Source organism: Acinonyx jubatus, chromosome X (assembly GCF_027475565.1).
Source record: "Acinonyx jubatus isolate Ajub_Pintada_27869175 chromosome X, VMU_Ajub_asm_v1.0, whole genome shotgun sequence".
NCBI lineage: Eukaryota > Metazoa > Chordata > Mammalia > Carnivora > Felidae > Acinonyx > Acinonyx jubatus.
Genome location: NC_069389.1, coordinates 122,399,603 through 122,470,779, shown reverse-complemented (window position 1 = coordinate 122,470,779; position 71,177 = coordinate 122,399,603). Strand labels below are relative to the sequence as shown.

General features: G+C 46.0%; 2 protein-coding genes and 1 long non-coding RNA gene across 8 annotated transcripts; 1 reads left to right on the top strand and 2 right to left on the bottom strand.

Moving 5' to 3' along the window:
- Positions 1–26,244: 26,244 nt before the first annotated feature.
- On the bottom strand, positions 26,245–30,945 carry LOC113597386 (uncharacterized). Its single transcript, XR_003418160.2, has 2 exons — positions 28,320–30,945; positions 26,245–27,970 (listed from the first exon to the last, which is right to left on the bottom strand). It is a non-coding gene; the product is annotated as an uncharacterized LOC113597386 (long non-coding RNA).
- Positions 30,946–31,480: 535 nt separating this feature from the next.
- Positions 31,481–47,246, bottom strand: ZNF275 (zinc finger protein 275). Of its 6 annotated transcripts, none has more exons than XM_027053354.2 (6): positions 38,058–38,137; positions 37,897–37,976; positions 37,485–37,593; positions 36,951–37,021; positions 36,641–36,732; positions 31,481–36,328 (listed from the first exon to the last, which is right to left on the bottom strand). In XM_027053354.2, the coding sequence occupies exon 6, from the start codon at positions 36,268–36,270 to the stop codon at positions 35,143–35,145; it is 1,128 nt and encodes a 375-aa protein (XP_026909155.1). In that variant the 5' UTR covers positions 36,271–36,328; positions 36,641–36,732; positions 36,951–37,021; positions 37,485–37,593; positions 37,897–37,976; positions 38,058–38,137; the 3' UTR covers positions 31,481–35,142. The 6 variants fall into 6 exon arrangements, with proteins under 6 accessions (XP_026909155.1, XP_026909152.1, XP_026909154.1 ...); XM_027053351.2 differs by having other exon boundaries at positions 36,641–36,729; XM_027053353.2 differs by lacking the exons at positions 37,897–37,976; positions 38,058–38,137 and adding an exon at positions 47,134–47,246 and having other exon boundaries at positions 36,641–36,729.
- Positions 47,247–65,376: 18,130 nt separating this feature from the next.
- On the top strand, positions 65,377–67,699 carry LOC106971245 (paraneoplastic antigen Ma6E; the record flags this gene model as incomplete). Its single annotated transcript, XM_027053300.2, has 1 exon — positions 65,377–67,699. A coding segment is annotated over one exon (1,365 nt), but the record flags the coding sequence as incomplete, so codon positions are not given.
- Positions 67,700–71,177: the final 3,478 nt, after the last annotated feature.

Genomic DNA, 71,177 nt, shown 5'->3' with positions numbered 1-71,177 from the left:
CCAGTACAGAGCCCCCTGGTGACCAGTCAGGGGTGCTCTGCGCTCATGCCTAAGTTTCAGCTGCCTGCAAAAGATACCCACTTAAGAAAGGAAATTCCTTCAAGGCCTTGGGCTCTTTGCCTCTCTAGTCGTACAGAAGAACGATGGGCTGGCTTCGCTTCAAAGACAGCTTCAAAGAGAAAAATGGCATTGGGAACCGCAGCAACTCCAAACCACAAATTAGGACGCTGTCCAGGCAAACACTGCTATGTCTGGACGGGGTAGGGAGCCAGCTGGGTCAGCGATGCCTCCTCAGGAAGGGAGCAAGAATCACACTGCTCGCAAGTCAGGGATCACAGTCTGCAAAGTCATATAAAAATAGAAAACGAATCTCTGGTTCGAGTGATGAAACTGAGGGACAGGCCGCAGGAGTGTGGAGCGTCACTGCGGAGACCCAGTCAGGTAATGTGGAAGCTAGAGACGGTGTGGACGTGTTGGCAAAATCAAGTGTGTTCACAACCCATCGTGGGTCCTATACATGAACTGGCAACAGCAACAGTTACACACATAGTAAGAGGAGGAAAGGAGCAGAAGCAAACAGCAGATGAAAGGCACATCACAAGGGGAAATTGCACAAAACATACAGGAAGACTCGAGACAAAACAAAACACAAAAAACCTCCACAGGTGCAAAGCAATTCCAGAAAAGATGATTTCTCAAAAGAAAAGAGAATTTATTTTTTCAATTTACTTATTTTGAGAGAGAGAGAGAGAGAGAGAGAGAAAGAGAGAGAGCGGGAGAGAGAGAATCCCAAGTAGGCTCCGTGCTGTCAGCACAGAGCTCCCTGATGTGGGGCTAGATCCCAAGACCCTGGGATCATGACCTGAGCCGAAATCAAGAGAGGAACGCTTAGCTAGCTGAGCCACTCAGCCGCCCCAGAAAAGAGAATTTAAAGAAATGATGAGAAAATAGAAGGAAATGAGAGGAAGGTAGCAGTACTCAGAAAAGAATTGGAAGAGGGAAATACAAATATTACTGAGATAAAAGCCACACTAAGAGCAATTCACACTTGGAGTAAATACAACCAAGGAGACCACATACACAATGGCCACCTGGAGACATATTTGTCGAGCAGAGGCTTGGAGAGAAGCTAGGCAAGGAAATATACGTGTGTGTGTGTGTGTGTGTGTGTGTGTGTGTGTGTGTGTGTGTTGTGCGTATACATACACACAGACAAAAAATTGGTGTTTCTATAAAAGAGAACAATAAAGAGACACGATGCAAATCTTAGAATTCTTGACAATATAAAAGTCATCATGTAGCACAAACCGGAGGTAGAAAACTGAGGGGTGGGAGGAAGAGCCTGGGATGATTTCTTTATCTGTTAGAGCAGAGTCACTGGATACTGTGCTGGAACATGAAATCAAGCATAATGTTTCCAGTATTTCAAAAAGCTTAGTGTTTTCCATAGTTTCATTCCGTAACTTTTGTGAGATCTTTTAGGAGCTAAGACTTCTGGTAAAGAAACATTTATTATACTTTCAGCAATTCTTTTCAGTTTCTGTTTTTTCCTTTGTTCACAAACGCTTGTGTATTTGTGTGTAACATATTAATTAATTTATTTATTTTTAAATGTATTTGTATTTAATTTAAAAAAATTTTAATGTTTATTTATCCTTGAGAGGGAGAAAGAGAGACAGAGGGTGGAGGGGCAGAGAGAGGGACACACACACACATACACACACACACACACACACACACACACAGAATCTGAAGCAGGCTCCAGGCTCTGAGCTGTCAGCACAGAACCTGATTTGGGGCTTGAACTCATAAACCATGAGATCATGACCTGAGCCAAATTCGGATGCTTCACCAAGTCGGCCACCCAGGTACCCCTATGTATTTATATTTTACAGAGAGGAGAGAGAGAGAGAGAGAGAGAGAGAGAGAGAGAGCTTGAGGGGGAGAGAAGGAGAGGGGGAGGGAGAGGGAGACGGAGAGGGAGAGAGGAAGAGAGGGGGGAGAGGGAGAGGGAGAGAAAGACAGAGAATCTTAAGCAGGCTCCAGGCTAAGTAAGTGTGGAGCCTGACACGGAGCTCCATCCCATGACCCTGGGATGGTGACCTGAGCCGAATTCAAGAGTCGGATGCTCAACCGACTGAGCCATCCAGGTGCCCCTTGTGTGTAATACTTCATATTAAACAGTGCATGTGTCATGACTCCATTTTTACCGAGATATAATACACTTACCCTTTGAGTGTACAATTCAGTGTATTTAGTGCTGTATATTCACAAAGCTGTATGGACATTATCTCCCTTGACTCCCAGGACACTTCCATTGTTCTAAGAGGAGACTCTGTGACCATTATCCGGCGCTCCCCATTCCCTGCTGTCCCAGCCCCTGGAACTTACTGATCTATTTTTGTCACTGTGGATTTGCCTGTTCTGGATATTTCCTATCAATGGCATCATACACCATGTGGCTTTTGAGCCTGGCTTCTCTCACAGAATATACTGGGTGATCCTATTTTGGGGAAATAGTTTTGTCTCCCCTACCTCTTCATGCATCTGTGCATCTTTCTATCATTGCACATCTGGGGCAGTGTTAATGATGGGAATTTCTGGGTGCCGGGATTTGGGCTGGATTCGATTTCCTCTCTGGGCTTTTCTGGAACGCTTGACTTGTTCCGCCATGAACGTAACCTCTTGTTTCCTCTCCTTGCTAGTTGCCTCATGGTGATCTCTGTCTCTTGCTTATTTCTCTGGGAAGTATTTCCCGTATCCCTTCTATATGCACTTGTCACCTGAATGAGGACAGGGCCTGGGACACAGTAAGAAGCAGGGAGAATGGAAAGGGGTAGGTGGCTGGACTGGGAGTCCGCCAAGGTGCTGAAATAACAGCACTTCCTGATAGATTGGTGAGGGACGTGAGCTTGTGGTTGGGGGAGAGAGAGGAGTGGATGTGCTCCTAACCTGGGCTTTTCTCAAGTTGTGAGAAGGAAGGGCCCTGGGCTAGGGGCACCAGGAAGCCATTGGGCCAGAAGTCAAACAATGCCTTACTCAGCGTGCCCTGCTGGAAATGGCCTCTGCCACCACACCGGCATGTATGGCCACAGGCTCATTGGGTCTGTCTTTGTAGGCTCTTTTCTAGATCAAGGTGGCTTTTGTGGCTGGCCTGGGAAACCAGCCCTGAAGGAGCACATGATTTCTGTGAGGAAAGAAAGAGATTGGAGTCTCAACAAGCTACTCTTGGGTCAATCTGCACTTGGGGTGTGTGTGTGTGTGTGTGTGTGTGTGTGTGTGTGTGTGTTAGAGAGACGGAGAAAGACAGACAGAGAGAGAGAGAGAGAGAAGAGGGAGAGAGAAGAGGGAGAGAGAAGAGGGAGAGAGGAGAGTGTGTGGGAGCTTCCCATAGATGGATCCAGGCACTCTCTATGGCAAACCAGCACTTTCCAGAGCCCGGTGGGGCCCTCCCACAGTGTCACGCCTCATCAGCTCTGGAACTGCATTGGGTGACAGAACATGCAGGAGGCCAGAGTTGTTATTGCTCCATTCCCCAGCAGCCTCCCAGTAAGAGACGGGAGAGGGCTCTGCAAGCCCCCTCTGCTTCCAAACAACAGCTGCACAAGCTTGGCTTGGCTTGAAACTTCCCAACGTGTGCAGAGGGAAGCTAGCGCTCTTCCCTTTTTTGTCTGTCTGTCTGTCTGTCAGTCTCTCTCTCTGCCACACACACACACACACACACACACACACACACACACACACAAACACAAAGCCTAGAGACCCTGGAGGAAAGCTGAGACCCCACTGGGTACAAGGTAACCTTGTGTGGCTTTTAGTCAAAGCCAAGAATGATCTAGCCCTTCCTGTTCTGTTTCCTAGACAACGCGTTTTGTGTAATCATGGTCAAGGCAACGTACATTTCTGCTCAGAATCAAGGTCGCAGTACAACAGTAATTCACCGCGGCAACAGCAGACTGCTCCTGTGACATGGGTGATGGGATTTGCAAGGGAAAAACCACATGCAGAGAGCTGCTTCCCAGCCAAGTGATGTCGCCTTTAGGTACAGTGAGTCTGCACCACGCAATAGGCTTTACTCTGGTGGAATCTGGAATCCACTGCCTTAAAAGGCACAGAATCCTTTATAAGTTCAACGGAAGTAATTTGCCCGAGAGAGCCAGCCAGGCAGACCGTGCCACTGGTAACCGACATGTCACAACAGGAGCCATCCTACCTGACCTGGCTTTAGGCGTTTAGTTCCATCTGAAGGTTCATACAAGTCACCTTGGCCTTTGTAAACAAGCCTGCGCTGCTCCCGGTCAAGTTAAGCATTTGATCAACTCTAACACCAGTTCACTGTGGGACTAAAGGCACCCGCCCTTTGTGGGTCTCAGACGAATGAGTTCTGACAGACAGTGGTTCTAGAACAAAACGTTGTAGCTTAAGATTTGATCTTGCTCCTAATTTCTGGGCCCAAGGCCCATTGTCAGTCACCACCTAGCTCGCACTTCTCTTCTCTGGCAGTGTGTTCTTTGTTTTGGTAAGTGTGGGTCTGGGGCCACTATGCAGTCTGTGGGCCACCTGCTTGGATGAGGGAGACAAGGACGAGCCGGGGAGTCCCACAGGCCTGTGGAGTCACAAATATCACCTAGAATGGTCTCCTGTGGATATGCCTCAAACCCACCCCCACCCCAATGAGGAGATCTCCCTCCCCTCCCCTAGGAGTAAAGGCTGAAAAGAGAACATGGGCAGGAAGGAGGGCCACCTGGGCATGAGGCTGGCCACGCTAGGTGAGGACTTGGGGACTATGGTTGATGTGCATGTGTGTGTTGCGTGTTGGGGAATCCGGTGGAGGAAGTGAGCGGCTTTATGTACTCTTGATGTCACTGATATTAGAACTAAGGACAGCAATTCTCTGTCACTTCGCCTGTCTGTCCCAAGGCACTCCAGACTTTTGAACTACAATGGGGCCCTATGGCAGTGGCATTTTCTTTCTTTCTCTCTTTCTTTCTCTCTTTCTTTCTTTCTCTCTTTCTCTTTCTTTCTTTCTCTCTTTCTCTTTCTTTCTTTCTCTCTTCCTCTTTCTTTCTTCCTTTCTTTCTATCTTTCTTTCTGTCTTTCTTTCAAAATGGTTTATTTATTTTTGAGAGAGACAGCGTGAGTGGGGAAAGGGCAGAGAGAAGAGAGCAACAGAGGATCCAAAGCTCTGTGCTGACAGCAGTGAGCCCGATGCAGGACTCAAACTCATGAACCACGAGATCATTACCTGAGCCAAAGTTGGATGCTCAACCGACTGAGCTACCCAGGCGCTCCAGCAGTGCATTTTCTTAAAGACCCCCACCCCCCACCCCCATCTATTGTGGCCAATGAAAAGGCTCAGGTAGCCATGTTGAATTAGCGAGCCCTCAAAAATACATGCGCATGACAATCCACAGATATCAGGGTGGGTGTTCCTTGGCCCTGATTCAAGTTAGGATCTGAGGGATGGAGGAAAGCCATTTCTTTGGTGCCTAAGGCATGACACGTTTCTTAAAACTGTACTACCTGAAGATGAAGTGAAATGTAGAGGGTAGCAGGGCTCCCACGCTGCAGCGTCCAAGAAAGGGGGATTGTGAGGGCTATCTTCTCAGGGCTCCGGGGGCCCTGGGTCTTGCCTGGGGCCTTGAAGGCCAGTTTTAAGTACCCCCTCCAGGCAAGGGCAGGTGACGGGGTATCTGAGGGACCTTTGGAGGCAGAGAAGTGGTAAGAGGCGTGGCTGCCTTCTCTTTGCATCTCCAAGTGCCCCAACTGGAAAGAAGCTGGCCCAGAGGAGGTAGCTGGCATATTTTGTCAGCATAATCACACAGCCCAGCAGGCTGGCAGCCCCACTGGCCACCGGTGCCCTTGCCTCCTCAGGCTGGGTCATTTTCCCACATTTGGGACCCCTTCTGCCACAGACACCCTCTCCAAGTGTCTCCCGCCTTGCCTCTGTTACTGCCTGCAACATCGTGGGCCACCTGTGTCTCACTCGCTGTCCTTAACCTCCTTGGGAGCTCCTCAGAGCCCAGGTAATCTCTCTTCCACCTGGAGGCACCATTTTCAGAAGCCTTGCCTTGGTGGTTTCTATTTCAGGACCCCGAGGCTTCAAGGTTGAGAACTGGCTCTCAGTCAGTGAGCACAGTTCCAAAGGTAGCGGGTGGGAGAGTGGCCGCTGGTGACAAGATCTTTGATCAGCAGCTTGGCTGATGGAAACATATGTTCTAACCTAGAAAGTCCCGTGACTCAGGCCAGGGTGGCCCAGGAAGGGCCAGAGGCAGCTTCTGTGGCCACATGGTCAAGTGATTAAAGCCACCCTGCTGAGAAACCCTCTCAACTCCATTGCTTTGGTTACCAACTTTCCAAAAGTTACATTCCGTTCAGATCTCACGGTTCAAGGAAATACCGAAAGCACTTTGTAGCACTTTTCCACATTTCACTTTTACAAGCCCTCCCGTTACTGATTCTGCCTGTGGGTGGGGCTTAGAGAAGGCCTCTGAGCAGTGGACCTTGAATCTGAAGCCTGAAGGATGAATAGCAGGGGCAGGAGAGGATCCCGTAGAATTGGGATGCGCATGCCAAAGCCTCATGGGTTACATACGCAGGGCTGAAATGAGGAATATGTTAGGAAACTGAGGCTCACGTCGGTGAATGCTGTGCCCGAGACGGCACCATCAGGGAGTGGCTCTGCTGTGTTGGATTTTGCGACAGAGCCCTGCTCTGCTCAGGGCTTCTGTCGCCAGCATCATTACTTCATGACCCCACTGTCTTCCTGGAGAGATGCCCCTTTTACTTTTGCGACTCTAAGCTCGGTGAAGGCAGGGAACGCATGGCTCCCTAAGGCACCCCCAGCTCCTAGCCGTTTGCGTCCTCAGGCTGGCTCGCATAGTAAGTATCGTTCAAAGGCACTGACATTGGTGGGGCATCCGCTTTGGCCAGCCTGGGCTAGGGATTTGGGGCATAGACGTGGTGTTCGGAGTTTGGTGGGAGAGAAGGACTCTCTCAGCGACTACAGAGGTCCATTGGGAAATCTTGCCTGCAGTTGACTGTATCAGGCTCACCCCCTGACTCCCATCGGTTGGCACTGAGATGCTGGGCATCCATCCTTTCCCCACTCCCTCTCTGCACTGGACCTGCATCGCCTCCTTTGCTCTTGTCCTCCCCGGGCCTTCTGCTGTGCCGATTCCCCTTGGCCTTCGTACTTCCTTCTCCTCCACCTCCTACCTCAACTGAGGGGCCACCACCTTACGCTCCATCTCTTGCCCCACGTACCAATGGGGCAAAAGAAAGGGCTGGTACCCTCTTTGCCCTACAGTGTTACTTCCTGTACCTGCATTCCTCCACCCACGTGTGAAATCTGGCCCTTCTAGGCTCACCTCATCTAGTTAAATCCATCTCGAGTGTCCCTGTTGTTTGTGTCTAGCCTCTCCTCCTACAGCTGCCTTGCTTCCCTGCTGTAAAGGGCACAGCCCTGGGCCTACCGCCCTTCCCCCACCCCCCAACCTCTTCTGCCTAGGTGCCTTCTCTGGGCCCATACCTCCTCCTTCCACCCTCCCACCCACCCTTGCTCCTCTACAATCCCTTGAGCTTGATGCAAGACAGTGCCGGTCCCTGCCTCCACCCACCTTTGCCCAGCCCTTTCCAGGCTCCCTTTCTTCACTGCCTGGGATTCCAGGGTTGCTTCTCTGACGACCTCCTCAGCATCTCTGCCTCCCATGTGCCTGGTCACTCATCCCAGTTATTGAGCACCAACTGTGTGCCAGGTGTTCTGCTCGCTGTTGGGATACAGCGGGGACCCGGGATCGATCAGCTCCCTGCCCTCGTGGATGTCATAATCTAGACATTGAAAAGTAAGCCCACAGTTACGTGTATGGTTAAAAAGGGTGATAGCTGCTATGTAGGAAAATGCCAGGCACCTGAGATTAGAAAAGAGTCCAAATGTAGTCTAGGAGAAGAGGGAGGCGAAAAAGGGATGCCGAGGAAGTGACCTTTGTGCTACAACCTGCAGAAAGGGGAGGAGAAGCGCCCCCATCTTTTGAGTATTAGCCTGCTGGAGCCATGTGCTCAGCTGTCTCTAGCCAGGGGCCAAATCATGATTTGTATTTTGTATTCTTATAGCCTTTTGGTACGTACCTAATGGTGCAATTGCTGGATCATAGAGTAGTCCTATGTTTAGTTTTTTTGAGAAACCTCCATACCATTCTGTAGAGTGGCTGCACTGGTTTGCATTCCCACCAACAGGGCAAACGGGTTCTCCTTTCTCAACATCCTTGCCAACATCTGTTGTTTCCTGTGTCGTTAATTTTAGCCATTCTGTCAGGGCCATTTGGAATGTCACTGACACAGGAAACTACTCGTGAGGGTCTCATTCGGTGTGCCAGTGGGTGGTTTAGGCATGGGCATGGGTGGATGCATGGTCTGTGGGGTCTAAAGCTTATGCAGTTTGGAGGGCCTTCTGTAAGAAAAAGAATGTAAAATTATAGCGATGAAATTGTTAGGGCCCATCTCATCACCTGGAGCTTAGACAGTCAGCAGTGGAGGTAGTAGGAGTTCAGCCTTACTAGGCCAAGATCCAGGTGTTGGCGTGGCCATGTTCCCTCTGGAGCCTCTAGGAGAGAATCTATTTTCCGGTCTTTTCCAGCTTCTGGAGCCACATTCCTTGGCTCGTGGCTCCTTCTTCCATTATCAAAGCCAGCAGCAGAGCATATTCAAATCTCTCTCTTCCATCACGCTTCCATCACGTTGCCTTCTTACTTCTGTCTTTCAAATCACCGTCTTCTAAGGTGATCCACATGGTTGCAGTTCGGGCCCACCTAGATGATCCAGGATCACCTCCCCATCTCAAGTCCTTAATTCAATCACATCTTTAGTGCTTTTTTGTTTGTTTTTGTTTGTTTGTTTGTTTGTTTGTTTTTGTTGCCATCTAAGGTCACATTCACAGGTTCCAGGGATTAGAACGTGAGGATTTCTGGCTGGGCGGAGGGGAGGAGCTACCACATGTTTACTGGCCTTGGCCACATGGGCCCTGAGCGTACAGGAGGGACGGAAGCTTGGGCGCATGGCCAGGGCAGAGCCTGCCCCCTCTGGAAAATTCTGCTCTCTGCCAGGATTTACAGCACAATTCAAAAGGAATGTAAGAATTGGGGAACAGGCTGAGAAGATTTAATCCCTGTAACAGCTGAGCCCCATGTACCTAGAAGTTAATTATGCATATTTGGGAATAGGGAAGGATTGGGAAGGCCCTGGCCCAGCTGGAATCCAATGACCTCAGAATCACATTCCATGGAAGGAAAGGCCACTGCAGTCACCTAACAGGGATGAAGTTGGTGAACGGATCAGTCCACTGGGGATGGCTTAGGGGCTCAGACAGGCTTGGGGGAGGCCTCTCGTAACCGGCTTATTACCTGTTTAAGTGGCTTTTCCTGCTTCCTTGGGTTAGTAAGCATTAAGCAATGTCTACTTGGGTACCAAAACGGAGGCCCCTTTTTGATCTCAAAAGGGATCTGTGCACCCTCTACAGTTTGTCCCCCCTGTCAGCTTCAGGTTCTCTCTGTCACCCTGGTTCAAGGCTTGAGGGTCTTTTCTCCTACCTCCTTTCCTCTTGCTGTTTGGCTGATTCGACTTTCCCGTGTGTCACCCTCTCCGTCTCACTTTGCTCACATGTCCCCCCTCTGTCCCCCGGACCACTGTGACGGTCTCCTCTGGCTTGCCTAGCCTCCAAGGTCAGTCTCCCTCAAAGCCCTCACCGCCGAGAAACAAAGAGGTCCTTGACAAGTGTGAGCCGCATCTTGCCCTCACACTTAAAGCTGCCCGGTAGCCCCTTGCTGCTGCCAGCAGAGAGGCCAAGGCTGGCAGTAGGACTGGCCCCCAGCTCTGGAGGCCAGAAGTCTGACATTGACATGTGGGCAGGGTTGGCTCCTTCTGAGAACTTTGAGGGAGAGTCTGCTTCTCCCTGTGTGGGTGGTAGCGGCAATCCTAGGCATTCTTTGGTTTGTGGCCATTTAACTCAACTCTCTTGCCCCCGCTTTCGCATGGTCTTCTCCTGCGTTTCTGTGTGTGTCTTTCTCCTCTTCTACATCTTATGTGGACACTGGTCATTGGGTTTACGGTCCACCCTAATCCAGAGTGACCACATATTGATATCCTTTACTTAATCACATCTGTAAAGACCGTATGCTCAAGTGAGCTCACATACACAGCTTCCACGTGGACACGTCTTTGGGGGAACCACCCTTCAACTCTGTAACAGGTGTGTGAGTTTTCTGATCTGCATAACCAATGACCAAAAACTTAGTGGCTTAAAACAGCACACATTCATTATTTCCCAGTCTCCCCGGCGTATAAGTGTGGGTGTACCTGGTCCTCTGCTCAGGATGCCATCAGGCTGTGATCCACCTGCTGGCTGGCCGTGTTCTCATCTGAATGTGCAGGTTCAGTGCTCCTGGAAGCAGCCCCTAAGTAAGGATGGATGGAAGGAAGTCTGAATTTTTAAAAAATCACCATTAAAGAACCTAAAGCAGTATTCAAATGTTTCCCAGAAAAAAATAGGCTCCAGGTATTAAAAAAAAAAATCCCCGAGATTTCAAGGATTTCCTAACTTGTACAAACTGTTCAAGCTACAAGAAAATGAGGGAAATCTACCAATTCTTTATGTTTTATTTCATATTTGAGAGACAGAGAGAGAGAGAGAGAGAGCACAGGACAGGCAGAGAGACAGAAACAGAATCTGAAGCAAGCTCCAGCAAGCAGGCTTGGAGCTGTCAGCACAGAGCCTGACGCGGGGCTCCAACCCATGAGCCGTGAGATCATGACCTGAGCCGGAGTCGGATGCTTAATGGACTGAGCCACCCAGGTGCCTCCCAAAATGTATTTTGATGAATATAGTATAACATAAAAAGTATAGGAAGTGTAGGCATTTATAGGTAAAAAATGCTAAAGAAATTATTAGCAACTTGAATTCAGCAACCCAAACCACCGGTTTGTACATTTTAGAAGGATGACTTGTTTGGTGTATGAATTATATCTCAATAAAGTTGCTATGAAAACATTGAATCCAGAAGTATATTAAGCACACACACGTGCATGTGCGCACACACACACACACCCACACACACATTGCACACACACACGCACACACACACACACACACACACACACATTACAACTGAATAAGATATATCCCACGAACACAAGGATGGTTCAGCGTCAGAAAAAAATATATCATTGTCATTCAATGAATATCAAATTAGAAAAATCATATTACCATCTCAATAGATCCAGAAAAGGGATTCGATATGAAACAATACTTATACCTGATGAAAAGTCTTATCAAACTAAGAATGGAGACACCTTCCTTAACCTAATAAAGATTAGCTACCAAAAAGCCGACCGCAGCATCGTACCTGTTAGAGAATAAATTCCCTCTGTCTGCTACCACCACTGCTGTTTGCCTTTGCACTGGAAGTACCAATGCAATGAGAAAAAGAAATGAGCAGGATGGAGATTTTACAAAAGGAGACTAAATTACCAGCATTTGAAAACTATTGAATTATGGAGTCTATATTACAAACAAGACAGAAGAGAATCAATCAACAACTTGTTAAAATTAATAACAACTGCACCAAGGTAGCCAGATAGAAGATCAGCATATATACATCATTAGTATTCTTTTTTTTTTTTTAATTTCAATTTTACTTAGTTAACATACAGCAATATTGGTTTCAGGGGTAGAATTCAGTGATTCATCACTTACATACAACACCCGGGGTTCATCACAACACATGTGCTCCTTAATGCCCGTCACCCATCTAGCCTGAGATCTCCCACCCACCTCCCTCCATCAACCCTCAGATTGTTCTCTGTCATTAAAAGTCTCTTGTTGTGGCCAGGACCAAAGAGGTTTTTGCCTGCTTCCTCCTCGGGGATTTTGATGGCTTCTTGTCTTACATTTAGGTCTTTCATCCATTTTGAGTTTATTTTTTGTGTCTGGTGTAAGAAAGTGGTCCAGGTTCATTTTTTTTCTGCATGTCGCTGTCCAGTTTTCCCAGCACCGCTTGCTGAAGAGACTGTCTTTATTCCATTGGATATTCTTTCCTGCTTTGTCAAAGATGAGCTGGCCACATGTTTGTGGGTCCCTTTCTGCGTTCTCTATTCTGTTCCACCGATCTGAGTGTCTGTTTTTGTGCCAGTACCATACTGTCTTGATGATTACAGCTTTGTAATACAGCTGGAAGTCTGGGATTCTGTTGGCTCCTGCTTTGGTTTTCTTTTTCAAGATATCTTTGGCTATTCGGGGTCTTTTGTGGTTCCATACAAATTTTAGGATTGTTTGTTCTAGCTCTGTGAAGAATGCTGGTGTTATTTTGATAGGGATTGCTCTGAGTACGTAGATTGCTTTGGGTAGTATTGACATTTTAACAATATTTGTTCTTCCTATCCAGGAGCATGGAATCTTTTTCCATTTTTTGGTGTCTTCTTCAATTTCTTTCATACGCTTTCTATAGTTTTCAGTGGATAGATTTTGGTTAGATTTCTTTGGCTAGATTTATTCCTAGGTATTTTGTGTTTTTTGGTGCAATTGTAAATGGGATCAATTCCTTGATTTCTCTTTCTGTTGCTTCATTGTGGGTGTATAGGAATGCAACCGATTTCTGCGCATCAATTTCATATCCTAGAACTGCTGAATTCATGAATCAGTTCTAGCAGTTTTTTGGCGGAATCCTTTGGGTTTTCCATATAGAGTATCATGTCATCTGCGAAGAGTGAAAGTTTGACCTCCTCCCGGCCAATTTGGATGCCTTTTATTTCTTTGTGTTGTCTTATTGCAGAGGCTAAGACTTCCAATACTATGTTGAATAACTGTGGTGAGAGTGGGCACCCCTGTCTTGTTCCTGACCTTAGGGGGAAAGCTGTCAGTTTTTCCCCACTGAGGGTGATATTAGCATTGGGTCTTTCATATATGGCTTTTATGATCGAGGTATGATCCTCCTATCCCTACTTGCTTTGTTTCCCTTTCTTTTCTTCCCCTCCCCTTCCCACGTGTTCATCTGCTTTGCCTCTTAAATTCCACATATGAGTGAAATCATATGGTAGAGGTCTTTCTCTGACTGAGTTATTTCATTGAGCATAAGATAAATCATTCATCTTCTTAAATACTACCAATCACCTAGTAGAAAATGAGACAGAGACAAAGGAGATACAATTCACAAGAGCGATACCAATGACAAGGTATCTGGGAGTCAACCTAACAGAAAATGTGCAACACCTTCATGGAGGTAATTATCAAAATTAAGTGAAGGATGTAAAAGTCCGCCTAAGTAAATATTTGAAGAGACATACTATACTCATGAAAGAGGAAGCTTGGCATTGCAAACATGACAATTTTTATCCAAATTGATCTCTGAATTAAATACAAATTCAATAGATTTGTGGGAAGCTAACAAACAGATCCTAAAATTTATATGGATGAGTAAAGTGGTAAAGATCGTACAGAATGTTTTTCAAAAGAATGAAGAAGAGTCTTTGCCTTACCAGATAGTAAGAAATTTCTCAGCTCGAGTAATTAAAGCAGCCTGGTATTGGCTCAGAAAAAGGAAGAGACATTTCCATACCTTGCATATGACAGAGGAGGCATCAAGAGTAAGTAGGGAAGGAGAGTGTCCTCAATAAACGATGATGGAACAATTCAGTGCTCCACACGGACAAAAAATAAAACACATTCTTATCTTACTCTATTGTCAAAAATCACTTCCAGAGGAGTTAAATATATAAAGGTGAAAACCAAAATTCCAATACCATTGAAATAAAATACAAGACAGATGGCCTTGTAGTAGGAAATTTTCTGAAACGTTCTTAAATGAGACATAAGAAGCACAGAGGCAAAGAGATACATTTCACTATGTCAAAATTAAAAATTGTATTGATGAAAGTCACCATTAACATGGCTTATAACCAAATGACAGACTGGAAGAAGACATTACTAAAGTATACACCAGACAAAGAATTCATTTCAAGCCTGAATGAAGAACTCCTACAGATCAGGAGGAAAGTGACAAGCCATACAATGGAAAAAATAGGCTAAGATATAAGCAGAAAAGTCACTGAAGAAGAAATGAAAATAGCCAATACATCTGTGAAAAGATATTAGATATGATTAGATATCATAGGAATATAAGTTAAAATATGAACAAGTTACCATTTGTATTCCCTAAGTTGACCACATAAGTTTCTTTTTTTCAAATTTTAAGTTTATTTACATATATTGAGAGAGAGCAAGCACAAGTGGGAGAAGGCCAGACAGATTGTGACAGAGAGAGAGAGAGAGAGAGAGAGAGAGAGAGAGAAGAGAGAGAGAGAATCAGAAGGAGGCTCCTTGCGCTATCAGCCCAAGCCCTATGCAGGGCTTGATTTCACAGACTGCGAGATCAGGACCTGAGTTGAAATCAAGAGTCTTAAATATGGAGAACAAACAGAGGGTTACTGGAGGGGTTGTGGGAGGGGGGATGGGCTAAATGGGTAATGGGCGTTAAGGAATCTACTCCTGAAATCATCGTTGCACTGTATGCTAACTAACTTGGATGTAAATTAAAAAAAAAAAAAAAGAGTCTGCCACTTAACCAACTGAGCCACCCAGGTACCCCGCCGAAAGAAATGTCAAATGCTGGCCGAGTGCATGGAAGATGGTATTTTCTTACATTTCTGAGGGAGGATGTAAATTGATAGAACCATTCTGGAGAACAATTTGACAATAAAAAGTAAGATAAGAGCAAATGCTATGATACACACTTGAGAAACTCTTGTCCATTTACACATGGAGACATATGCATGGCTTTGCACTGAGGCATTTTTAAAATAATAGGGCGAAATTGGAAACAATCTAAACATCCGTCTGGAAGAGAATAGATGAATAAGACATGTTTTAATTATATGATGAAATGCTGCACAGAGATCCATTCGTTCAAGTGTATTCCAGTCAGTGAATAAAATAAAGTGTGTGTCCTCATGGAGCAGATACTCTGAAGGAAGGAGGCAGACAATGAACATGTATGTATAGATTATCAGAGGGTGGTAAGTTTATCCTTCAAAGCAGCAATCCCACTTCTAAGGATGTACTCTTAAGATAGGCATTTAGCGATATGAAAAGACATATACACAATGTTACTTATTGCAGCTTTGTTTGTACTTGAAAAATATTGGAAAGTTGGAAACTACCCCCATGTCTAAATATGGAAGAGTGATTGAACAGGCTATGGTATATACATGCAATAGAAGACTGAGCAGCTATAAACAAGAATGAGGAAGTTCTCTGTGAATTGATATGGAGTGGCTTTATAAGGGTCATCGTTGAGTGGAAAGGGCAAAGTGGAAAGATCATCTATAGTGTGGTGTCCTTTGTGTAATAAAGACGGGGAAGTAAGGAAAAACACACACATCTGCTAGGCATTACAAAAAGAAACACGGAAAGGATAACCCAGAAAACAAAGAAGTTGGTTACCTACAAGGGATGGGGAAAATGGAGCAGGAGTACAAGAGGGAGTTGTATTTCTCCGAGTATGCCTTTTTGATTAGTTTCGACTTTTGTGAGCATGTGAATGTTCTTCATATTCAGGCAGAAAAATCAATGGGAATGGGAAGGGGAAAAAGCTTAAAACTGCAAGCAAATGAACCTAATTGTCTATCGAGTGCAAACTATAATCACATTGAAAGGGAAGAAAACACCAAGCAACTCGTAAAAGCTATTTTTGAAAACTCTTTTCTTAATGTTTATTTATTTTTGAGAGGGGAGAGGGGCAGAGAGAGAGAGAGAGAGAGAGAGTGAGACAGAGGATCCGTAGCAGGCTCTGTGCTGACAGTGAAAAGCCCGATGCAGGGCTCAAACTCACGAACCGTGAGATCATGACCTGAGCCAAAACCAAGAGTCGGACGCTTAAATGACTGAGCCTCCCAGGCACCCCAAACTCTTTTTAAAGCTTATTTGATGACCTACTCTCAGTCTTGGGTAAGGTTGCAGAGGCAAGGGGGACTGCCCAGAGATTCCAAGCTCTTAGTGGGTTTGTTTTTGGCACTGGGGAGTTTGAAGCAATTTTGAAACTATCTCTGATGTATTGTAGGATTGGGCAAGTGAGTAAATGTTGGGAGCCAGGGTTCTCACGGGGGAAGAATGGAGATACAAATATGAAATGGAGGAAGACAAGAAAGAAGCCTGTGGACATATATGTTAACTAACTAGAATTGAAAGAAAAACTTGAAAACAAGAAAAAGCCTGTGGGGAGGGCTTTGGAATGAAGGGATAGACATGTATGTGTGGATATATGCATATGTATATGTAAATGTAAATAATGTATGTGTGTATACTTTGAGGTACATGCATACATTTCTCAGCTCCTGCCGCCGAAAAGGCCCACCCAAGCAATCACATCTTGGTCCCTATTACTACTCCTCACTGAAAGAAACCAGGGATCCTCAGAAAAATGGCTAATCTCAGAACTGGGGCAGAAAGTACGGAAGGGCTCAAAAAATGATAGTGGTGTGTAAAAGGGACACTGGAAGTAGCTTCAATGAGCTTACACTGGCTAAATCTGGGACAGTTTGAGCATCAGATAATAAAGGACAGTAATGAATTACAAACCATTGAAAAATGGAAACTTCTGAGTGCAAACCAATAATCAAGAGATAAACGAATAAATGAATGCTTATTTTTGCTTTTGTTTCCCTTGCCTGAGGAGACACCTAGAAAGAAGTTGCTGTGGCCGCTGTCAGAGAAATTACTGCCTGCGCTGCTCTCTTCTAGGAGCTTTATGGTTTCAGGTCTCACATTTAGGTCTTTAATCCATTCTGAGTTTATTTTTGTGGCTGGTGATAGAAAGTGGTCCAGTTTCATTCTTTTGCTGTAGATGACCAGTTTTTCCAACACCATTTGTTGAAAAGACTGTCTTTTGTCCATTGGATATTCTTTCCTGCGTTGTCAAAGATGAATTGACCATATAATCGTGGGCTTATATCTGAGTTCTTTATTCTGAAAAACGCTATTGGTATTTGAATAGAAATTGCGTTAAATCTGTAGGTTGCTTTGAGTAATACAGCCATTTTAACAGTATTTGTTCTTCCAATCCATGGACTAGAATATCCTTCCATCTCTTTGTGTCATCTCCAATTTCTTTCATCAGTGTTTTGCAGTTTTCAGAGTATAGGTCTTTCACCTCCTTGCTTAAGTTTATTCCTAGGTATTTTATTATGTTTGGCACAATTGTAAATGGATTGTTTCCTTAATTTCTTTTTCTGCTTCTTCTTTATTAGCGTATAGAAATATACAGAAATCTGTGTATTGGTTTTATATCCTGCACGTGGTCACATTTTTTCCCTTTCTCCTTTGTTTGTGTGCATGAGGAACCAATTGGGGTCCATCTGTGGAACGAGATGATTTTAAGTGTCTTTTAATCTGCAGGTTCTCCTTCTGGCTTTACTTTTTTCTTGCAACTTATTTGTTGAGAAAGTCGTTTTGTTTGGACTATAGAGTTTCCACAGTCTGAATGTTGCTGAATGCATCTCTGTGCATGCAGAGTTCCTCTGAACTTCATATTTCTTGTAAATTAGTAGTTGGAATCAGAGGGCTGATCATATTTGGGTTCTATATATATATATATTTTTTTTGTAGCAATACCAATTCATATGTGGAGTTGGGAGACCTTAACGTACCTCTCTGAGTAATTGGCAGATGAAGCACACAAAATGTCGGTAAGGATGTGAGTTTGAACCATTGGTAGCTTAATCTAATGAGCAAGTACAGAACATTGCACCCAACTGCAGACTGCACATTCTTTTGGGCACACATGGAAACTTTACACAAAACTGACCATGTGCTGGGACCTAAAGCAAGTCCCCAGATGTTTCAAAGGATCAAGATTACTCAGAGCATGACCTCTGACCACAGTGTAATTGAGCTGGAAACCCATGAGCAAGGGGGGAAAAAGAACAAAACAGCAGCGTCTGACATTTGCACACTGGCCGAGCGCTCACAGCCAGGCGATGTTGTTCTCATACTGGACATAAACAATCTCACAGAATACCGAACCTCAGACAAGGTTGCTCTGAGATCATGATGAAAAGAGATGAAGCAAGGCTACTTCGCACCTTTTTCTCAGCACAGATAAAGCCAAGGTCAATGTGCACCCCACAAATACCAAACACCTCCCTCCTGCTTGGCTAATATGGCTGCCTGCTGCTGGTGTCCCAATCACAGCTTTAGCCTTGCTATAGTCTGCCCTCCCAGTAAAGGAGATTTATTGAGAGCTTCGATCACAGAATTGCCTTTGCTTTATGACAGCATCTAGAGCAAACCCTTGCCTCCTTGGACTCTCCCCAAGATCACACAAAGCCCAGATGTTACAGTAGGTTCTGTCTAATACACTCTTTCTGAGATACCCCTCGGTTCTGCATGGTGTGCTCTCCCTCAGTGCAGAGTAATTGGCCCAACTTGTTCACCTACGGACGGGTTCCCCAGGGGTCTTTGGCAGCAGAGAATTGACACTTATAGCAAAAAGATAACGAGAAAAACCCTCACATGTTTAGAAAGGAAGAAATAAATGTTTAAATAACCTATGGTTCAAAGACAACAACATGATGGAAATTAGGAAATAGTTTATTGAATGATTAAAACATTACTACACACATGAATCAGTAAGCGGTCTGACAGGAAGCACACGGCACACGCAAGCTAAGTAATTTGAGGAGAGTCACATAAAGGGGTTGGGATGGCTTTGTAATGTGTCAACTGAACTACGCTTCCCAGAATTCCCTTTCGTCTAGGTTTCGGTTCAGGTGGGCCATAGGAGAGATTCTGATGGAAGGTTTGGAGAAGAGAAGGGAAATGCATGTAACTGAGAACGTTCTAATAAAGAGAAGATTGAAGGAACAAAATAACAAGACCAATACAAATAGCATGATATAACAAATGGATCAAAGGCTTGGACAGACATTTTTTTGTTTGTTTGTTTTTACAGTAGAAGAAGCCCAAATGGTGTCCAAATATAAGCGCTCAACTTCATTTATCATTACAGAGCTTAATGCCACCGGGAGATAGTACACACCCACCAGATTGGTGGAAACTAAAAAGTCTGATGATTCTAAGAGTTGGCAAGGCCATGGAACAGGCAAGCTTTCACATACTGCTGATGGGAGTGTGTGTTGGAAAACTGGCTGGCATTTTGTAGAAAAAATGAAGGCGTGCTTCTTCGAGGAGCCAGCATTTCAATACCAAGTGTACAAATTCTGGAGAAACTTGTGTACCCTGGCACCAAGAAGCAAGTGTAAATGGTTGCGATGGGTTCAACAGTGGCCTCCCAAAAGATATGTGCGCATTCTAACCCCCAGACCCTGTTAATGTGATCTTATTTGGAAAAAGGGTCTTTGCAGTTGCGATTAATTTAAGGATCTTGAGATGAGATTATCTTAGGATGTGTAGGTAAGCCCTAAATCCAGTGACAAGTGGATACGTCACAAGAGAAAGGCAAAGGGAAATTAGAGATAGACAGAAGAGGAGAAGGCTATGTGATCGGACAGGCAGAGATGGAAGTGATGTGACTTCACCACCCAGGACTGACTCCCACAGCCACCAGAAACTGGAAGAGGCAAGGAGGGATTTTCCCCTAGATCTTTCAGGGGGAGCACAGCCCTCCTGACACTTTGATCTTGGACTTCTGGCCTCCAGAACCGAGACAATGAATTTCTGTTCTTGTAAACCACCATGTTTGTGGTGCTTTGTTATGGCAGCCACAGGAAACTAATACAATGGCTTGCCACAGAATTTGTGTGCCGAAAACAGCCCAGATATCCAGCAGGGATAGAATAGATAAATAACACTATGGTAAAGTTATGCCATGGAATACTCTATTAGAACACAAAGGAATAAACTCCCTATACACTACAGCATGTTTAAATTTTAAGGACATACCACTGAGTGAAAGGAACAAGACATAGAAGGATACATGTATTAGAATTGCATTTATGTAAAGTTTAAAAACAGGCAAAAAGTAAACCATGTTATTTATGGATGGATGGATGTTTACGTGGCAAAACTCTGATGAAAAGAAGGAAAGGGTTACCATAGAAGTTAGGGAGTTGATTGTGGGGAGACGCGCTGGGGCTGGAGAGTGGGGCTCTAGTTCTTGATCTGGGGATGGTTACAAGAATATGTTCTTTTATGTAAAGTACAGGAAATGCATGCAAACCATATAGGATTTACACCTGTCTCTGCGTCTGTGCTGTACCTCACAATCTGACAGGTTAAAACATGAAAAAGCAGAATTAAAATGATGGCTATTTGCAGATGATATGTCTTCTATATCTGGAAAATCCGATGAGAATCTGCTCTTTAAAAATGTTACAAGGACTTGTAAGAGGAATACAGTAAGTGGGCCAGGACAAAATCATTGAGACAAATGACAAGTTAGAAGACATAATAAAAGAAAAGTCCCTGCTTAACAAAAAGGAAATAAAGTATGTAGAAACAAATTTAAGAACTATGGAGGATCTACGTACAGAAACATTAAAATGTTCCTCAGAGACATAAAAAGGCCTAAATTAATGCAAAAGTCTACTCTGTTCTTAGAAAATTGTAGCTTTATAAAGGTGGAAAATCTCCCAACATCAATCTATAAATGAAATATGATCTAAAACATTTTATGACAACAGAGTTGTTTGGAACTTTTCAAGATGCTTCTAACATTAATATAGAAAACTAAAGGCGTGAAGATAGCCAGAGGTGTTCTTAAAGGAAGACTATGAGAGAAGCACTGGTCCCATCAGATATTAAAACATAATAAAGGGACAGTAATTAGAAAACAGTGTGGTACTGGTGTAGGAATCAAATGACAGAAAAATAGAAAAAAATAGATACTCTAAAATACGCATAAATACAGACAGGAATTTAGTATATGGTAAAATGTTATTTCAGTTCCCTGGGGGGAAAATGGATTCTCAGTAAATGGCGTTGGGACAGGTGGGTGGTCACCTGGCGAAGTATACAGTTGGATCCCTATTCGCGATATACAGCACACTAAATTTCAGATAAATCAGACTTAAAGATTAAAAAAGTGAAACTATAAAAATACTAGGAGAAACCATGTTAGATTTAAGATATGATGTTGGAGGAGGAAAGACTTTTTAAAGTACAATTTAGGGGCACCTGGGTGGCTCAGTCGGTTAAGCGCCGACTTGGGCTCAGGTCATGATCTCATGGTTCGTGGGTTCGAGCCCTGCGTCGGGCTCTGTGCTGACAGCTCAGAGCCTGGAGCCTGCTTCGGATTCTGTGTCTCCCTGTCTCTGCCCCTCCCCCCTGCCCCCTCCCCAAAATAAATAAACATTAAAAAAAAACAAAGTACAATTTAGACCTCAGAAGACCAAAAGAGCAAAGCTTGGTTCATTCAATACACAAAAACAAAAAAGTTTCTTTAATACAAAGATCGCTGTTACAAAGGCCAAAGAAAACGATAAATCAGGAAAGTTATTTGCAACTCATATCAGAGACAAGGGGGCTAAGTTCTCTATGATATAAATAGCTCCTACAAAATAGTAAGAAAAATGCCAACAACTCAAGAGAAAAATGGGCAAAAGCTGTGAATGCAGCTCACAGGAAAGAAATACAAATGACTTCTAAATAAGAGAAATCAAAATTAAGACCACAATGAGATATCCTTTTTTCATTTATCAGGTTGGCAAAAGTAGAGCCGTTTGCACGTATACATGATTGACAAAGGTGTGGGCAAAGAGAGCAGGCATTCTCTTGCACTGCTAATTGGGGTTGGAGCTGTGGCGCAACTTCTATGCAGGTACTTTGGCGACATCCATCAAAATGACAAATACATACACCTTTGGCCCCAGCAACTCCACATCTGGGAATTTATTCCACAGATATAATTGGATACATGTGAAATGATAAAGAAATATTGATAGACACTAAAGAGAATGAAGAAACTATGTACTGATATGGAACCATCTCCATCATACATGTTAATTTTAAAAAGGAAGGCAATGGTGGGGCACCTGGGTGGCTCAGTCAGTCAAATGCCTGACTTCAGCTCAGGTCATAATCTCACAGTTCGTGGGTTCGAGCCCTGCGTCGGGCTCTGTGCTGACAGCTCGGAGACTGGAGCCTGCTTCGGATTCTGTGTCTACCTCTCTCTCTGCCCCTCCCCCTGCTCACAAAGAAAAAAAAAAACATAAAAAAGAAGGCAATGGAGAATGTGAATAATGTGCTGGCATTTGTATAAAACAAGAGTGTGTGTGTGTGTGTGTGTGTGTGTGTGTGTGTATGCATAGAATATTGATGGATAGTTGTTGAAGCAGGGTGATGCATAGAATATTGATGGATAGTGGTTGAAGCTGGGTGATGGGTACATGGAGGTACCAAATTATACTATTTGCTGTTTATGTGTATGTCTGAAAATTTTCATAATGTAAAGTAAAAAGTACACTTAGAATAACAAAAATAAAAAGAATATCTCTAGAAGGGTACACAAGAAACTAATAACACTGGTTACCTCCACAGGCATTAAAACACAGGAACAGTGATGATGGAATAACAGACATGCAACAGTGGTTGTTTAAACACAGAGTTTATTTTTCTCATGTATTGAGATGTTTGAAAGTAGACTGGCTTTGGTTAGTTCCTCAAGAGCATCAAAAGAAGTCTTTATGATTCTTTTAGTATTTTCCGTACTGTAACAAGAGAGTTGCTGAAGCTCCAGCCATCGAATATGTATATGCAGGTTGGGGAAAGAAAAAAGGGCAAAAGAGGACCAAAAGGGGGAAGTTCCCACTAATTCAGATCACTGTAAGAAACTTTCTAGAACCCTTACCCAATGACTTCCACTCTCATTTCATTGGTCGTCCCTATCTAGAAGGGAGGCTGGGAAATGTAGTTTGGAAACTCGGCACATTGTTACCCCCAACAAACTGAGAGTCTTGTTAAAAAAGAAATCATGAGAAGGGTCAAAATAAATAGATTAAAAAATGCTAGAAAAATACTGACAGAAAAAAGCAGGTAGAGCAATACTATCCTGTAGAATAGAATCCAAAGCAAAATTCTTCCAAATAGACAAATATAAATATTCTTGTAAAGAAAAGACATAAGGCCAATGAAGTTATGACAGGGACAAACGTTTGTGCCCAACATGGCTCCATAATATATGAAGCAAAAAACTGAAAGAAATTCAAAAAGAACTGGACGTAATCAGAGCAGAAAAGACTTACTGTACTCCTATCAGGAATTAACAGACCAAGGAGACGAAATACAAGTAAGAATATGGAAGATTTGAGTAACAGAAGTCATGAGCTCCATGTAAGAGATATACGGTGTATATATAACCGCCCTTAGAATCAGAGAATACAGATGCTTCTCAGAGGTATATGGAACATTATCCAAGAGTGATTATGTATTTAGTCACAAAGAAAATCCCAACAAGTTCAGAAGCAGAAATCATATTAATTGAATCCAAAACATTAAAGTTAGAAGTTCTTGACCAAAGGAAAGCCACTGACCCTGAAAATAATGACTAATGAAACAAATACACTGCAAAAAGCTAGAGAATAGTTAAGTAAGCAAAATTTAAAAACGCACAAACTTATGGTAATTTTGGTCAAGAGAAAAGAATGTGAAGAAATGAATAAGTATCGTAAGAAACAGGGTGGGCTATAACTTTAGAGAAAGATACAAGTTTTCTAAACAATTGGAAAAGAACACATATGCATACAGCTTTATATAAATGAACTGGAAAATGTAGATAAGATGGGTACCTTGAGGGAAAATAGAAATGATAATAATAATAGGTCAAGAGTTGTAAGATCAGAATAAACCAATATCCATAGAAGAAATTTAAAGATAGTCAAAGATCTATCCTTCAAAACGTCATCAGGCCCAGGTGGTTTTGTTAAATTCTAGTAAAACCTAAAAGAACAGGTAATCATGTTGCCCAAACCCTTGTCTGCACTGGAAAATATGGAAAGCATCCAAACACATTCTTTGAGGCTATCATAACTCTGACTACCATATTGGACGGAGCTAGCAGAGTAAAAGTTCTGTGTAGACCAATCTTTCTTATGAAAAGACACTAACTCATATCCCTTATCATGCCCAAGTAGGGTTTTCCCCAGGAATTCAATGCTAAATTAATACTGACAGAGTTGTTAACGTAATTCACCTTATTACTGGTTAAAGAGGAAACATAAATGTATTATCTCAATTGATGTAGGAAAAAGTTTTGATAAAACTCAACACCAATTCATAGTATCCTTGCTACTCTTCTGTAAAGGAGTTGTCCTGATTACTGTGAAACAAGAAAGAAATACAGGATGAATGTATTGGTGGAGAAAAACCTAATTATTTAGAGATGTTATGCTCATTTGTCTAGAGAATCTTAAAGAAGGACCTGGGAATCATATGAGAGCTTTTCACAAGCTCTACCTTCCCAGCAATTAGCAACTGACAAATATGTTATACAAAAACAAAAACAAAAACAAAAACACAAAAATAAAAAACAAAAAAAAAACAAAAACAAAAACAAAACAAAACAAAACAAAACAAAAAACCTCCTGATCCCATGAGCAACACAAACTATTGAATGCTTTGGACGAAAATGTATTAAAATGTCTAAGACAGATGTGAAGAACAATACAAAAACTCACTATAGGACATAAAAGCAAGCCTCAATAAAAGAAGAGATATATCATGTTCTTGGAAAGAAAGACTCAACTTTGAGAGATGTCAGTTCCTCTGAAATTAAGCTATAACTTCAATGCACCCCAATAAAAATCCCAAGAAGATTTTAATGGAAACTGATAAGCTGGTTTGTAAATCCACTCTGAAGAGAAATGCACAAGATAGGCCCTAAAATTTGAAAGAAAGGTATCAAAATATATTATAATGTTAGAGTAATTGAAATAGCATTGATGCAAGAATCAGCATACTAACTGATGGAATGACAGAAATTCTAGAAATACACTGAAGAAAATTTGGCACTTTAGTGTCCATCCATCCATCCATCCATCCCTTAATTCATTTGACAAACAGTGATTGTCTATGATGTGGCGGATACTGTTTTAGGGGTAGATAAAACAAAGCCTTTGTTCTCATAAAAGTGTGGCGCTTATATTCTACATAATTAATTTGGCATTTTAGTTAACAGGGGAAAGGATGGTGTTGGGCAAAACAGTAGATTCTAAACAGATCCCATAGATGAAAAGAGATTCCTAAGTGATTAAAAAATCTAAACATGAGAAGAACTGTGACAATAAAACTATAAAAAGTTATTTAAAAAAAAACTAGAGAAATATATCTTTCTAGTCTTCGGATAAAGAAGATGCTGAAGCGAGCAGACACCATAGAAGAAAAACGCGATACATTTGACAGCATGAAGAGGAAAACTACAACGTTTGCATCGCAATAAAAGCACTATAAATTAAGTTAAAAATAAGTGACAGTGTGGAGGAAAGCATATGCAACATGTATAACAAATGAAGGATTCAGGTCAAGCATATAAAAATCCCTACAAGTCAATATGAAAAATGACAAAGAATAAGAACAAGCAGTTTGCGGAAGTGTATGAATGAACGATAAATATTTGAAAAGATGGCCACCCCGACTACACTAGTAATCATGAAAAATGCCAATGATGACAAGGAGATAGAATTTCTGGCAATCAGTGTTGGCTACTGTGTGTGTGTGGGGGGGGGGATGGGAACTCTTGTACATGCTTGGTACACACCCTTTTGGAGAGAAGTTTGACAGTATGTATTTTTCAAATGCCTGTACCATTTGAACCCACTTCTGGGTATCTATGGGGGAGACTGTTCATTGTCTCTGTGCAAGGCTGTTCTTCCCGGGTGCTGGGTGGCTCAGCTAGACTGTTTCCCAGGCTCCCTTGGGGGCAGGTATGGTGGCCATGGGAGTAAGAATTCACCAACGGAATGCAAGAGTGAGGGGTGATGTGTCCAACTTCTCCCTCACCTGCTCAGTGGACAAGTGCTCACCCTGGATGCGCACCGTTGTCCTCCCTGCACTTCACAGGATCCAGAGCACAGATACACCTGTGCAGGAGCTGACCCAGCAGTCAAGGCAATGCCCTCGAGCTGAGCTCCTGGGCGTGGTTCCTGGACCACTGCTCAGCCACAAGGTGCCCTTAGGGTCCAGGATGAGGCGAGTCCATCAGGAGGAAGTGTTGTGAAGCTTTTATAGCAACTCAACATCACCATGATATCTTTATTGCATTTTACAAAAGCCTTGGGCAAAATGGATTGGGGGTGGGTGGGTGGACATAAACTGGTCTTTCACCACAAATGGTTTGAGAAGCACTGGGCTTCCTGAGTGACGGCGTGGAACAGAGATGTCCCTTCAACCTGGAGTGCTCGGCTGACCCTTATGAGAGCGAGTAACAATGTTCAGTCTTCTCTAAGCCACTAGCTGCATCATTGGTGGTCTCTTGGTTGGAGCCATCTAGCGCTGCCCTCCCTGACTCAGTCTTACAGCAGTGTTCGTGTGTGTGTGTGTGTGTGTGTGTGTGTGTGTGTGATGGGGCAAGAGTGTCCATGCGGCATTGTGCCCATCAGCGAAACCCCGCAGGACCCCTAAATGTGCACCGAGGAGGGGAAGCTGGGAACAAAGTCTGCTATATCCATGCTGTGGAGTACAGAGCTATAATTAAAAACTCTCTCCCAGGCACGCTTCCTTATGGATCTTCTGGGAAAGGGGGAATTGGGAGAGAGAGCAACTTGCAGAATAAGCATAGAGTATGAGAAACTCTCCAGTGTGTCCCTACATATATGCATGTAAACATGCAGGAAATGTCGGGAAGGATCTTCCGGGAAAGGGGGAATTGAGAGGGGCCTAGAGAATGGCTAAAAGGAGCTTTTATTTTATTCCTATTTGTTTAATATTTTAAAATGAGAATTATATTCATGTCTTGCTTGTGTATTTAACAATAAATTTAAAAGCATATAAAATAGAGAGTGTTTATGTGTTGTTAATAATAATATGACACAGAATAATTCCTCACTCGCTGGTTTGGTAGACTCGCATAGTGGTTTGGGTTTCCTGCTTTTTAACGTGCCCTCGGTTTCTGGCCCCCTCGCTCCTGCCCTCAGTTTCACTCAGCTGCTCCGGGACCCTCCACTTCCCTGAGGACCCCATCGTAGCACTGAGTAGAACGACTTTCAGAATGGGATGCATCATTCAGTTGTTTGATTCCACGTAGGCCGTGAGTGTTTTTGGAAAAAGTCCTATGGAGAATTCTCATTTTTGCCAGGATGAAATAAAGCAGAACTTCCAGGAGGCACTATCTCCCAACTTGTATACAACTGTTTCTTTGATAAATCATCTCTGATCTTGAAATAATAAAGAATGTAACACATGAAGAAAGGAACCAAGTTTCAGGGAAAAACAAGGCTCTTAAAACACATTTGATCTCCACTAAACACACTTCACACCAGACTTTATAACGTGCTTTAGGGAAATAGTTGCTGTCACAAGGACTGCTATAGTAACTAAACACAAAGATTTTCTGAGATTTGACCAAACTGTTTATCCTAGGTACAAAGTTCCTTCTGGAAAACATGCTACTGAAACTTTTCTTCCGAAGTCCAGTGGGCTGCTTGAAAAGCGTTAGGCATCATGCAGCTGCCGGCGTAAAGCCTGAGAGCACATGGCGCGGGAACCCGAGAAACAGGTGCCGGCAGCTGAGACCATGGCCCCTGTCGCGGAAGGCCGACCCTGACAGTCGGAGGGTGAAAGTGGACGACAAAATTATAATAACAGTAGCATTCGGAGACAGAGTTCCAAATTCTTCTTGAATTTTAGAAGTTCACTCCCTGATAGTGACAGTTGGCCAAATGCATCTCCCACACCTTCCTGAAGTTCATCCTCCAGGCACCTGCCAAGTCCGACCATCTCCAAGCAGGATAGCCTGCTACCACCACCAAAGTGGCTGTCCTGGAACACACAGAGGCCTGGAAAGACTTGGATCTGGCCAGGTCTCCTGCTCCCTCTAACACACCAGGGGCTCCGGCACCCTCCCTCCTGCCCTTGGCGCCTCCCCCCCCCCCCCCCGCTCCCCTGGGCCCTCCTCCTTCCCCAGGGTGTAGGGTCCTGCGCTTCCCCGGCCTCCGTGTCTCCCCATCCGTAAAGGGGACCATCGGCGCCCAGCTGGGGTGGCGGTGGTGGGGCGTGAGCCAAGGAGGTGCTGCAGGGGGTGGGGAGCGGGGGTCTCCCGTTCCCCAGCCCCCCGAGACCCGTCCTGGCGGCCAGCGTCCGCCTCCTGGCCCCCGGACACGTCCCCAACCTGGACATGCTGCAGGATCCTCTGGGCGCACCAGTCCCCCAGCTCCGTGTAGTTGCCCGCCAGCTCCTCGTCAGCCTCCCCCAGCTGGTCCATGAGGTTGAGCAGCATCATGGGCACAGCCATGGACTTGGAGGCCGGGGCCCCAGGGAGCCGGGCCGGCCCAGCCCCGATGGGTCCTTTTTATTATATATTTTAAAATATATGAGCAATATTTAAAATATGTGAGCAATATTATGGGCTCAGTGGGAAGTAATTGAAACAGCTCACCAATGTATAAATCAAACTAATAAGTGCATGAAACTATGAGAAGCCCAAGTACCCTCTCCTCTGAATGTCTGTGTCCCCCAAAATTCATACATTAAGATCCTATCCCCCAATGTCACCCCATCAGTTGGTGGGGCCTCTAGGAGGTGATTGGGTCATGAGGGAAGAGTCCCCATGAATGGGTTTAGCACTCTTATAAAAGAGGCCTTAGGCACCTTGCTCACCCTTCCGCCATGTGAAGACACAGCCAGATGACAGCCATCTATGAAGCAGGAAGCAGGTCTTCGCCTGATGCTGGCTCTGCCAGCATCTTGGTCTTGGATTTCCCAGCATCCAGAACTGTGAGCAATAAATGAGTGTTGTTTTATAAGCCACCTTGATGGCGTTTTGGTGATAGCAGCCTAAACAGACTACAACAAGGCTAGCGGCCCCTCCCAGGTGGGATGTGAGCAGGATAGAAGTGGGTTGGGGCAGATGGTTGTGGGCAGGAGCCTGGCCCGGGAGGTGAGCGTCTGGGGACTGTCAACTCTCAGGTAAGCAAAAGAGTTATTGGGGGTCTCAGAGGAGGGTGTTGTTGGAGAGGCTACAGGGCTCCAGAAGTCAGGGGGCCCTAGGAGAGGGTCAGAAAGGAAGATTCTCAACCCCCTACAAGAAGCCCCAGGATATCCCCTACCCTCTGGGCCCAGTGTTAGTTGTCCAAACAGATCTGTGGCCTTGGCTTTTGCATAACTGAAGTTTGCCTGAACAGAGCTTGCTCATGTTTGAGGGAAACATAGGTGGACTTCTCAGTGGCAAGTACATCATGAAACCAGCAAAGCAGATGAATGGTTCTCTCCAAACAACTGGCTTGTGAGCAGAGATGGCTGGGATGGCAGTGGGGTGTGGTCGTATCACCACCACCTGCCAAGAAGCTGCATTTGGGGTGGAAAATTAATTGATAGAGTGATGAGGATGGGACCCTGGGGGAAAGATGACATGGGTCTTTCCTGGGCACCTCCAGGGAGATTGGGATGGTGGGGGAAGGCATGTTCCTTTCCAACAGTTTCTCCTTGCTGTTACAGCACACCATGGCCCTTGAGATCCCAACCCAAGTGCTCGTGGGGCTCCTGGGTGCTTGCCCTTCTGGGACTGGGCAGCTGACTCCACAGGTGAGCCTTGTTTGTATTTGGCAGGTGAGGGGGGTCAGGAATCCAGGGGCCTGTCCTCACTACCTGCCTTTCTGGAGGCAATGATCATTGGAGAGAGGGCCAGCCACTGGTCAAGAGGACTGACCTCCTCACTCCCACCCTCACCTAGACCAGAGAGGCTGGCCGATCCTCAAGTCCTAGTAGCCACTTCCGTCACTCTATTTCTGGTCCCTAAGGGAGGAGCTCAGGGTCCAGCCTGGTGTTCTGCTCCCACCCGGAATTCAGACTCTGAGGAGAGCCCGAGCCAGGGTGGGAGAAGGGACCTGGCTGAATGACAGGCCTCTTCTGCCAAGGGACAGCTCAAATGTCCAGGGAAACCAGCCCTTCCTCATCGGGGCACCTCCTGTCCCCTCCAGGCATCCAGTAAGTGGGGGTGGGGGGTGGGGCAAGAACTTTAGAGGGCAGAGAAAGGAGCAAGGGAAGAGCTGTTAACCGAAACTCTGACAAAATAAGTCAAGGAAGACCAATGCCATTTAACATATATTTATTGAAATCTACTTGATGCAAGGCACTGTGCTAGATCTGGTAGGGGAATCAGACATGAAGGGTCACCCCTGTCTTATAAGAGCTCACAATCTAACAGGTGGGAGAGGGTGGGGAGGGCGAAGCTCTAGTGCAAGGCTGATTATAGTAAGTGCCATAAAACAGACAAGTTAAGGAGATCAGGGAGGGATGAGAAAAAGCGCCAACAAATGAACCGTGGACTGGGGTGGACACAGCTACTCTTCTTAGATATGCAAATAACATTAAAGGCCAAGTTAAAAGAGCCCATTTCTAGTTTCCAAAGTAAACAGCTAAACTGATACCATGAGGAGAAGTACAGAATGTAAGTATACTAGTAATAGAGAAATTCTCAATTCCCCAATCTCACAGATTTTCTGGAAGTAGCGAGACACTTCCAAAATAAAGAACAGGGTGGGTGTTGACTTAACTCATTTCATGGGGCACACATGGGATCCGTACAGGAACACTCGGACAGAGGCATTGGTCAAACTCATTGAGACTAAAAGGCATAGGTTTTCCCCATCTGAGTGAACAGAGTACCACATTTAAACAGGTGTCTACAACAGTCAGGTGGGACTTGGGCCACGAACTTGAGTCGGGTAGAACATGAGGGAAACCAGCCATGTGATTCTTCTCAGGAAGCAGCCAACTGGTAAAAGGCAATTGACTCTTGACAGGTCAAGGGAGTCTCTGGTGGGGACACAAATGAACTGGTGAGGGCAGTTGCCAGAAATCCAAGAACATGATGGGGCGTGGACTGCCTCAGGGAGATAGCTCTGGAGTGCTTAGCAGGATCTTCAAGCTGGTGTCACCTATCGGGTCAACTCCCCTAAATGCTGTGTGGCTCCCTCTTCTTTCCAATACCAACGAGAAGATTCTCTCTCATTTTTCTTGTTTGCACTTCACAGAGAACCCGAAAGGCCCAGCCTGTCGTTGCCAGCCAGCTCTGATGACCAGGTGCTGCCCTTGAGTCAAGTGTTCAGTTCTGGTTTGATTAGTGTGGCCTGGAAGGGGAGTGAGGGTCACAGGGCACACAACAGGGCTGAAGCCCAGAGCACGTGGAATGCCAACACTGTGAGACAAAGGTACCCTCTGTGATTGGGTGGGGCTCATTCTGGAAATGCAGAAGTGGGTAAGACACAACTAATCAACACAGTTAATCTTAATAAGCAGCAAAAATGGTAAACAGGAACTTTCATTTAAAAATTTCAGCAAGTATTCAAAACTTTAATAAAAGCAATGGAAGGTTTCTTTCAGAATATAAGAAAAGGATATATTTCTAATGCGAGTCGGCATTCTATGTAACCCAACTGCTCTTCATTTCCCTTGCAAAAGAAATACGGGTGATTAGAAAGAAAAAATGAAATGAGGTAGATACACAAATGCATAGACGAGCCCACACAATAGGAAGCTTGATCACATTTTGCATCTGATGTAGCAGTATACCTACAGAAGCCAAGGAAATCCACCCCCAAGTTACCAGAGGCAAAAACTGAACTTGGCACAACTACAGGACACACGTTAAAGCCACAGACTGCTTGCGCTGGAGAGAGCACAGACTTCACCCGCAAACACAGTGACAGAGAAGATGCGGTCTTTAGTGTTAACTCTAGAAGAGGGTTTGGGAGAAAATTATAGAACGGGGAATGGAAAAAAGTCAAGGAGGGCAGGACAGGCGGCCAGGATGCCAAGATGCCGTGTCCTGGCTTGGGAGAGAGGGAGCAGTGATGACAACGCTAGGTTCTGAGTTAATACTGTATCTGGATCCTTCATAAAACCTGACATATGGCTAGCGAACAAGCAAGAAATGGCAGAGCGCTCCCAGTGAAAGCTGCCAGACTTGCCCCTCGTGAATGTCAAATTCTTTCCCGAATGACAGTGGTGTCAAACACGTCCTGACAGCTTGAAAAGAGAAAACTGATGCCGAAGGAAGCGGTGATGGCAGACACAGTTTCACAACTACTGCGAGAACTGAAGCCCACAGAGCAAAAGGAGTTGCTATGTAACAGGTGCTGTTGGCTTCTCTCCAGCCTGAGGGTCAGGCTGGGGACGTCACAGAGAGCCACCGTTGTGGCCCGGGGGGCCATTCCAGAGGACCTTCTGGCTAAGGTCACAGGGGTCACCATGGGACCCTGCTTCCCAGGATGGGGGTCTGAGGAGCTCTTCCAGATGTGCCTGCCAGGAAGCTCGGCCTCAGCCTTGGCGGGCCCCTCAGAAGCGTATGCTTCCTCTGTGGGCCCTCGAGAGGCCCCCCAAGCGCGGCTGCTGGGAAGTCACACCACAGCCCCAGCATGGCTGGCTTCTACCTGCGGGTTCTGCAGGCCACCGGGGGCCAGGTTTCTGGCCAGCCCTTGCTGCTGTTCCCCCTGGGGGAGACTGTCGAAGTCACAGCCTGGCCTCGGGATGACCAGCTTCTATTTCTATGCCACACAGGCCGTCAGAAGGGCATCGGTGCCCTCCAAACCCTTCTTTTGTCACCCCTCCCAGGCATGGCTGCTGCAAGTCACAGCCCAGGCCTGTGGTGGCCAGCTTCTATCACCAGGCCACACCGGGCATCGGAGGGGCGCCGTTCCTCTCCGAGCCTTTGCTCTGCTGCTCCTTGGGTGTGGCTGCGGGAGGTAACATCAGAACACGTGGGTGAATTTCCCCCTAGTTGCCCAAAGCAAAAGCCACCAAACTGACCTCTTTCTAGTTCCAGAGTCACTCGCTAGGAGGAGGATGCAATCCACATGACAGCATCGGTCAAGTGAGTCTTCTTGTGTTCGAGGAGATGTGTCTCTGGTGGGTCTGCTGCTCAGGCACTGAATCCGTGCTGGGCATGGCCAAAGCTCCCAGGAGCTTGGAGGACAGCCAGCTGTGGCCAAGACCACGTTTGGACCGCCCCATTGATCTAGTTGAGGCCCAGCCCTGCTGCTGCCAGGTAGGGCTATACTGAGGAACAGTCAGAATGTTCTGGCCATCCGAGATGGAAGTTTCTCTCGCGTGTCTGAGTGGCCAGGTTGGATAGTCAAGTACTGCCCACAGACATGCAGAGTCCGCATCGTGGATGAGGAGAGAGCCTGCTTCTAGGGCCCGTTCCCATCCAGCCTGCCCACCTGGTGCATCCACCTTCTGGTGGGGCAGGGCTTTCAACTTTTCACTTGTAATTAAAATTCTAGAAAAAAACATCATCATATCTAACTACTGAAGCAATGAAAGTTACGGCTTCACGGACAACAGTGAATGCCCAGGTATGTAAAAATTAAGAGCTCGCACAACAAAAATGTAATAAAACTGCTCCAAAGAGCAAAGCAATAAAACTGGAAAAGAGACCATCACAATCGATGTAGAAAGGACTGCTGTATAAAGTCATTATGTCCAAAGGTAACTTGATAACTGGTCAAAGGAGATGAACGTACGGTTTGCATGCAAGGAAACAGGAACAGTATTTAAGTCATTGCACAAGAGAAAGAAGATGAGACTAGGAGTCAGGAGGCCTGGGTCCATCCCCAGTTCTGGTACTAATGAGTCACAGGATGACGGCAATAATTATGGTGATGACAGGAGATGACCTTCACTGAGTGTGTGCCTTCGGGCCAGGCGTGGCATCACAGTTCCCATGCTAACCTTAGGGGTAGTCCTGGGATCGCCCCTGTTTTACAGAGCTCGAAACAGAGGGCTGGCTCTGTATGAGAGGCTACCATTCCCGAACAAGAGGCATCACCTTATACTTGAGTCCTGGAGACGTCCCTGTTACGGGGGTGCCCTCAGCTATTTAATTCTGAAGAAAACAGTGCTGCTTGAGGACAAGACCTATTAGCCTGGAACAGACCCCAACCGATGCTAGTTTTGGACACACATGGAAGTCACTGGAATGAACTGGTTCAAGAAAAATGGATGCAAAAGAAACGTAACCCAGATTCAGTACTTATTCCTAAGAGCATGACCTCACAATGACAAGTTATAGATGCTTCAAAAAAGTCTTTTAAAGGTCATTTGAAAAGGCAAACACGTCAAGTGGTTATGTTGTAGGGCTACAGGACAAATTGAAGAAACCAACAATCGTCCTAATGTTATGTGACCAGGTACTTATGGCTTGGGAGGAAACTTCTAGCGAGAGCTTTGTGCAGGGATTGTCACAGTGCTACATGGCACACAGCTTGGATGAGTTGAAGCCATTGGATGTGCTTTGAAACTGTTGGATGACTCAAGAGGGGGCTGCGAGGTTGGGGAAGATGGTGAGGTTAGAGTTGCGTGTGAGGCTTTAGGATAAAATGATCTTGTGGAACGGAGTGAGGGAAAACAGGCGGCTTTTCTAAATTAATATATTATTCTATGTAGTATGTGATTTACAATATGCATGTATAACTGAATTAATAAATTAAATATTATAAGACATTTGAGTATTCTATTTACATCCCTAAAAATTTATAAATTCAAGTAGGCCAAACGACTCTGGGGCTTTGTTCTCTCCAGGAGAGCTGGGGTCCCGTCACACGGAGGCCGTCATTGAGTCGCTCCTGAGGGAGCGGCCTGGAGAAGAGGTCCTGCGAGCCCCTTCACCCCCGCAGGCAGGTGTCTCTTCTCTCCTTCTCCTGCTTCAAGGCTGTGGATGTCAAATACCTTGAGGGTACTTCCTGCCAGTTAAACGAGTCAAAATAAATTAGAATGTCGTAGAAGCAACTCTCAACAGGCAAAATGGGAAACGTGTGCACTTATAAATTGCTGGTGACGGTATAAATTGGGTTCAACCTTCCGGACGAGAACAGACATAAGTGCTACAAAACTGGTCATCTCCTTTGACTCTGCCCTCCCCTCTAGGGACTCGCCCCCCGCGGGAAGGCGCCGCCGGCCTTGGGGCCGTGGGGCCGTGGGCCTCGGGGCCTCGTCTAGTCATGGTGGGTTGGCTGATGCTTCTGCAGTGCCGCCCGCCTCTTGAACACGCGGCCACACTCGCTGCACTCGCAGCGTCTTGCTCCGCTGTGGGTCCTCCGGTGGCGACTCAGGCCGGAGCTCCGCCGGAAGGCCTTCCCGCATTTGTCACACTCGTAGGGTTTCAGTCCGCTGTGGATCCGCCGGTGCTTGATCAGGTCGGAGGGCCCCCGGAAGGCCTTGCCGCAGTCGCCACAGCCATAGGGCCGCTCCCCGGTGTGGATGCGCTGGTGCTCCAGGAGGCTGGAGCTCTGCCGGAAGGCCTTGCCGCACTGGCCACACTCGTAGGGCTTCTCGCCCGTGTGGATCCGGCGGTGCTTGGTGAGCTCCGAGCTCCTCCGGAAGAGCTTGCCGCAGTGGGGACACCCGTAGGGCTTGGCCCCGCTGTGGATGCGCTGGTGTTCGGCCAGGCCGTTGACACCCCGAAAGGACTTGCCGCAGTCGTCACAGTCGAAGGGCAGGTGGCCGGTGTGCACGCGCTGGTGCTTGAGGAGCTCCTGGCGATCCAGGAACTCCCTGCCGCATGCCTTGCAGGCGAACGGCTTTTCGGAAGTGTGGAGCTTCTGATGGCGAAAGAGGTGGGTGCTCACCTTGAAGGACCGCCCACACTCCTCGCAGTCAAACGGCTTCTCTCTGCTGTGGACGCGCAGGTGCTGACTGAGGCCCGCGTTCTTCTTGAATCTCTTCCCACATTCCTCACACTCGAAGGGCTTCGCCTCCCTCTCCATTTGCTCCCTTTCCTCCATAGCATCTTCCGGCGCTCGGCTGGGACCCGGCTGGGGCTCTGCAGCCACGTGGCTCTTCCGGTGCTCGTTGAACTCAGAGACGCCCCTGAAGACCCTCCCGCAATCGCCACACTCCCAGCCCTTCTCCTCGCTGTGAATTCTCTGGTGCTGCACAAGGAGGACCTTGAGCCGAAAAGCATCCCCACACTCCTTACATGCAAAGTGATGTTCTATGGGCAGGTTCTGGGGGCTCCCCCCACTCCCCTCCAAGTCTCTGTTCTGTTTGACCTCAGGGCTGGGTGCACCGGCCACCGGGGAGCTGGTGGATGCCATCTCCTGGGGCTGAGCGTCTTCACCCATTCTCTGCTGTTGTGTCACCAAGATGCTTTTGGAGACGGGCACCGCAAGACACTGTACTCTGCAGAGGAGGAGGGAAGGAGGTTACTTTCCTTGGTCAACAATCACCTTCCTCCTGAGACAGCTGCTGAGCACAGGGCCCAGAGACCACGCAGCAAGGTGGCCAGTGCCCATCCAACCAGAAGCAAGGACTACAGAGGAAAGGGGCAGAAAGGTGTCACTGCTGGATGCCCCCTACCAAAGGGGTGCTGAGGAGGTCTCCCCTCCTGTGACTGAGAAGCAGCCACACCCCCTCCCCAAAGGCTCGGCGGGGGCCTCCTCCACAGTTTCTTCGCGCTTTCCAGGGTTCTTTTGCACTCGGCGGAATGCTTACCTCAGTCTGTGTTCAGGGATGGCTCAGATGCCAGCACCACGTGGCCTTGTACCAGGTGAGGAGCCAGGCGGCAATCAAAACAGGAACTCCTGCTGGCGGAAAAGGAAAAGGGTTTTGGTGGCAGCCAAAGATGCCATCAGAACACAGCCGGGTGGGGGGGGGAGCGGGGCACATGGCCTTCAAAGTCAAAACTCTTTTAATCCACCAAGCATACGTAGCTTGGCTGTGCCCTCAGGCAACTCATTCATCCCTGCCCTTTCCCAAGGGCTGGTTCCCGCCAGAGACTGGATGAGGCAGAGTCTGGGCCCACCTGGGTAGAGTGCCAGGGACTTGTTGTGAAGAGCTGGTCCTCCCTTTCTGCCTGTTCACACTCCTCAGTGCCTGCAAACGGAAAGTCCTACTGTTCCACGACTCCCAAACTGACTCAGCAGTCTCGCCCCTCCCACCATGTGCAGCCCTCAACAGGGCATAGGGCCTTGCCGTGCCAATCTCTCTCAACAACAAACTGTAATAAAATGGCCATTCAGTTTTTGTGCAATTTAGGATTAAAAAAAAAAGTTTTCCAAATGATAGTGGCCACCTTGTTCTAATTTCTTTCCCAGTAAAAACCTGAGGAGGCTTCTTTCCATGCCCTTAGGAGTTGGGAGGGGGCCCTGCCAATTTGAAATGGTGAGGGTTGGCAGACCCTTTGCGTTTTCTTACAGCTGATCCCTAGGGTAGGGGGGCATAAGCCCCCAGAAGGCAAGGTTGTGCGGGGGTAATCCAGGTGCTCCTCAACCCTCACTCGGCTGCACAGGACCACGAAGCTGTGGGGAAGCTGGTGGAGGGCCGGGGGCATCCTTACCCACGGAGTTCACATTCCTGTAGTATGCCAGTGTCCTCTGCTCAGCGTCCAGTCTCAGGCACTCCTTTTTTGTGAGGTACTGGGCCACGTCATCAAATGTCACTGAATCCTGTAAGAATTCCCAGGGATAAGCAGTCCTTCTGTGCATTCTAGAATGAGGCAGGGGCAGCTCTAGTAACAGCAGGGATAAGAGGTGAGGGTCCGGAGTAGATGTGCATCACTAGCGTGGAGATCTAAGCACAAGCGTCAAGAAATCCTGGAAAGAGAATCTAACCAAGCACCAGAAGACCTGGGCCATGGCCTTCGCTTTGGCCTCCCACTGTCTTCCCAAGAGACCCCAGTTCAATCACTTTCCTGGATTGAAATGCAGCTCCCGCACCAGCATAATGGGAATTACAAGCCCAGCAGGTACCCGTTTCTTGGTAGACTCTGAGGAGGACAGTAGAGGGATGGAAGGCAGCAGCAGAGGTTCAAGTCCTGTAGTGTGTCATGCTGGGAAAAGAGGTAGAGGCTAAGGCAGACTCAGGGAGCAGTGACAGTTTCCCAAGCCAGGCAGGGGGAAGCACAGCTCACCTGGGCCTCAAGGATCTCAAGAGGGCCTGCCAGGACCTGGTTTCCTGGGGGTCCATCCTGGGAAAGGGCAAGACCCTGGGGGGGCAGGCCGAGCTAAGGAAAGTGAAAAGAGCCATGAGTGACAATAGCCCTGTCTCTGGGTCACCTAGGACAAGACTAGTGATTTCCTTTTCCCTGGTTTTAAATCTTATTCAGTCTTCTCTTGCACAGCAGCTGAGTGACAAGCCGGAGCTACAGGTATGCCTAAGAAAACAGACCCCAAACAGTGGAGAAAACAGGCTAGCAGAGAATACAGGCAGACCAAAGAGAACCCAAACAAAACGAATGAATGTTGGCCCAGGAACAGCCCAGAGAATATAGACACAGATGCAGAATGAATGGTAGCGAAACTGACTCTCAGAGACAGGCCAGCCGCAGGTTTCCTTAGCAGCCAGCCTCAAAGAGGTCAGTGCTCACACTGCCCAGGAACGAAGCTTCCCCAAAAGAATATCAGAAGAACTAACTAAGTGAGAAGTGAGAGACCTTTCCAACTTTGTAGGGGCAACAGAAAAACCAGATTGGGCCACTGGAGGCAAGAGAAGCTATGTCTTCTTGACCAGAAGCAAGGCCCTTTAGAGGCCATACCCCATTCAACTGAAACAATGAACCAGGTGACAGCGAGAGAGATGCAGACCAGACCATTTCTGTGGTTATGTCTGACAAAATGAAAAGTTGAACAAAATTGCTGGAAAAAAAGAAGCTGCAAAGAAAAGATCTTCAAATACCAAGCTGCTAAATAAAAGATCTGAACGATATGTACAATTTACCTTTTTCTCCCAGATTGCAAAATATGTGAAATATTGTAATTAAGATACCACAAACGTGTATGCATCATAGGCCTCCCATTTCAGTGAGTTCAAAGAAACAGGATTATGGTTTCTGTTCTGATATCAAGTCAATTCAATTCAATCCAGACCTGACTGAGAAGGAGGCATTTTTCCAGTAGCTCACGGAGTAGAAAACCCAGATACTCCAGAAAGACTTTTGCATAAAATTAGATATTATATTAAAAGGGATAGACAGAGACTTCCACTTCTGGTCATGATAGAGTAACAAGGAACAAATGATGTCCTGCCATAAACAAGTAGACAACTGGACAAAATAGCTGTGAAACAAGTTTTCAGACATCGGAGCAGGAAGTGCTGGATCATGATCCCAACAGAAGAAACACAATGGAGATGAGCCTTATCATTGCCCCGGCTCTGCCTAGAGGCAACTGCCAGACTGAGAGTGTAGGGAAGGGGGGGACTCAAACAGAGCTTGGTGGCTCCATCAAGACACAGACTAGCATTTGGGGCAGCTGATGCAGCTAGAGGCTGCAGAACACAGTTCCAGAAAGGAGGGAGCTATGCAGGAAAAATGAGCTCCAAAAAATCAGCAGAAGGCTCCCCTTGAACTTTTCCTAACATGCGTGCATAATAAAACTCCCAAAGACTAGGAAAAGAATGACCAGGAAGCTTTAAGCTGAACAATTTCCAGGACATACAAAGGTAGGGAGATGTTCAGTATCCAACCAGCCAGGGTAGAGAGTCCTCCGTGATCACCGAGGGCATTCAGTACAGAATCAGAGGGCCTTGTAGTACGACTGACTGACCCCTGGAGTCACAGCTACCCTGAACCTGCTCTAGAAAAGCTTAGAAATAAGCTTCAACGTGATGAAGCTGTTCCATAAATAACTACCTCCCAAAAAGGAAGTCCAACACTTCTCAAAGTGAAACAACAAAATCTAGACACTCAACAATATAATCTCTATGATGTCCAACATCCAAGAAAAAAATTACTGAAATGCCAAGAAGCAGGAAAATGTGACCCATGGCAAGGAAAATCATGTCAATAGGAAACACTCAAAAATGAAACTTACAGACAAGGATAACAGCTAGTTTAACTATGGATAAGTATTGAAAGAAAAACAGAAACATAATGAAAAAAATGGGCAATATAAACAAGATCCAAATGGGACTTCTGGAGGTGAAAACTATGATAGTTAAAATAAAAATTTCACTGGATGTGATTAACAGCAGATTAGACAATGAATCCCCTCCCCTCCAATATTAGAAAACTTGAGGACATAGCAATACGAACTATCCCAAGTGAAGATCAGAAAGAAAAAAAAGATATTTAAAAAACAGTCTCAGTGACCTGGGATAACAGAAAAGCACCTAACACATATGTGATTGGAATCTGAGATGAGGAAAAGAGGGAAAAGGATAAAAATATAGTTGAAAAAATGATGGCTGGAATTTTTCCCTCAAATTTGATGAGAACCAATCCCTATGCAGACCAGACACACAAACAACAAAACCAAAAAAACCACACACATACACCAAAACACACCATAATGAAATTGCTGAAAACTAGTGTGATAAAGAGAAAATCTTAGAGCAGCTGTGGGGGGTGGGGGGTGGGGACGACCTGTTCTTTACAGAGGCACAAAGAGTAACTTCTTATCAGAAAATTTGCAAGCCATCAAACAACTGAATGACATTTTTAAAGTGCTAAAGGAAAAAAAAAAACCCTGCCAACCTAGAATCCTATATTCATGGAAAATACCCTTTAAAAATGAAGGCAAATAAAATCTTTTGAGACAAAACGCTGAGAGAATTGGTCACCAGCAGACCTGTACTATGAGACATATTTTTAAAAAATGTTTTTATTTAATTTTGAGAGAGAGAGAGAGAGAGAGCACGTGAGCAGGGGAAGGGCAGAGAAGTGGGGGTGCAGGGTGAGGGGTGAGGGGTGTGGGATGTGGGGAGGGGACAGAGGATCTGAAGCAGGCTCTGCGCTGACAGCAGAGACCCCAATGTGGGGCTTGAACTCACAAACCATGAGATCTTGACCTGAGCTGAAGTCAGGTGCTTAAACCGACTGAGCCACCCAGGCGCCCCTGTACTATGAGACATATTAAAGAAAGTTGTTCAGGTGAAGGAAAATGATACCAGATGGAAACCTGGATCTACTCAAAGGAATGAAGAAGAACAGGAATGTAAATATGTGAGGAAGTAGAAAACACTTCTACCTCATTTATTTTTATTTATATATATTTATTTACTTTTTAAAAGTTTATTTATTTTGAGAAAGAAAGCAAGCAGGGCAGGGGCAGAGGGAGAGGGGAGAGACAGAATTCCCAGCAGGCTCTGCACTGTTGGTGCAGAACCCAGTGCAGGGCTTGAACTCATGAACTGTGAGATCATGACCTGACCAAAACCAAGAGTTGGACGCTTAACTGACTGGGTCACCCAGGGACCCCCCACTAAAGATTTATTTTTAAATCTTTAAAAAAAAATAACTGATCATTTAAAACAATAATAATATTAAGGTAGTGTGGGGTTTTATAACATATGTGTAAGTAAAACATATGATTGTGTGTATTAGGAAGCCCTCCAAGACTCTCATGCATGCTAATAAGCCAGTAGTGAAGATAAAATACAATTCTAAAAAAAAAAAAATCCAAAAGAAGAAAGGTAAAGAAACAAAGGAAAAAGAACAGATGGGATAAAAAGAAACAAACAACAGGATGGCAAACTTAAATCCAAGCACATGGATAATTAAGTTAAATGTAAATGGACTAAACACTCCAATTGAAAGGCAGAGGTTGTTAGACTGCATTAAAAAAACAATACTCAACTTTATGATGTCTATAAGAAACTTTACATATAAAGGCCTTAAATGTAAAGACATAGATAGGTGACAAATAAAACGATGGAAAACAATATACTATGGGTCTAAATAATCCCAAGGACCAAAATAAGAAGAGAGGGTGAATGGTGAATGTGGTGCAGTGTTCAGGAGACCTTACTGAAGAGTCCTAGAACTCAGAGCAGGAAGAAAACTGGAGATCTTGAACATAAAATCAACAAGTGGTAGAAAACAAGAAAAAAAATGCAAAAAAAAATCAACAGGTGGCCAATATGGATGACATGCAGATTACAAAAATGCAAATCCTTCATAGAAGGTGTAGACCGACAGTAACTGTTTATTAAAAACTCCAAAGAGCGTAGGGGAAGGGGAGTGACTTGCTAAGTATATATTTGCATTTTAGGAGAAAAAAAAGGAATAAACAGAGTGACTTGTAGCTGAAATGAGCACACCTATACTGTAACATGTGCCACACTGGAGAAGAGTCTGGGTTTAGAATGGTCTTCTGCTTTCTGTTTCTGCAACATGTGAATTTTTAGTGACCAAGCTGTATTTCTTTGGTAATCAGAAAAGAATAACAATTTTAAAAGATTTGGATAGACTTTAGATAAGAAAGATGCTCAGCATGCAAGAGGGCAGGGCTAAGGCCAGAGAGACAATGGGGAATGGCCCTGGGAGCTGAGCAACATCCTGAGATACTGACATGGTCAAGGTAGATACAGGGGAAAGGGCTGCTAGGAATGTGTGGGCAGTTCCAGAAAGCTTAGAGATAGGACCATGGGATTGGGACTTCCTGGGCTCATCTCCCCAGGTTCTCAGTGCCATGCACGGGTGAGAGCAGAAGGCCTCCTTTGGTCTAAATGTCCACAGAAGCCCCATTCCCATCTTTAACCCACTGCCCAGCACGGGTGGCTCCTTGGTGTGTGAGTGAAGCCCTAGGCACCCAGCAGCCAAGCCCTCCATGTCCCACTGTCACCTGGGTAGGGCCCCCTCTGGGCAGTTGGATTCTTCCTGGTATATATTTGATGTCTTGTTTGACTTTGACTTCCAATACAAAACAAACTGGTCAGAGATTACTTATATAATTCATTGAAAAAGTTTACTTCCATTGACATTGAGCTTTTGCTCACAAGTGGAATGGACAGAATAGCTCACATTTACCTTCTGAGAAAGATGGCCTGTTATAAACTTGTCTCACTGTCCTCAAGCCAAAGACCTAAGGCCTTAACTCCTTAAAAAGACCCTGGCCCAGGCCACCAGGCCCATATCCTTCATCCCACATCTTAGTCATTCCTTCCAGACACTCTGGCATTCATTCTGTCCTAAATATGCCAAGGTGATGCCCCTCAGGGCTCTGAACATGCCACAGGAGGTTCCTTCTAAGAATTTAGGCCTCATTCAAGTGTCAACCTCCTCAAAGTGTCTTCACTCTCCAGTCCTATCACGATGTACTCATAACACTTTTCACTACCTAAAAATCCTCTGAAATTGTTTTTACCTGACTCCCCAGGAGAAATGTCACCTCCCACAGGAGAGAGACCTGCTCTTTCTTGGTCACCCCTGGAATCCCCAGCATCTCTAGGAGCCCCTGGCACTGAGTGGACACGGGATAAACTGTGGGGGGAGGGGCATGTTAAATGGTGCAAACCTTCAGTTACAGAGCACCTACTATGTGTTTGCTACTGTGCTTCTCCTTCCCTTCACATAATTTCATTATTGCAACCTATAGTTATTACCACCTCCATTTTACACAGAAGAGAGTCATAGATCCAAGAGCTTAAGTAACTTGCCTAAGGTCCAGCTCCTAAGATTTAAGACTTTTTGAGCCACACCAGAGAAAAGAAATAGGCAGCCTTCTAACACCAGGCTGTATCCAGAGAACAGGCAGTTACTGAATGTAACGAAGGACCTGTAGCAGACGGACAGATGGAGAGAGAGAATCCCAAGCAGTCTCCACGCAGTCAGCATTGAGCCTGACATGGGGCAAATCTCTGCCTCTTAATATAAGTAATATTATCTTTCTTCTTTAAGTGTGATCTGAAGTGTGGTCTAATGACTATATGCTCCCTGAGAGTGAAGGCCCTATCAAAGGTTGACTGCAGATTCCACCCTAGACACTGCATGCAGCTGCTTGATGAGCACAGGGAAATCCTCTCAATGCTAATCCAGTGCCTGGCAATCTGAATAATGTATTCTACAACATGAGAGCTCATGTGAGTGCAGAAATAGCCCTGATATGTACTTTAGATGGCAATGTAAATTTTAGTCAACTTACTTATGTAGAATTTTCTGTATAGAACCAGCAACATTCAGAGAACCAGAATAATCATTCCTCTCTGATATGAAAGAACAGAAATTAAGAGTTGAATTCAATGGAGACAAAAAATAACCCATGTCAAAAAAAAAAAAAAAAAGGTAGTGAATAATTAGGTGTCTTCTGGTTGCATTTGAGCTCAGAAACCCTCCTCAGGATGTCTGGCTACTAGTAAGGGTCGCTTCTGAGCCTAAAAGATCAGTGTTTGACCAAGTCCGTGGCACAAACAGCCATGCAACCTCCCTAGCAGGTACTGTTTTTCCCTGCGCAGTGGAGCAGGGGTGAGGTAGCAAGGCCACCCAAACTAGATCTATCTGGCAGCTTCTAGAAACTTCTAAGGGGTTCCAGAAATACCTGGACTCCCCGGAACATCTAAATAAGGACCTGTAGCAGAATGTCCTCAGGCCCTGGAAGACAATAGGTAGCTCATGGTGTTCAGTTCAGTTCTGGGCCAGAGCAAAAATGCCCTGGAGGGTATCTTTATAGGTCAGACAAGAGACCTCGCTCTTCAGCATCTAATTCAGATGGGTGCCTGCAGCTTTCTGTCCCATTCAAATGATTACCTAGATTCCCAATTCTCCTTATTAGAGATCTGTTTTCCTTTGAGTCTTGTTGCTTAGACTGAGAATTGTCTGTGGGCAAAGACGGTTTAGTGACACTGACATACATGAAAATACAAGCACTTCTAGAATGCAAAGAATATTTCACACCATCTTGCATCCTCACCGTGGGCATCCTCACCCTAACAGCATGACCAGCTTTAAGGCCAGCAGACGTGGTCTGTAAACACCCAGACTTACCCAAAAGAGACATACAAGGATGGCTCATTGTGTCTTGGGACAATTCTGAGCGATGAGTCAGGCAGGAAAGGTTCCACCTGTTAGACTGAAATAATTTGGGGGGACAGAAGCAGACTTGGATGCACCTTCCGAGAACGTGTCTGTTTGGGTCATGAGTACTTAACCAAAGGACAGACCGAGACAACACACACTGCCGAGATCCTGATCCACCCCGGCCAGGCAAGGCCAGGACGCTGACCCGAGCCTCTGGGTTGGAGCTGAGCCTGGCCTTCACATGCTCTCAACTTGTCTCGTCAGGATGTGGCCATGAAGGCCTTGTTTGGGCCCAGCCTGTACCGTGCAAGCGTGCTGTTGCTAGAAGTGGCAGAATCCTAAAGGGCCAAGAGAGGGTGTTTCACCAGGAAAGTCTGTTTCTCTTGGGATGTTTGTGTCTGTGTGTGTCTTTTTCCGTGTGCGTGGGTGGGAGGCATCTGTCTCCATCTTCTCCAGTTTTCCTCTCTCACTTTGCCTGGGCACCTGTCCCTCTCTGTTTAGGTTTCTGTTTTCTTTTCCTTCTATAAAAAGCCAGAAGGTAGACCAGAAGGGGATTTTGTAGTGTTTGTTGTACTTAACTGAGGAAAGGTTTATGTTGCCCTTTCCCCAAGAAGACGCATGGCATCTTACTAAAAATCAAAATAAATTGTGAAGTTTAGATTCATTTAGGTTATGAATCTAAATCCCTGGATATGAGAGATTCTACATGGGTATGGGGGCTGCTCATTTGGGGAGCCCAGGCAGGTTAGGAGCAGGGCTAGATCAGTGTGTTAGAACCCTGGCTTGGGGTTTGCTAAGAACTCAAAGGGCAGAGTAGCAGGTGTGGGTGGGGCCGAGGAATCTGCATTTTCAACCAGCACTCTTGGGACTGGAATGTGGAGCTGCGCTTTGTTAGTGCTGGGCCTGTCTAGAATCTGGAGTCTTCCTCACCTCCAGCACTCAGAAGACAGGACTCTGGCCTGTGAGCCTCCAGTATGGGATCCCACTGTCTTTGCTGATTGTCAGACTTCTCGGAAGAGAATTCACACTTTCTAGTGATTTTCCAAGGGGTCTCTCACCCAAAGAAGGCTGAAAATCACTGCTCATCAGGATTCTAAACATAGATCCAGGGACATTTTTGGGGAATGGACTGTGCAAGGCACGGTGCAAGCTGCTTCTACTTAAAGGCTCAATGGGGGAGGGAGGATGGGGAATGGGGTGAGGCAGCATTAGTACCCAGAGGGGGTGCTGTTCTGGCAATCTCATCTGAAATCCTTTGGTAAAGGAAAAATGTTGGGCCTGAGGTTTAAGAGAAAATATTTCACTGACCAAAGAGACCAGAGGGGGCTGGCAGCCAGGCTAGGCCAACGCTGGCTGGAGGGCGTCAGTTGGAACAGGGTGGGACCTCCGGGAAGAGGGCCAGGATTTTGGGGGGGGGGCGGTGGTGTTTGAATGGGACCATGGGCTTTGGGCTGCAGGCAAGCGTGTGTTTGTGGGGGTAGGATGGAAAAAGACATGTAATTAATCACCCAAATATAGACTAGAGGAGGCAGCAAAGGAGTTTAAGGGGGGGGGGCACAGGAGCAGGAGATATGGCCCCCCCAGAAGGGTGACAGAAAAAGCCCTGTTCAGACCCAGAGCCTGGAGCTCATCTTCACACAGCAAGGGCTGCCCCCCCTTGCGCTCCCTCACAGTTCTTGGACTCTGGGCTAGTCCCCCATCCCTCCCCGCCACCCTGAGGCTCAACCCCCACCCAAAAGAAAAGGAGGAACTCCATCAGCAGGAACCGTCCTCAGCTCATCCATCCAGCGCCCCTGACTGCGTCTCAGCCCCTCCCCCAGACCGGGTAAAAGCCCTTTAACCTTCCCAACGCCCCCTCCCCCTTAGCCTCCATTGCGCTGGCGCAGGGGTCCCCTCCTTCCCATAACGACCAGTTCCCACTTCCTCGTGTCCCCTCAAAAGCAGCGTAGGCCTCGGCACATCTGTGATTCCCGCTCCGAGCGCCGGCCCCCGCGAGAAGGCCTTCGGGCCTCCTCGTACCCGCCATATGAGACTCGTCCTTCACTCTGGATGGCCTCAGGGCGGAGCGGGCCCCGAGGCGCCCCCAAAAAACGCTTTGCCGCCCCCCACCGCACACTCTGCGGAACACTCACCCTAGCTTCGCGCACTCTCCCAGGCCGCCCCCCTGCGAATCCTCCCGTGGCCCAAACGATCAGCCCAATCCTGCACACCCTCCCGCGCCCTGCGCACATCCTCCCGTGGCCCTCACGCTCACCCCGGCCCCGTGGCGGCCGACGCGCGGACCTCGGCGGAGCGGCGTTGGCCCGGCCCAGGCAGGCCCGGCGTGGCAGGAAACGCCACGGAGCCGCCCGCGCCCGGCTGAGCCCAGCAGCCCCGCGGCGCGTTTCCGGAGCCGCGGGCGCAGCAGGGGGTAGTGGGGGAGCAAGGCCCGCCCCGGCCCCGGCCCCGCCCGGTCAGCCAGCCCCAATTGGCCCGGAGAGGGGGCGGGGCGGGGCGGGGGCGGGGCTGAGACCCAGGGGGAGGGGCGGGCGCGACTGCGGGGGATCTGCGCGTGCGGGCCTGATTCCTAAGTGGAGGAGGGAGGAGTGGAATGAATGTGGTAATGAGTGAGTGAATGAATGAATGCATGAATGAATGAATGAATGAGTGATCGAACGAAGCAACCAGCCCATGAAAGAAGGAACGAAGCAATGGAAAGAACCCTGCCCCCTCGGACGCCTTCTGGATGCTAGTGACGGTGGGGGGACGGGAACCGAAAGCGAAGCAGAGCAAAGCCAGATCTCACGTGAGGGGTCAAAGCTCCTTACTGAGTCACCAATGCCGTTGTGAGCCCTTACTGTGCCAGGCAGTAAGAATACAGCTGTGAGCAAAACCAGGCCGGATCCCTGCCCTCAGGGGGTGCGTATTTGGCGCCAAAAGCTCGTGTGTGTGTGTGTGTGTGTGTGTGTGTGTGTGTGTGTGTGTGTGTGTAGGCGCGCACCCATGTGGGAATAGGGGTAGAGGGGAAAGGCATTTGAGTTAATTTCAAAATAGGTCATACTATGAAGAAAAACCAACAGGATTCTTCGATGGGGGTGGGGGGGGGGAGGAGCGCTGCAAGTAGTGACATCCAGTTCCAGAAGAATTCGCTGCCAGTCATTAGAAATCTAGGAAGCTGCTGCTGCCCTGCAGTGTGCTAAGCCCGTTAGTGCTTCCTTGAAGACTCTTGTTTCCTAAGGAAGACTATAATTAACAAGGATCAACATAAAATGAATAAGAGTGATAAGAACTGTGAAGAGCATCATTTAAGGTGACGTTTGGGAGTGATGGGTGGAGGAATTGGGTGAGGCTACCATTGATATGAGGCTTCAATGACAAGGACTCAACCATGGGAAGAGAGGAAGGACATCTTCAGGCAAAAGGGACAGCAACTGCAAAGACCATGTGTCAAGAACAAATTGGGTATATCCTAGGATCAAAAGGAAAATGCTGAAGTGTAGTAAGCCAAGGGAAAGAAAGAGCCACACAGGTGGGGTGAAGCTGGGCACTTGAAATTGAGTCTGAAGGACACGATTTAACATTTTTCTTTATTCCTTATTAATAAGCATTTAATGCTTTATTAGTGATAATGATAACCAACTTCTTTTTAAGGTTTATTTTTTTTACTTTAAGAAGGAGACAGAGAGAGAAGGGGAGGGGCAGAGAGAGAAAGGGAGAGAGAGAATCTCAAGCAGGCTCTGTGCCGTCAGAGCCCTCACACGGGGCTTGAACTTACCTGACAGGTGCCGAAATCGAGTCAGATGCTTAACCGAGTGAGCCACACTGGCACCCCAGTGATAACCGACTTCTTAAATATTCTTGTAACCATTTTAGATGTTAACAACTTTTTTCTTATTTTCCTTCAGATTTTATTATGACAGCTTTGCAACATATGGATCAATTCAAAGATCTGTACCCAGGTACCAATCACCAATATTCTACAATTAGCCTTATGCTCTACTTGTTTGATTGTAGGTCATCCTTAATTTACGGATACATTTCAGAGCACGCTGCACACATCAGTATGCTTCACCTCTAAACACCTCAGCATGCATAGCATTAACTAGAGATGGATACCTGTTTACTGTTTTGGGGGAGGTAAAATTTACTACAGAAAAACACACAAATCGTAAGTGCCCCATGTAGTGAGTTTTGACAAATGCATACTCCAAGCTCCTGTCAAGATACAGAAGATGCAACATCCTAGAAATTTCCCTTGTGCCCGTTTCCAGTCAGTCACCACCACAATCCCACACAAAGGCAACCACAGTGTTAAGTTTTCTCCAGCATAGGTAACTTTTGCTATTTGAGGACTTCATATGGATGGAATCATACAGTATGTACTATTTTGTGCCTGGATTCTTTCATTCAGTATGATGTTGAGATTTTTCTATGTTGTTGAATGTGTTATTGCTTCTTTCCCTTTATTACTGAGTAGTATTCCATTGTCTGGATATATCCAAGTTGGTTTATTCATTCACCAGTTTATGATCTGGGCGGTTTCCATTTTGGACTATGATAAATAAGGCTGCTCTGAACATTCGTCTACAAGTTTGTGTGGACATTTGCTTTCATTTTACTTGGATAAGTACCTAGAAAGGGAATTGCCACATCATAGGATAGTTGTTTTATAAGAAACTGCCAGAATATTCTGTAAAGTGGTTGTACAATTTATGTTCCTACCAGAAATGTACAAGAGTTCCTTTTCTTTCCAATCTTCCTTAACGTTTAGGGATGTCAACCTTTATTTTTAGCTATTTAAGTGGGTGTGAAGTGGCAACTCATTGTGATTTTAATTATCATCTCCCTGATGACTAATCATGTTGAGGATGATGTTTTTCTGTGCTTACTGGTCATTTCTATATTTTCTTTTGTAAAGTGTCTATTCAAATAGATTTCCCACTTTTATAGGGTCATTTGTCTTTTTATTATTTACTCTTGTAGGTGTTTTTTTTTTAAACAGATCTTTTGAGGTATATTTGACATAAGATAACCAGACGTCTTTAAACTGTACTATCTGATGAGGTTTGACATATATATTTCCATGAAACCATCACCACAATCAAAGCAATAAACATATCCATTACTCTCAGTTTCCTGTGTCCCTTGTAGTCCTTCTCTCCTGTCTCTTCTTGCTCCTTTGCCCCTCTTGTCTTTAAGCAACCACTGATCTACTTTCTGTCACTATAAGGTAGTTTGCATTTTCTAGGGTTTTATATAAATGGAATCATAAAATCAATGTTCTGTTGGTTGTACCATAATGGGTTTATTCATTCATTGGTTGATGGACATTTGGGTTGTTTCCAGTTTAGGGCAACTACAAATAAAGCTGCTACAAACATTTGTGTATATTCCTTTATACATACATATATTTCCTTGGATAACTACCAACAATAGTATGACTGGATAATACAGTAGAGGTATGCTTAGCTTTTTAAAAAATTACCAATTGTTTTCCAAAGTGGTTGTACCATTTTACATTCCCACTAGTACTGTAGGAGAGTTCCAGTTCCACATTCTTGTCGGTACTTGGTATGGTCAGTCTTCTGAATTTTAGCCATTCCAGTAGCTGTATAGTATAATCTCATTCTGGTTTTAATCTAGATTTTCCTGACTAATGATGTTGAGCATATTTTCATGTCCTCATTGGCCATCATACATCTTCTTTAGTGAAATGTCTGCTTAAACCTTTTGGCCCTGTTATTATTATTGGGTGGCTTTTCTTACTATTCAGTTATAACAGTTCTTTATATATTCTAGATACAAGTCTTTTGTCAGGTATATGCTTTGCAAGCCTTTTCTCCCAGTCTGTGGCTTGTCTCTTCATTTTCTTAACAGTGTCTTTTGAAGAGCAGAAATTCTAATTTTGATGAGGTTAAATTTATCAGTCTGCTCTTTTATGGATTGTGCTTTTGGTGTCACATCTAAGATTTATTTATTTATTTATTTATTTATTATTAAAATTATTTTAATTTTTTTTGAGAGAGAGTGGGAGAGAGAGAGCACATGCATGCGCACGTGTGCGCATACACACACACACACACACACACACACACACACACACAAAGTGGGGGAGGGGCAGAAAGGGAGACACAGAATCCAAAGCAGGCCCGTCTCTAAGCTGTCAGCACAGAGTCCTACGTGGGGCTCAAACTCATAATCTGTGAAATCATGACCTGACCTGATGCCCCTAAGATATCCCAGGTGCCCCTAAGATATCTTTACTTAACCCGAGGTCATAAAGATCTTGTTTTCTTTTAGAAGTTTTATGGTTTTAGGTTTTATACTTATTTAGGTTTCTCATCCATTTTGAGTCAATTTTTGTATGTAGTGTGAGATAAGAGTCAAAGTTCATTTTTGTGCCTGTGGTTATTCAATTATTCCAGCATCATTTGTTGAAGAGACTATCTTTCTGTACTGTCTTTTTTGGTGCCTGTATTAAATATCAGTAAATGTGTGGATTCAAGACTCTTTTTGCTGTTCTGTTGCTGTATTTTCTATCTTTACAACAATGACATACAGTTTTGATTTGTATGGTTTTTTTAATGTTTATTTATTTTTGAGAGAAAGAGAGACAGAGTGTGAGTGGGGGAGGGGCAGAGAGAGAAGGAGACACAGAATCCAAAGCAGGCCTCAGGCTCTGAGGTGTCAGCACAGAGCCTATGCGGGGCTCAAACCCACAAACCGTGAGATCATGACCTGAGCCAAAGCTGGATGCTTAACCAACTGAGCCACCCAGGCATCCCGATTTGTATAGTTTTATAATCTTTGAAATCAGGTAATTTAAGTTCTACAACTTTGTATTTTTCAGTGTTGTTTTAACTAGTCCAGGTGTTTTGCATTCCCATATAAATTTTAGAATCATCTTAGTTTCCAGAAAAAAATAAAAAGTCTGCTGGGATTTTAATTAGGACTGGATTAGGACTAATCTGTAGATTAGTTTGGGGAGAACTGACATCTTTTTTTAAATATTTATTTTTGAGAGACACAGAGAGACAGAGTGTGAGCAGGGGAGGAGCAGAGAGAGAGAGGGAGACACAGAAACCGAAGCAGGCTCCAGGTTCTATGCTATTAGCACAGAACCTGATGCAGGGCTCGAAATCATGATCTGTGAGATCATGACCTGAGCCAAAGTCTAAAGCTTAACTCACTGAGCCACCCAGGCACCCTGGGGAAGATTGACATCTTAACAATATTGAATATTTTGACCCCTGAACAAGGTCTCTTTCTCTCAGTTTGGTCTTGGATTTCGGTGTTCAGGTCTTTTATATCTTTTGTCAGATTTATTCCTAAATATTGCATAGTTGTGATGCTACTTTAAGTAGTGTAATTTAAAAATTTTTAAATTTCTGACTGTTCATTGCTAGTATATAGAAACACAATTGATTTTTGTATTTTGATATTATCTCCTGCAACCTGTTAAATTCAAATATTAATTCTAGTAACTCCTGACAATTCTATTGCATTTTCTACATAGATAATCTTGTCTTTGGTGAAAAAAGACAATTTACATCTTCCTTTCCAGGCTGGATGCTGTTTGTTTCTTTTCCTTGTCTAATTTCCCAGGCTCAGCCCTCAAACATGATGTTGAACAGAAAGTGTAAGAGTGGACATCCTGTCTTATTTCTGATTTTGGGGGGAAAGCACAGTCTTAACAGCACCAAGGATGACATTAGCTGCAGCTCATAGATGTTCTTTATGAAGTTGAGGAAGTTCCCTTCTATTTCTAGTTTTCTGCGAGTTTTTTTTTTAAATCAGGAATGGATGTTGGATTCTGTCAGATCCTTTTTCTGCATCTATTGAGAAGATTGCTATAGTCTGAATGTATCTTTCCAAAACTCATATGTTGAGATCGTAGCCCCCAAAGATGATGGTATTAGGAAGTGGAGGCTTTGAGAAGTAAGTAGGTCCTAGTGGGATTAATGCCCTTACAAAAGAGGCTCCAGAGATGCCTTGCTCCATCACCATGTGAGAACATAAAAAGAAGTTTCTGGCTATGAACCAGGAAGAGAGCCCTCGCCAGAATGTGACCATGCTGGTACCTTGATTTTGGACTTCCAGTCTCCAAAACTGTGAGAAATAAATTTCTGTTGTTTACAAGGCATTCAGCTTGTGGTATCCAGCCCAAATGGACTAAGACATAAATCATGTTTTTTAAGAATTTTTAGTTTGTTTAGTTTATTAATATGCTGAATTACACTGATAAAATTTCAAATGTTTAAACCAAACTTGCTTTCACATGATAGGCTACTTAGTCATATTATATTATCATTTTTGTATCTTATTGAACTCAATTTGCTAAAAGTTTGTTTAGAATTTTTGCAAGTATGTTCATAAAGAATATCAGTCTGTAGTTTTCTTTTCATGTCTTTGTATGGTTTTGATGATAATGCCGACCTTATTGAATAAGTTGGAAGTATTCATTCCTCCTCACTTTTCTGGAAGAGTTTGTGTGGTATTGGCATTATTTCTTCCTTTAAAAATTGGTAGAATATGAGTTTCCTGGGCAGGCCATAGAGGATGCCAAGCTGGGTGGCTAAAACTCAGAGATCCAGGGGGCAGAGTTCAGGGTGACCATTTCAGAGGGAAAGCAAGAGAAAAAATCCTGGAGAGGAGAGAACCACAGTCAGGGAACCCAAATTTGGCATATATGCTTTGCCCAAATCTTTGGTGATCCTTGGGTGTATGAATAGGACAGACTCCAAGGAAAGAATGGAGCAGAAATTTCCGTTGATGCCCAACGCTGGAGAGACAGAGTTTGGAGCTTGAGTTTAGCGAAGTTAACTGCATGCTAAAGCAGCAGCAGCAGCAACAACAACACCTGTCTGTAGAAATATAGCAGAAAACAAGAAGCCACAGCCACTAGAAAACATTATTGACAATGTCTGGGATATGATGCTTAATTACTAGAAAAAAAAACAACAACAAAATAAGACAATGTGGTGATACTTAAGAAAAAAAATGTTCAAGGGAAACTGACCCTGAAATGACCCTGACGTTGTAATTCACAGACAATATTTTCAAAGAAGCTATTATAAATACACTTATGGACATAAAGCATACTCATTATTAAATTTTTACAGTGATATATGTACTTCATCATTAACAAGATAAATTAACAATATCTAAAATGGTCTACCAACTCCCCAACTTTGAAGTAACGCTATTTCTAGTAAGTATTTCTAGATATCTGCAATAACTATAATGTGATGTGAAAATATTTCTGGTGGTGACAAAGTCACATATATTGTGATGCTACCATGGTTTGTTGTCTACATTCATAATCGAAGGAAATGCTAAATTTTAGTTAGTTTAGTAAAAATAATACATGTTCCCCCATTCAGGTTTCAGATCCCTTGAGTTCTTAATGTCAGGTTAAGATCTTAAGGTCACAGATATTCTTTTTCCCAAGTACAGCAAAAAACCATGCCTGGAATACAGTAGGTACTCAATAAATATTTCTTAAATAAATGAGTGCATCTGTGTTCCAATATAGTTGTAAAGAAATTAAAATTTGTTCCTATCTTTCACATCCATTTTACTAATGAATTGATAACAACAGCTACTATTTGAAGATTGTTTGATATGTGCCAAGCACTGTTTATAAATCTTATCTTATTCTTAAACAACCCTGAGGCAGGTACTGTTGTTATACCCATTCTATTATCATAGAAACTGAGGCAAATAGAGTTTAAGCAATCTCTTTAAGGCCACACAGCTGACATTACAACTCAGATCTGTCTGAGTCCAAAGTCTGTGTTCTTAAAGTATTAAGATAAACGTACTCGGAGCATCTCAGGCTTGGAGACTGGTCCTCAGTTCCAACCCAATCTGCTTCGGTCTCCTGATTGACTAAGGCTCAGACAAACTCTATTTCACCTTCATCTTCTTAGGCTGCCTGTCATCCCATCTGGAGGAATCTCAGCCATTCCCTCAGCCTCACACAACGACCCCAAAGCTCAAAGTTTGGACTACCAAACCTGGGTATCCAGGACTAAATTCTCTTCTGCTTTTCAAATCCCAATGTTCATTTGCACACTGGACACTTTCCTACGATGTTCTTCAAACTCCTCTATGCCAATGCAAGGGTCACTTTCTATGTAAGGGCTTTTCTTACCCTCCCAAGGTAGACTGGCTCACCTGGTGTCCCTGTTATACTCTGTATGCACCCTACCACCACCACCCATAATATCATATTAGCCAATTTATTTATATGCCTGCTTCTCCTTACCATTCTGGGAGCTCCTTGGGAACAGGGACCATTTATAGTTTGTTTCCAAGTTCTTAGGAATTAGAACAACGCCTGACATAGTAGGTACATAGTAGATGCTTTTCGAATGGATGAATACATGAATAAATAAATGAATGGATTATATGTACTAACCCTACTACTTAACACTTTGGCTATTGTGTTTATTATAATTTACACACAATCAAGTGTGTAATGTAAAATATAAATGTATGGTGTAATATGTAAAAACGTAAAATGTAAAAATGTAAATGCAAAAAATACATGCTCCAAGGGAATAATAATAAATTTATAAAATAGGAAATTTTAACAGGCAAAAAAGAAACTATTGAAAAAAACAGACTGTAAATTCTAGAATTGAAAAATACAATGTCTGAAGTGAAAAATTCACTGGATGCTCTTTTTAAAAAAAAAATTTTAATGTTGGGGCACCTGGGTGGCTCAGTAGGTTAAGTGCCTGACTTCGGCTCATGTTATGATCTCACAGTTTGTGAGTTCAAGCCCCAAGTCGGGCTCTGTGCTGACAGCTCAGAACCTGGAGCCTGCTTCAGATTCTGTATCTCCATCTCTCTCTCTCCAACCTTCATTTGCGCTCTGTCTCTCAAAAATGAATAAATGTTAATTTTTTTAACGTTTATTCATTTTTGAGAGAGAGAGAGAAAGAGAGAGAGAGAGAGACAGAGGGTGAGCAGGGGAGGGGCATAGGGAGAGGGAGACAGAATCCAAAGCAGGCTCTAGGCTCTGAGCTGTCAGCACAGAGCCTGACGTGGGGCTTGAACTCACCAGCAGTGAGATCATGACCTGAGCCTAAGTCAGATGCTTAACCAACTGAGCCACCCAGGTGCCCCACTGGATGGTCTTAATAACAGATTGCAGATGACAGAAGAATCACAAACTTGAAGATATATCAATAGAAATGATTCATTCTGATACACCAAAAGGAACAAAGATCAAAAAAAGAGCAGTGATCTGTGCAGTAATAAAAACGTTCTAACGCATGGGTGTTTAGAATCCCAGGAGAGGATGGAGAGAATGGAGAAGAAAAGCTACTTGAAGGAATTAGAGGTGAAAATTTCCAAAATTTGGAGAAAGATTATTTATAGGTTTAAGAAGTTCAATGAACCCCAAGGAGGATAAATACAAAGAAAAACCACACCTAGGCACACTGTAGTCAAACTACTGAAAACAAAGGTTAATGAGAAAAACCTTTTTTTATTGATTTATGAGATATTTATTAGAAATGATAAAATTTTTACAAAGGGTCAGAAAAGGGCCATAAACTGCCAAACAGATTTTAAAAATTAAGCCAGAAATCAAAACCAGTAATTAAAGCATCCTGCCAGAAAGGTCAGTTTCCATGAGCCTCAGGGTCTGAACATGTTTTCTAGTCACATGCATACATCAGAAAACAACAGAAAAATCTTTTCTATTTCAATGAAGGCAGACATACACAACTGAGTTTTGAGGTCACATTCAATTGCTGAACGCATATGCACAGCCAGAGCTCAATGTATATTAATAACTTCTAATAGCTGGGTCACAGTGTGAGAGGACTTAAATCCCAGACCATCACTATGGCAGTGTGGCCAGGGCAGAAATCTTAATAGAAGTCAGAGTAAAATGAAGCATTACCTATGGGAGTACATTGACAAGACTTTTCTCAGCACTGCCATTAGAAACAGTTGAAGCCAGGAAACAGTGGAACAACATCTTTATTTTTATTTTTATTTATTTTTAATTTTTAATATAATTTATTGTCAACTTGGCTAACATACAGTGTGCTCTTGGTTTTGGTGGTAGGTTCCTGTAATTCATTGCTTACATACAACACCCAGTGCTCATCCCAACAAGTGCCCTCCTCAATGCCCCCACATCAACCCTCTGTTTGTTCTCTGTATTTAAGAGTATCTTATGGTTTGCCTCCCTCCCTCTCTGTTTGTAACTATTTTTTTCCTTCCCTTCCCCCATGGTCTTCTGTTAACTTTCTCAAGATCCACATATGAGTGAAAACATATGGTATCTCTCTTTCTCTGCCTGACTTATTTCACTCAGCATAATACCTTCCAGTTCCATCCACGTTGCTGCAAATGGCAAGATTTCATTCTTCCTCATTGCCAAGTAGTATTGCATTGTGCATATAAACCACATCTTCTTTATCCATTCATCAGTTGATGGACATTTAGGCTTTTTTCATAATTTGGCTATTGTTGATAGCACTGCTATAAACAATGGGGTACATGTGCCCCTATGAATCAGCGCTCCGGTATTCTTTGGATAAATTCCTAGTAGTGCTATTGCTGGGTCATAGGGTAATTCTATTTTTAATTTTTTGAGGAACCTCCACACCGTTTTCCAGAGTGGCTGCACCAGTTTTCATTCCCACCAACAGTGCAAGAGGGTTCCCATTTCTCCACAGCCATGCCAGCATCTGTTGTTTCCTGAGTTGTTAATTTTAACCACTCTGACTGGTGTGAGGTGATATCTCAGTGTGGTTTTGATTTTTATTTCCCTGATGATGAGCGATGTTGAGCATCTTTTAGTGTGTCTGTTGGCCATCTAGAGGTCTTCTTTGGAGAAATGTCTATTCATGTCTTCTGCCCATTTCTTCACTGGATTATTTGTTTTATGGGTGTGGAGTTTGGTGAGCTCTTTATAGATTTTGGATACTTTATCCAATATGTCATTTGCAAATATCTTTTCCCATTCCGTCGGTTGCCTTTTAGTTTTGTTGATTGTTTTCTTTGCAGTGCAGAAGCTTTTTATATTGATGAGGTCCCAATAGTTCATTTTTGCTTTTATTTCCCTTGCCTTTGGAGATGTGTCAAGCAAGAAATTGCTGCGGCTGAGGTCAAAGAGGTTTTTTCCTGCTTTCTCCTCTAGGGTTTTGATGGTTTCCTGTCTCACATTTAGGTATTTCATCCATTTTGAGTTTATTTTTGTGAATGGTGTAAGAAAGTGGTCCAGTTTCATTCTTCTGCATGTTGATGTCCAGTTCTCCTAGCACCATTTGCTAAAGAGACTGTCGTTTTTCCATTGGACACTCTTTCCTGCTTTGTCATACATTTATGGGTCCAATTCTGGGTTCTCTATTCTATTCCATTGGTCTATATGTCTGTTTTTGTGCCAATACTATATTATCTTGGTTTTGTAATAGAGGCTAAAGTCTGGGATTGTGATGCCTCCCGCTTTGGTTTTCTTTTTCAACATAACTTTGGCTATTCAAGGTCTTCTGTGGTTCCATACAAATTTTAGGATTATTTGGAACAACATATTTAAAGTAATAAAGAAAAAAAAACACTTTCAACCCAGAACTCTATATCTGAGAAAAATATTCTTCAGAAATGAAGGTGAAATAAGAATATTTTGAGATAAGTGAAAGCTAAGAGAATTAATCAACAGCCTGCACTAACAGCAATGCTAAAGGGAGTCTTTCAATTTGAAGAAACATAATAGTAGAAGGAAATCTTGATCTTTGGGTAGAGATAAAGAACACCAGAAATGGCAAAATTTTGAGTAAATATTAAGGAATGTTTTCTCTTAATTTCTTTATAGTACATATGGCTTTTAAAAATAAAACTGTAATAGTGCATTATAGGTTTTATAACATATTTAGATGTAATACATATGGCAACTATAGCATAAAGGATGCATTAGAAGGGGAATTGAATCTGTTTGGTAGAAAGATTCTTACATTTATGTACGATATTAGCTCTAAGTAGATAGTGAAAATTAAGGATATATATTAATATCTAGAGCAACAACTAGAAAACCATGCAAGGAGGTGTAGCCAAAAATATAACAGATGAATGGAAATCTAAAAAGATTTTGATTAACTCAGGCAGGAAAGAGGGAACGTAGGAACAAAATAGAGGGCACATATAGTAAAAGGACCAATTTAGGTCCAACCATACAAAAATTATATTCAGTGTAAATGGGCTAAACACTTAAAAGCAGAACTTGTTAGAACAGATAAATGGGCAAGGCTATTGTTGTCTACAAGAGATGCAATTTTAATATAACACACAGATGGTTGATAGTAAGATGATGCAAAATGATATATCATGCAACGAGTAAGCATAAAAAGTGATAATGACTATATTAATACTAGACAAAGTAGAATTAAAGACAAAGATTATTACCTGAGATAAAAGGCAAAAATATAAGGGTCAATCAGAACCACAAAGAATTCATAAATTTGTATGCACCCAACAACAGAGCTTCAAAATATGTAAAATTTGACAGAACAGGGAGAGAAATCGATATTTCCAAATTATATTTGGAGATTTTAACACCCTTCCCTCAGCAGTTGATATAGATAGACAAGGAATAATTAAATATATAGAATATCTGTATGACATTACTAACCATCTTTACTTAATTGATATTTATAAAACATCATACCCAACAATGGCAGAATATATTCTTTACATCGGCACATTGTACATTCACCTGGATATAGCAAATGCTGGGCCACAAAACAAGTCTCAAATCTGAAAATCTGAAATTTTACAAAATAAGTTATTTGAGTCCCCAATGGAGTTCTATTATAAATTAATAGCAATAATATATCTCCAAATATCTGAATTTCACATTACATTTCTACAAAAACCCATGGGTCAAAGAAGGAAACACAAAGGAACATAGAAAATATTTCATATAGAATAACAATAAAAATAAAACATCAAAATTAGTGGCCGGCAGGTAGCAAAGTGATTAGAGGATGATTTATTGCTTTAAATGTTTATATTAGAAAAGAAGAAAGGCATAAAATCAATGCCTTAATGCTTCATCTAAAGAAGCTAGAAAAGAAGCAAGGTAAATCCAAAATAAGTTTCAGAAAAGGAAATAATAGTGATAAGAGCAGAAATAAATGAAATAAAAAACTATGATGAAAATTAGCAAAGCCATATTTATTTATTTATTTAAAAATTTTTATTTAATTTATTTTTTAAATTTACATACAAGTTAGCATACAGTGCAACAATGATTTCAGGAGTAGATTCCTTAATGTCCTTTACCCATTTAGCCCATTCCCCCTCCCACAACCTCTCCAGTAATCCTCTGTTCTCCATATTTAAGAGTCTCTTATGTTTTTCCCCCTCTCTGTTTTTATATTATTTTTGCTTCCCTTCCCTTATGTTCATCTGTTTTGTCTCTTAAAGTCTTCATATGAGTGAAGTCATATGATATTTGTTTCTCTGACTAATTTCGCTTAGCATAATATCCTCTAGTTCTATCCATGTAGTTGCAAATGACAAGATTTCATTCTTTTTGATTGCCGAGTAGTACTCCATTGTGTATGGATACCACATCTTCTTTATCCATTCATCTATCAATGGACATTTGGGCTCTTTCCATACTTTGGCTATTGTTGATACTGCTGCTATAAACATTGGGGTGCATGTGCCCCTTTGAAACAGCACACCTGTATCCCTTGGATAAATGCCTAGTAGTACAATTGCTGGGTCATAGGGTAATTCTATTTTTAATATTTTGAGGAACCTCCATACTGTTTTCCAGAGTGGCTGCACCAGTTTGCATTCCCACCAGCAGTGCAAAGGAGTTCCTCTTTCTCTGCATCCTTGCCAACATCAGTTGTTGCCTGAGTTGTTAATGTTAGCCATTCTGACATGTGTGAGGTGGTATCTCACTGTGGTTTTGATTTGTATTTCCCTGATGATGAGTGAAGTTGAGCATTTTTTCATGTGTCGGTTGGCCACCTGGTGTCTTCTTTGGAGAAGTGTGTATTCATGTCTTTTGCCCATTTCTTCACTGTATTATTTGTTTTTTGGGTGTTGAGTTTTATAAGTTCTTTATAGATTTTGGATACTAACCCTTTATCAGATATGTCATTTGCAAATACATTCTCCCATTCTGTCAGTGAGGTCCCAGTAGTTCTTTTTTGCTTTTCTTTCCCTTGCCTCTGGAGATGTGTTGAGTAAGAAATTGCTGTGGCCAAGAGCAAAGAGGTTTTTGCCCACTTTCTTCTGGAGGATTTCGATGGCTTCCTGTCTTACACTGAGGTCTTTCATCCATTTTGAGTTTATTTTTGTGTATGGTGTAAGAAAGTGGTCCAGGTTCATTCTTCTGCATGTCGCTGTCTAGTTTTCCCAGCACCACTTTCTGAAGAGACTGTCTTTATTCCACTGGATATTCTTTCCTGCTTTGTCAAAGATTAGTTGGCCATACATTTGTGGGTACATTTCTGAGTTCTCTATTCTGTTCCATTGATCTGAGTGTCTGTTCTTGTGCCAGTACCATACAGCTTGATGGTCTTGATGATTACAGCTTTGTAGTATAGCTTGACGTCCCGGATTGTGATACCTCCTGCTTTGGTTTTCTTTTTCAAGATTGCTTTGGCTATTCAGGGTCTTTTGTGGTTTCATACAAATTTTAGGATTATTTGTTCTAGTTCTGTGAAGAATGCTGGTGTTATTTTGATAGGGATTGCACTGAATATGTAGATTGCTCTGGGTAGTATTGACATTTTAACAATATTTGTTCTTCCTATCCAGGAGCATGGAATTCTTTTCCATTTTTTTGGTGTCTTCTTCAATTTCTTTCATAAGCTTTCTATAGTTTTCAGTGTATAGATTTTTCACCTATTTGGTTAGATTTATTCCTAGGTATTTTATGGTTTTTGGTGCAATTGTAAATGGGATCAATTCCTTGATTTCTCTTTCTGTTGCTCTATTGTTGGTGTATAGGAATGCAACCGATTTCTGTGCACTGATTTTATATCCTGCAACTTTGCTGAATTCATGGGTCAGTTCTAGCAGTTTTTTGGTGGAATCTTTTGGGTTTTCCATATAGGGTATCATGTCATCTGCGAAGAGTGAAAGTTTGATCTCCTCCTGGCCGATTTGGATGCCTTTTATTTCTTTGTGTTATCTGATTGCTGAGGCTAAGACTTCCAATAATATGTTGAATAAGAATAAAGCCATACATTTTTAAAAGAAGAATGAATTATATAACCCTTAGCAAGATTAATTAAGAAAAAAGAGAACAAATACTAGTCAATATCGGGAACGAAATAGGGATAGCAAATAGATCATATAGGTATTAAAAGAATAATGAGCAACTATTAGGATGGTCCTTATGCCAATAACTTTGATAACTTTGACAAAAGTGACACATTCCTTGGAACCAAACAATTTACTGAAAGTGACGACAGATTGCATAGGAAATAGGAATAGCTCAATTTCTTATAAATACATTTAATTTTCTATCAAAAACTTCCCTAAAAGCATAACAAACACGACAAAGGAACAATCCAGGCCCAGATGATTTCATGGTGAATTCTAGCAAATACTTAAGGAATGAACATCATCAATCTCACACAACCACTTTCAGAAGATAGAAGAGCAGGGAACACTTCCCAAGTCATTTTTGAGAAGCTGTGATAAATCTTGATTTATTATGTAAAAAGAAGTACAGAAAAACAACCCTCAAGAACAATATAGCAAAAATCTTTTACTATCAGCAAATCAAATCCAGCACTATATAAAAGGAGTTTTTCTATTGCCTATTTATGGATTCAGGGCACAGGTGTTCAGTGACTCGCCACTCAGCTGTTAGGTGAATCTATAATTTACATGACACAATGCCCACACACTTTCCTACAGAATGGCAGCCTGGGTGGTTGAGAGCTGGCTTTACAATGCAAAAAGTTGTGGCGGGGCTCCTAACCTGGAACACATGACCTGTGTCTGCTGTGGAAATTCCAGGCTTAATGAGGGAGGGCTGTGAGTACAGAGTGGTAATGGGGACCTGTTCTTAGGTTCCTCTGTCCCCTAACCCTTAGTTTGCAGCCCCCACACATTGGCCACAATTATTGATGGGTCTATTTTGTAGCTGGAGGGCCAAAGGGTGTGCCTGTTGCTTCTGGAGGCTCCAAGGCTTGTCACATCAAGCCCTAACCAAGCAGGTCCCATTGTCACGGCAACACGGATGCCTCTTCTCCTGCTCTCCTGATCCTGGCATTTGCCCTGCACTGAGATACCGAGATCTTGTTCCCTCATCCACCTGGGGATTCTGGGAACACCGGGAAGCCCACGTGGCCTTAGTACCGAGGACTTGGGAGACCTGCTGGACTGTGCAGTCCTGGGCAGTGCAGCTGAGGTGCATTCTTCTGATCCTGTCGCTCCAGGGCTTTGAGGTGGCCTCCAGAGTCGCCCCACAGCTCGCAGGTGGCGTGTCCCTGCCCAGCAGCGCCTGCAGAGTCAGAGAAAGTGAGCCGGAGACCAGGGGCTTTGCTCCAACGGGACCCTGGAAGTACCGAGCGCCTTGGGTAAGGGCTGGATCTCTGCCAAGGCAGGCAGTGGGGGCAGGAGGCGGAACCCAGTCGGCGCTGGAGGGGAGGGGTGGGAAGAGCTCCTGACTGCGGAGGGCGGCTCCAGTTGCAGAGGGGCAGGTGCTGGTGGGAGAGGGCGGGACCCGGTGTCTAGGTTGCCCAGGCAGAGCAGGGGTGCCCTGGGTCCAGCCCTAAGAAAGAGAGGATGGGAGGGCTCCTGGCTGTGGGGATCAGGAAGGGAGGGCTCCCGGCTGCTGCGGGGTTGCAGACGATGGTGGGAGGGGCTCCGGCTGCAGTGGCCCCAGCAGGGGTGTCGGACAAGGCGAAAGGGGACCTTCTCCTTGCAGAGGTGAAGGGCTGCATGGTGGGGGTTCTGAGTCGTGGCCTGGAAGACGTGAACTGGCCAGGGAGGAGTTCCAGGTCGGTGTGGGGGGCGGTGCGGTGGGCTGTCTGGCACCAGTGTCCCTCTCTCCCCTTTGCACCCACAGGCCTCCACTGCAGAGCCTGCGACAGTCTGCGCGCCCCTGTGCGATCGCGCCCCTCCCCGGCAGGTATCCGCGATGGCACTGGCTATGCTTCGTGGCTGGTGCAGGTGGATGGGCGTGGATGCTCAGCGCTCGCTGCTCATCCTGGGCATTCCCCACGACTGTGAGGACCAGGAATTCCAGGAGGCCGCGCAGGCTGCCCTCCAGCCCCTGGGAAGATACCCAGTGCTGGGCAAGGTGTTCAGAAAGGAGTTCAGATCCAAGGTCGCCTTGGTGGAGATGGCTCAGTATTTAAACCGAAGTGTGATCCCCCGACAAATACCAGGCATGGGAGGACCCTGGACTGTGGTCTTCCTGCCCCAGGCCCCAGAATCAGAGTCACAGGATACACCCAATTTCCTTGCACAGACCCAGAGGCAAGCAGGGGTTGCCTTGGCAGGCGAGGCAGGAGCTGGGCATGGGGCAGGAGCTGGAGGCAAGGCAGCTTCTGGAGGCAAGGAAGGGGCTGGAGGCGGGGCAGCAGCTGGAGGCGGGGCAGGAGCTGGAGGCGAGGAAGGAGCTGGAGGCGGGGCAGCGGCTGGAGGCGGGGCAGCGGCTGGAGGCGGGGCAGGAGCTAGAGGCGAGGAGGGAGATGGAGGCGGGGCAGCGACTGGAGGCGGGGCAGCAGCTGCAGGCGGGGCAGGAGCTGGAGGTGAGGAAGGAAGCGAGGCAGAAGCTGGAGGCGAGGCAGGAAGTGAGGCAGGAGCCGGAGGTGAGGAAGGAACTGGAAGCGAGGCAGCGTCTGGAGGCGGGGCAGGAGCTGGAGGCGGGGCAGCGGCTGGAGGCGGGTCAGGAGTTAGAGGCGAGGAAGGACATGGAGGCGGGGCAGCGGCAGGAGGCGGAGCAGCAGCTGGAGGCGGGGCAGGAGCTAGAGGCCAGGAAGGAGCTGGGGGCCAGGAAGGAGATGGAGGCGGGCAGCGGCAGGAGGCGGGGCAGCAGCTGGAGGCGGGGCAGGAGCTAGAGGCCAGGAAGGAGCTGGAGGCGGGGCAGCAGCTGGAGGCGAGGAGGGAGCTGGAGGTGAGGAAGGAGGTGAGGCAGGAGCTGGAGGTGAGGAAGGAACTGGAGGCGAGGCAGCGGCTGGAGGCGGGGCAGGAGCTGGAGGCGGGGCAGCGGCTGGAGGCAGGGCAGCAGGTGGAGGCGCAGAAGGAGCTGGAGGTGAGGAAGGAATTGGAGGCAAGGCAGGAACTGGAGGCAAGGCAGCGGCTGGAGGCGGGGCAGCGTCTGGAGGCGGGGCAGCGGCTGGAGGCGGGTCAGCGGCTGGAGGCCAGGAAGGAGCTGGAGGTGAGGAAGGAACTGGAGGCTAGGCAGCAGCTCTGGAGGCGGGGCAGCGGCTGGAGGCGAGGAAGGAGCTGGAGGCGGGGCAGCAGCTGGAGGTGAGGAAGGAACTGGAGGCAAGGCAGTGGCTGGAGGTGAGGAAGGAACTGGAGGCGAGGAAGTGGCTGGAGGCGAGGAAGGAGCTGGAGGCAGGGCAGCCACTTGGGCCAGGCAGGGCCTGAAGAGGAAGCAGGAGAGTCAGATGAGGAGGGAGCCGCTGGGGACGCAGGAATTGCAGGTTTGTTAGGATCTGTGAGTGTGGCAGGAGCTGCAGGTGAGGCGGGACCTGCAGGTGAGGAAGGAGCTGTGGGTGTGGCAGGAGCCATAGGTGCGGGAAGATCCTGGACCCAGCCTTGGAGCTGGAGCCCGGCCTGGCAGCCTGTGCTGGAAAACAGGGCCTCTATGAAACTGAGAACCTTTCCTGGAATGGAAGAGCCACACCGAGAAGAAGAGTCCTTTGAGAGCTGGCTGGATCACGCCAGCGACATGCTGTACCTGTGGTGCCACATCACAGAAAGGGAGAGGAGGAGGAGGCTGATGGAGAGCTTGGGTGGCCCCGCACTGGATCTCGTGTGCGGCCTCCTGGCAGAAAACCCTGACGTCCCTGCACAGGATTGCCTGGCCGCGCTGGTCCAGGTGTTTGGGAGGAAGGACACCCCCACGACCGCACGGCTGAAGTTCCTGACCTGTGGCCAGCGGCCCCAGGAGACTCTCTTTGTCTATGTGATTCGCCTGGAAGGCCTGCTGCAGTCGGCCGTGGAGAAGGGGGCCATCCATCCCAACCTTGCGGACCAGTTACGCGCCCGGCAGGTGCTGATGCGGGCCCGCCCCAACGAGATGCTCGAGGACAAGCTGAGGAGGATGCGGCTGGACAGGAGACCACCTGGCTTCCTGGGGATGCTGCGGCTCATTCAGGAGACCGAGGCATGGGAGGCCACCGCAGCTAGGAGTGAGCACTTGCAAGTGGAAGAGGGGGCCCGTGTGGGCACCGGAGGCCTGGCCGCTGCCCGGGCCAGTGGAGAGGTTGCCGAAGCCTCCCCAGCCAGGGAAGATGCTTCCCAGGCTGCCCTGGCCAACCTAGGGGCCAGTGAGGCCGTTCCTGGCAGTGCCGAAGCTGATACGGCTGCTCCTGAAGCCCATGATGCCACCAGGGCAGCCCTCGTCCCTGAGGAGGCCCCCAAGATCTTCCCTGCCACGCAGGAAGATGAAAATGCTCCCGCCTCTGCGGGCCTAGATCAGGCAAGGCCCTCAGAGGCCCCTGGGGGCCCCACCCCTGCCCAGATGGGCAGCGCTTCCAGGGAGGGCCCGGGAGGTCCTGGCTGTGAGCCGGAGGGCCTCGCCCAGGCAGGAGACCAGGAGGCTGGGGAGCCCCTGGAGGAGGGGCCCAAGCCCATCCCAGAGGAGTCGGGAAACGAGGACGGGGCTGGGGAGGTGAGGCCCCCCAAGTGCTCCTCGGGCAAATAGGCTCAGAAGGCCCAGGGGCCCCCTCTCCTCTCAGGCAGCAGCGCTCTGGAGGCAGGGGGAGGCCACGCCAGGGCAGCAGCCTCTCCCCACATGGAGGCAACAACCCACCCAGCCCAAATTCCCAGGACCCCATCTTCCCAAGACACCCTGGCCACCACCATCAGCCCTTCCAACGGACCAGGATGACCGTACTTGATGCAGAGTGGGGCAGGGAGAGGTGCCCCCTCCCATGGCAGCTCCACCCCAGCCCCAGCCCCAGCCCCAGCCCGAAACCCTGCCAGTCCAGGCAGCCAGCCTGGGAAGCACCCCTGAGTGGCTGGCCCTAGCCTAGGTGAGGGGCACCTGAAAATGTGTGCCACCCACACTGGCCTGGGAGATGTTAGGGGCCGTCTCAAGGGTGCCGGCCCCTCGGGCCGCCCAAGAGGGGGACCCTCATTCACTGACCCGTGGAGCACGTCACTCCACGCTCTGAGAAGCCCACTTGTGCCTCTGTAGGCCCCTTAGTGACCCCCCGTGTCAAGTGGCACCCCCAGCTCCCCCTACACGCACCCTAGTTACCATTCCCGTGCAGAGCCCTGAGGTGTGCAGGAGCCCGCGGCGGGTGTCCTGGCCTGACGCAGCAGCCACCTCTCAGCCCTGGGTGTGTGGCACGAGCTTCAGTGTGAGCCCAGGCTCTGTTCGCTGTCGTGCGGTGTCGTGAGCTCAGCCCATGCTTCCTCGGTGTAGGTTTAGGCCAACTGCTGCTTGTTCTTGTGGAGATGTGTGTGTGTTCTTATCTGAGCAGCCGCCCCCACCCCGCCCCGGAGACCTCTGGAGCCCAATCCCAGGAGATGGCGGGAAGGACAGAAGAGAGCATGGCTGGTGCTCCCCCTGCGACCTCAGGAAGGAGGCACTGGACCAAGGACAGAGGTGGCCTGCAGGAGTCTCCATGGAAACCGTGCTGTGATGTGCCACTCTCTTGTTAACTTGTGACTGAGTTTTTTTGGCTTGTCCGAGGGTCCCCGTCTGCATTTTCCAGCATCCTGTGAGTGTCCTGTGCATGCCATAGGGCAGGACCAGGCCCCAACATGTTGGCCAGAGGGGAGAGTGCCCTGGAGTGAGGGGCCATGGCCAGCATCCATCATCCTGGCCAAAGGCTGATCATGGGGCCCTCAGAAAGGGAGATTACGGCAGGAGGGCCACGGTGTTGCGGGGAACAGAGGCACCTCCTTTGGGACCCAGGAGGAGGGGTTCCGTGACCTATGGGCTGTAGTGGCTGTTCGACATTCCTCTCTGTGTTGTCATTCCCTCTCTTCAGTGGTTGCAGTAAATGTTTCTCGTCAATAAATTTCATTGAATGTTTGAGCTGAGTCTCGCTTCTGCTGTGGGCATTTGAGGGAAGGGTCTCTTCAATGGGTTCAGTAAATGTTTCTCTTCAATAAATTTCATTGAATGTTTCAGCTGAGTCTCACTTCTGCTGTGGGCATTTGAGGGAAGGTTCACCTGGGGGTGGGTTGGGGAATAACAGTGGCTTGGTACCCGCCATTGGCATTGGGTGTGGCCAGGGCAGGATCCAAGAGTTGCTTCTGGTCCTCTGGCTGGATAGAGCCAGGTGACCTGAACTTTGGGCACAAGAAGTGTCTGATTGGGTCCCCATAAATCTCAGGGAACCCCCCAGGAATAAGTGGGTTAGGTATTCCGGGGGGGGGGGAGGGATAGCAGATATGGCCTGAGGCCCATTATCTGGGCAGGGCTGAGAAGCTCAGGTCGTCCAGATGGGTCAGAGAGTTCACGTGTATAATCCCAGAGACCCACTGGGCACAGAAAGGCCTGTGCATGAGGTTAGACACCCCTGCCAGGAGCTGCATGCAGGACTCCAAGTTGGGGGTTATCGCTTCCATTTGGGATCAACCTACCCCTGCCAGCTGACAATTGGCCCATCATGGTCTAGCTACTGAGGGATGTTGGGGGTACTTGGGAGGCTATGATGTCAAGGGACAGAAGGCAGGCTGGGCTGGGTTTCCACAGTGCTTCTGCCTTGCCAGGAAGGAGGACAGGCAGGGAGAGCTGTCCTCTGATCTTAATCCTGGGCAGGGTGGCCCCCAAAGGGGAGGGAGCACCCTCTCCCTCTCCTACTCCCCTTCCAGCCAACTCTGAGGGCACCAGTCATGTGTCCTGGGAGCAGACAGGGGGTAGTGGGACACGAGTAGGGGTCTGTGGATGTGGCCTGGGGAGTGGGCCTCTTCCTGCTTGGAGGTGAGTTCTGGATCTCTGCTTCTCACAGAGCACTTGGTGCCACCTGAGGCAGGCACCCATCCAGGGTGGAGGGCACTGTTGATCAGGGATCCCTTCCTTGCATGCTGCAGCTGGAGGGGAAATTCTTGGAGAAGGCCATCATAAGGATTGAGGAGCCTGCCCAAACCCTCTAGGGCCCTGCATTTCACAAATTGAGGGCAGGCCTCCATCTGCCTCTGAACTGATTGTTTAAGAGACAGAAGGAACAATAGGGCCTCTCCCTGCAGGTGTTTGGGAGAGAACAGTACTGTTGACCTGGAAATTGTGAAGGCCCCTTGGGGGCTCACTCAGTCTGTTCCCAGAGGTGTTCTCCGGCTGTTTTGAAGGACCAGTGGCTGTGACCAACCCCATGGTACAGATGAAGAACAGATTTCCCAAAGCAGCCAATGATGAGTGAGGACCTTGCAGAAAGCTGAGTCCCAGGCCCACAGCTGCTTGACCAGCCTTCGGGACCTGTGCATCTGGGGAGGCCCAGGCCATGTGGTGAGAGCTGCAGACAGTGGTGCTGCATGGATGGATGGGCCCCTGGAGATGCTTGGTAATGAGACAAATGGACAATGGAATGAGGGTTGCAGGGGATTGTTGAGAAGGGGGTCATCAGGACCATGCTTGCAGCCTCCTTGGCCTAGTGAGCTTGGCCCCATGTTGTGGGGACCCTTGTATGTGTCCCATCAGAGTGTGCTTCAGGATTGGGGTAAGGTCCCCAGGTGGGCTCTGTTCTTGCTTCTTCAAGGAAGGCACCATCCTAACCACATCTGTCCTGTGTGTCTTAGCAGGGCCATGACAACTGGCCACTTTCCACCAGTGCTTTGGGATTTGGAAGGCAGAAAAAGAGGAGAGGGGATGGGAGTGTGGCTGATCCCTTGTCGCTCCACCATTCGGAGCATACTTGTGCATGTGTATTCCCTGAGCAGGTGTGAGTGTGTGTGCGTGTATGAGTGAGTGTCAGTGAATGTGTGTGAGTGTGTGAGAGTGTGAGTGAATGTGAGAATATGGGAGTGTGTGACGGTATGTCTGTGTGCAAGACTATGTGAGTGTGTAGGAGTGTGAATGTGTGAATAGGAGTGTGTGTCATGGAACATGGGTTGGTGTGCATTGAATTCTTCTAGGATTGAGTGGGGGCAGCCACTTTCCCACCCGTCTGGAGGAGGGGAGACAGGAGGAGGGCTGGACCCCAGGCAGGCTGGCTCAAGTCTGGCCCTGGGAATCTGCCCTCCTCCTTCTGGGGCTGGTTTAGAAGAGAGAGGCCCCTGGTGGCCACTCTAGCCTGGCCTTTCATCATCTCACCCCTGTAGGGAGAGAACTTGGAAAGAGATGAATGTGGCCTTTTCTCCCTTTTCCCTTTGCTTACTCTGCAGGATCGCCATGTCCAGGCCCCTAGGCACTTCACCTAGTGCTAGTAGGGCAGGTTCAAAGCCTAGGTGCCAGCCACTTCCCCAGGCTTGGGTGATTAGCCCAGTTCCCCTGTTGCTGGAGACCCCACAGAGCTGTGTGCCCTGCATTCCTCCTCAGCCAAGCTTTCCCCAGGCCCAGGAGCCTGTCTTATCCTCTGAACTGTTCCATGGCCAAAGCCCCATCATTTGGGGTGCAGCCCCTCTCAAGGCCACCATCCTCCTCTAGATCCCAACCTTTCCTCATGGATCCCAGAGCAGGGATTATTTCCAACCAAGAATTCTATCCCTGAACACGGGAATCCCTTCCACGAGCACTTTGGGTGCTGCCAGCATTTCTGGCTGCAGTGCTCCTGGCCCTAGTTGACCATCTGGATTCAAACTCATGGTTCCCATTCTCACAGTAGAAATCCATAGGTCCCTATGTCCTTAGCATCTCCTTGTAAGCTGTGGTCCACATTACAAAGAGGAAAGATCAGCCCTCTAAGCAGATTGCTTTCCCTTGCCAGGGTATGGCTAGGGTAGATTTCTCCCTGGCAGGGCTGACAGCCAGCCTAGATCACCACTGAGTACCCTTGGGGCCTCTGGGCTTGTTCCAGGGCACGTTGTGCTGCTTAAGACTGGGCCCTGATATTCTCCCTGAGCCCAGATGCAGGTGTTCTAGCACATGCCCACTTGGGCTCTGCACAGGGGGATCCCCATGCTGCATACCCTCCATGGTGTGTTTTCTGTGGCACTGTTCATGCCAATGTCATCCATGGCACCCCTACA

What these genes read in the sequence shown, in the direction of transcription:
- ZNF275 (XM_027053353.2), bottom strand. Translation starts at nt 36,270, where the DNA reads ATGGGTGAAGACGCTCAGCCCCAGGAGATGGCATCCACCAGCTCCCCG.